This window comes from Acipenser ruthenus, chromosome 5 (assembly GCF_902713425.1).
Source record: "Acipenser ruthenus chromosome 5, fAciRut3.2 maternal haplotype, whole genome shotgun sequence".
Classification (NCBI taxonomy): Eukaryota; Metazoa; Chordata; class Actinopteri; order Acipenseriformes; family Acipenseridae; genus Acipenser; species Acipenser ruthenus.
In genome coordinates this window covers 66,934,767-67,006,855 of record NC_081193.1, presented here as the reverse complement: position 1 = coordinate 67,006,855, position 72,089 = coordinate 66,934,767, and the positions used below count along the sequence as shown (strand labels likewise).

Sequence of the window (72,089 nt, the reverse complement as noted above, 5' to 3'; positions counted from 1 at the left end):
CAATTGCAAAGGTAGATGCGGCTTCTTCAGAGTCGAAGGCAACACAAGGGAGACAGTGCTGTGCTTATTGCAGTCAAACTGAAGGGAAGCGAGTCAAAACACCTTGGATCTGTAAAATGTGCAATGTGCCTCTGCATAGCTGTTGACAGGAATTGTTTTTCAAGATGGCACAGAACATAGGTATTTGTGTTTCAAGCACTTAAGTATATAGTTATTTATTTCTTGTTATTTATTTTGTTACTTATGTTCTAAAAGACACTTTTGGTTAAAAAAAATCAGAAAATCACAAACAATGTTCGCACACTCATATTTTGTTCATTTTTTGTGCTATGGGGCTGAAATTTTGTATGCAACTTCCCAACATATTGGACTTTCTTTATTATACATGTTCTCATGGGTTATAATGCGTTATTTTTTTTTTCTCATCTGTGAGGGTCACTGAGGCATTATTGTTCCAGATAGCTTCATAATATATGAAATAATTTTGTACTTTAAATTTTGATAGAAAGACCATGCTTCTAGGGCATACAAAAATGTGTTTTTTACAGGCGAAAATTGCTTGGAGTATAAAGAGCTTTTAGAGATGGTGTCCAGTGAACCAGTTAACCATTTCAGTGTCACATTTTCTTTTTTTATTTCAATGATTCAATCTTTTGCACTTCATGTTTACAAACCATTTAATGTGAAATGACATCACCTCCGAGTGTTACTAGGAATGTGTTTTTTTTTTTTTTTTTTTTTTTTTTTTCATAAATTAAGTTTCTGTCAGGTTCTACTTTATAAAGATCATAGAATACTGACTTAATTGTGTCGACAATTGGGAGCTAAATATAAAAAAATTACAATGAAAATTGATTCACCATAGCATATATTTGCATTTGTCTATATCAAATGCTACCTAGCTCACTTGTGCAATTTGGTTTATTTCAAGGTATTTTTTCCTAGTCTGCTTTTTTTTATTTTAACCACATCAGTCTTCAATGTGTTTAGTATTTTATGATATGATTAAGATTAAATGATGATATTGTTTAAAGACAGCGGTCAAATTAAAAAAAGCAGCATTTCTCAGAATTTTATACACATGAAAAAAAAATCCAACCCTATAAACCCTTGTCCTTTGAATTTTCATAGGAAAGAATGTATTCTATTGTGTCTGTGAAATATGCTGTTATTCATACTGGTTTATTTTAATATGTGAATTTTTCAGATACTTTGTTTTCTGATTTATTTTGACAATAAAAGCAACTCCATAACTAATGCTTGTCATCTACAACTGCAGAAAAATGACAATGTTCTTTCTTAAATTCAATTACACTTTATTCTGCAATGAAAAATAAAATAAAAACAACATTATTTGTAGCAATCCAGATGGGAGTATTTCAAGAAAAGAAAAGAAAAAACAAGACATTTACGTGAATTATAGATCTTCTTGGTGATGCATCAGTGTATGTCCACTCCAGGGTATTAATTTCGATCCTCAAACTGTGACTTGTTCTTCAGCAGGTATGCCGCTAGAAATTCAATGGGATTTGGAGGTCTGAAAATATAAGTAAAATGACCCAATATCAAACCAATAACCTTAAAACACATTTAAAAAAATAAAAATAAAAAATTCTCGCACTAACAGATGTCACCATTTTTCCAGGCAAGTGTGGACATTAAGAGCTCAATATGCACACATTATAACTATCCATCTTTTTTTCTATCTATCATATAGTAATGCTAAAAAATGTCTTTACAACACATAGTAGTAGTCTGGAGATAAACCTAAGTTCAAGAGCTGTAAACTGCTTAACCATTCCGCTACGGCACCAATAGAATATATGTACGATGATGTAATGGTGACGTTATACGCCACTTTGAAGCCCTTTAAACAACCATTGGCTGATTACCAAATGACGGACATCTCCAAAGGCTCCAATAACCAATCAGGGATGGTTTTATATACTTTCAAAATGAAAATAAAGTTAAAAGTTAAATAGACAAAGCTAGACGAGTGAGTTTTAGTCTCTTGTTTTCTGTCGGGAGATTCAGCGAGTACAAGCTTACCAAAATGTTTATAAACCCCCCCAAAAAATAAAAATATGAACTGTAGTGAAATACTTATAAAACAAACTTCAGGGATGACTCTCCAATCAAAATGCATTTCGCTGAAGCCCCAAGCCAATAGAGATACCTTTTATTATGAGGTGCAGCATTTTAGTGTCTTAGGTTTTGATTACCATATATACCATGATTGAAGCACAACATTACTGGAGAGCATACTAAATTGCCAAGAATGCTTACCGACCCAAATATATATATTAGGGATGGGCATTTGGAATTATGTCACTATTCGAGTACTCTCATGATATTATTGTCGAGTACTCAAGTACTCTTGAGAATATTTAATGAGTGCACATTTATGTAAATTATCCTAACGCCAGCCAGTCTTATTAAACATGACAGACTATAATGGCTAAGGTTTGCCATTTCATACATGAGTCAACAACGAAAACAAGTGCAATTTGAAAATAATTTATTAAACATGAGAACGGAGGATCACTGTGTCCTTCTAAGTAACCAGGCTACATTTAGCCTATTGCACAATTAAACTGTTTTTAATGAAACCGTCAAAAGTTAACATAAATGAGTTATTTCAATAACTGAAATCTGAGCGAAATAAATACTTAGTGTAGGCCTGACGCATTCTTGTGCAAAAGTTTTAAAAAAGTTCACATAGCCTAAATATTTCGCTAGCAAATCAATCAAAAACGAGCATGTCTACATGCTCAGGGGAGAGGCGAGTTCGGAGCCGATTTACAATTAGTCCCGCTGTGGAAAAGACCCTCTCCACTGGAAATGAGGTTGCAGGGATTGATAGGTACTGCTTAGCCAGGACACTGAGTTTGGTGTACTTATTTTCGTTGATTTTCCACCATTGCAATGGGTTTTGATCGGGTGGGATGCATGGCTCGGCGAAATATTGCTCAATCTCGTTCCAATTGGCATCGGAGTCGGCAATGCAATAATCTTCCCCAAAGAGTGTGTTGTTTTATTTTACGAAGCTTATGAAATTAATCCAGCATATTGTTGTAAATCTAAAAAAAAAAAAAAAAACGATGACTCCACATGTTAACGAATAGTAACGTCCTTGACGAGTACTCAGTATTCGAGCACTCGTGTCCATCCCTAATTTATATTATATATTTATATTTTTATATATATATATATATATATATATATATATATATATATATATATATATATATATATATATATATATATATATATATTTTTTAAAAGATGTTTAATTGACACAACTATCTGATGGTGAACTGTTTCACATATTACACACCTGTCAAACAATTTGATGTAACATCCACACCAGACACGGTATTTATAAAATTCTTTCTGATCCTGGTTGCTGAGGATCCTTTTACAAATTTTAGGTAGTAGATCACTACATTACGCTTATGGAGACATTTCTAAAAGAAAAATGAATTTTCAAGTACATTTTAAAACTGATGTTTTACATTCAAACTAGGCAATTGTAGGGTATATTTCATCAGAGTGAAAACATTATTCTATTAATCTTCAGACTCTGTCATTTAGAAAGGTATAATACAGTATACTTTTGGTGGCTATACACAAGCCGAAAGTCAAGTTATGTCAGTCAGACCCAGAACAGGTAGAATGTTCACCGTAGCGGAAGGGTTAAAATACAATACCTCATGATATGTGTTCTTAAGTGCCTTTACCGAGGTTATAAAAGACAAACATGCGTTAACTTTTTTTGTCTACAGTTTATTTTGCATTAATTTGGGCTAATTACACAGAGTATCATTTTGTAGAACAGAAGGTAGCTGGCAGTCACAAGCCACCAAATATTCCATTCTAATAATGTTTTAATAGAACAATAATTTACCTTTCTTTTGACAACACAGAGAGTCCTTGTAGAAGAATGGGCACAACAGTCTGGTCCAGGTATGCACGTGTGGGAAGGGACTGGAGATCCACTTTCTGTTTTGAGACCTTTTCTGCACTTGTCTTCTCATTTTCAACTATTCTCTGAAAAGTTATAAATAATGAATTTGTAACATGGTTGAATTTAAATAACTTATCATGCAAACATTAATTGTTAGTTAAAATGTTAGCTACCTGTGCATTTTCTGTAAGTCCGTATTCTGCATGTGGGTTATCTGCAACCTAAAAAACAAAATTATGTTAGTGAAGAACACCAGCTATCTAGTATTTTAACAGTTCCATACCATTTTTACTTGAACTTACTGGTGTATGCCCTTCCAGGCTTTGTTCAGCATCAGTATGATCTAGAAAGAAAAAAACAATTACATTTTAAACTACTGTATTAACATTTAATTTCTACAAATTAAAACTGATACATGAAATAAAAAGTGATTCGTGTGGACCAGGGGTGTTATAGACCGGGGTGAAATTCTGCCGGTACTCACCGGTACTCAGTACTGGGACTTATTTTATCTGCTTTACAACTGCTCTCCTCAACCTTATCTCAATTGGCGCTGCTATCCAGATTTCATTCTGTACAGTCCATGCTGCTTGCATTCTGAATCATTCCTCATACTGCTTCTGTTTCTGTTAGATGCTATTAGACAGCATTGCTGCCAGTATAATAACTGCATGTTGATTGGCTGAGCTTTCATTGTGATCGGATTTAATTTTAGCCAACGTCACAAATTTCCGCCCATTTTGCTTTGTGTCAGTGCTCATTGATTGATCAACTAGAGAAGACTTTAGCAGTGCAACGTTAGAACAGCGGCATGGTGTAATAATATTGTCTTTACTAGTGCAGAGAAACTATCTGAATATTTGAACGACCATTGCTGCAAATTAATTTGAAGGCAAAAATCCTCCTCGATGCGAAGACACTCTGTCATGCATTTGTCTCCCCTCGACTTGACTACTGTAACTCTCTCTATGGTGGTCTTTCGGCACGCGCCATCAACTGACTGAAGCTAATTCAGAATGCCGCCGCCAGGATCCTTACCAGATGTAAAAAATGTGAACACATCACCCCCCATCTTGCCCTGCTGCACTGGCTATTTGTAAAGTTCAGGATTACTTTAAAAATTCTCCTGCTCACCCTCAATTCCCTTCATCAAACAGGTCCCGAGTATCTCTTCAACCTGCTGACCTGTTATGTCTCTGCCCACAAACTGAGGTCCTCAGACTCTGGCCTTCTTGCTATCCCCAAGCACAAGTGTACCACACTTGGAGAATGCTCGTTTAGCTTCATGGCTCTGACTATTTGGAACTCTCTCCCAGCTTTGGTGCATGATGCTCCCACCATCGCTCGCTTTAAATCAACTCTCAAGACCCACTTGTTCTCTCTTGCTTTCCATGCTCTTTAAGCCTGGTATCTGTTATTAGCTGTTGTGTCTTTGGTACTTTATCTTATTCTCATGATTCTATATGACACACGCACACTGTTGTGTCTCTGCTACTTCAGATCTTTCACTGTATCTTCTTATGATTCTGTAAGACATACGCATCCACAATGTTTTAGAATGTTCACATCCTAGCCTTGTATTTAATGTATTATGCTTTGTTTTTCACTGTATTTAATGTATTCTGCAATTTTTTAAAATTTTTTTTTACTGTATCTTATAAAGCGCTTTGTGATGGTGGGCCACTATGAAAGATGCTATATAAAATAAAGACTGATTGATAAATTACATTGTTGATAAATATTAGAAATAATTATAATGTGTTTTGCCTTGCACTGGTTTACCACCTTGTTAGAATTTGTTTTACAGTTTCTAAAGGCATGTGATGCTTGTGACAGTAGGGATGAACATAAAAAGCAGGATCAACAAAGTAAATTACTTCTTCAGATTGGACAAGCGAGTCAGAATCAGGGGATACAGATGCCCTTACATTACTTGAAAATGCTTCACGCTTTCCAAACAGGCCCAACTTGCAAGGTAAATGTTACGTATAGTGTCAACGTTTTGCTTTACTGTGATCCTATTTTCTGTTATGAGGAAAGTAATAGATGAAAACCAAAACTGATTTTTTTTTTTTTGTACAATGCGCCCCTTTTCTACATTTATTTTTTTTGAATAGTTTATTTAAGTTAAATTTGGGTTTTCACTTGCATGTACATCTAAAAAATGCATAAGTAAACAATTATATTACTTTATGAAAACCATTTTTTGCCATTTTATTTATCGTGCAGAAACTACAATGGAAGGGATTTAGAAAAAAAAAAGTGATGTCTACTTTTATACTGTTTATAGTTAATTCAGTGGGGCAAAGTAAAGATTTAACAACCTATTATTCCTGGATATTACAATTTTGCTAATCATTGTATGACAACAGCATTGTAAATCACATACTTTTGTTAGATTTGGCTGGAGATTGGGCAGAAAGTGATTGGAACAGGAAAGTGAAATCCATGTTTTTGTTTGATTTAACTTAAATACCTTAGTAATGTAATTTAGCTTAGGTATTGTATTCGATTAACCTATTAAGTTTGACCTCTTGTCAGAGCAATAATAATAATACAGTCTAGCAAAACACCTGATTTGTATCTCCAGTTTATTATTACAAGTAATAAGTTCAAAAATGCATAAATAAATACTGGGATATATGTTCTAATCCAAAACTGTTAACATAGCATGGCCAGGTCCTGATGTAGGGGAGTACCCAGGGTCTGGAAAGTATGGGGATTATTTCAGAGAACACTATGGAGATTAAAATGGCCAAGTCAAGTACATAATGTTAGAGCGGTATTTCAGCTCCTATTGTGCATTGTTTGACTTAGACCTTTTTGTATCATTTTTTCATGGCACAGTTTTTTTTTTATACCATTAAAAATTTACAGGTGATTTTTACATGAAAAACTATACGTGTGCATTCAATAGCAAAGTTTGACTGTGTAATACTTAGTTAGTTAAGCTGGGCTCTAGTCGTGTTGTTGTATAGTTAATTGATATTTGTGGTTGCCAGATTTTACATACAGAAATATTAGTTAGGCCATTTATATCTACTATAGAAATCCACACAAAACTATGCTACATTTTAAGGTACTCTGGCTTCCCATTGATATAAAAAGCAGGTCACACGCACTCTTTTTCTTGACAACAGTAAGCAATGCCGGTTCGCTATGGCTCGGCTCGAAATCAAATACATATCAAGTCTGCTACATTTATTTAACACACGCACCATAAAGACATTCATGTAACACTTAAAAAATATTTTCTATGCAAACGGAATATTCTGTTTTACCTTTAATAAATTAAATTATTTACAGAAACTCACTGCCCGCCTACTCACCGTCCGCCATGTTTGTTGTCGGTTTCTACGCGCTGCACGCAAACAAAGCGACCAATCAAGCATAGTTGATCTAAACGTGTTTTCTATTGGTTAGTTGATAACGTTAAAAATGCATTTGGATTTTGCGCTTTTTATTCAGTGATTGGCTGCTAAATACACGTAAGGCAACCTGTGCTCATAATTGGCTGCGCTTGTCTAGTGCAATTTCTTATTGGATACAAAAAAGTAATCGGGCACCCCTGAAAGGCTGAACGACAGTGCTGCCAGTTTGGCGGTTTTCCAGCCAGGTTTGGCTTGTTTTGAAAGCATCTAGCCGGTAAATTACATTAGCAGTCTGGCTATTTTTATCGTGTTTGTTTTTTGTTCTATTCCTTTAGATTACGAGGCCGTCACAAGCGCATAACTTTGATCACAAACAATGCCCTGTATATCAGTGCCCCCCATCGTCCTTTATCTGGAGCTCAGCGTCCAGTGAAATTACAAGTCACACAAACGCTCACGCTTTCCTTCAGCAAATGCTCAAGAAAATGCTGAACCTGCCTACTTATTTCCTGGTTAGTGTGGAGATTGTTACAAGTGACATGAGTAACATGATATATATATATATATATATATATATATATATATATATATATATATATATATATATATATATATATATATAATTCCCCTGGGACAGATGAAGTCCTCCCAATATTCCCAATATACTCAAAGAAATGAAAGAAGTTATTTACAACCCGCTAACTGAAGAATTGTAAACGTAATACCGATCCACAAAAAGGGAGACAAAACCAAACCAGGTAACTAAAGACCAATAAGCCTGACTTCTATTATATGTAAACTTATGGAAACTATAATAAGATCCAAAATGGAAAATTATCTATATGGTAACAGTATCCTGGGAGACAGTTAGCATGGTTTTAGGAAAGGGAGATCATGTCTAACTAACCTGCTTGATTTCTTTGAGGATGCAACATCAACAATGGATCATTGCAAAGCATATGACATAGTTTATTTAGATTTCCAGAAAGCTTTTGACAAAGTCCCGCTAAAAGATTAATTCTCAAACTGAACGCAGTAGGGATTGAAGGAAATGCATGCACATGGATTAGGGAGTGGTTAACATGTAGAAAACAGAAAGTACTGATTAGAGGAGAAACCTCAGAATGGAGCGAGGTAAACTGTGGTGTACCATAGGGATCAGTATTAGGTCCTCTGCTCTTCCTAATCTACATTAATGACTTAGATTCTGGTATAGTAAGCAAACTTGTTAAATTTGCAGCCGACACAAAAATAGGAGTGGCAAACACTGTTGCAGCAGCAAAGGTCATTCAAAATAATCTAGACAGCATTCAGAACTGGGCAGACACATGGCAAATGACATTTAACACAGAAAAGTGTAAGGTACTGCATGCAGGCAATAAAAATGTCCATTATAAATACCATGTGGGAGATACTGAAATTGTAGAAGGATTATATGAAAAAGATCTAGGAGTTTATGTTGACTCAGAAATGTCTTCATATAGACAATGTGGGGAAGCTATAAAAAAGGCCAACAAAATGCTTGGATATATGGTGAGAAGTGTTGATTTTATATCAAGGGAAGTAATGTTAAATCTTTACAATGCATTAGTAAGACCTCATCTAGAATATTGTGTTCAGTTCTGGTCACCTCGCTACAAAAAGGATATTGCTGCTCTAGAAAGAGTGCAAAGAAGAACGACTAGAATTATTCCGGATTTAAGAGGCATGTCGTATGCAGACAGGCTAAAATAAATTGAATCTATTCAGTCTTGAACAAAGAAGACTATGCAGTGATCTGATTCAAGCATTCAAAATTCTAAAAGGTATTGACAATGTCGACCCAGGAGACTTTTTCGACCTGAAAAAAGAAACAAGGATTTGGGGTCACAAATGGAGATTAGATAATTCCGGGGATTCAGAACAGAAAATAGGAGGCACTTTACACAGAGAATTGTGGGAGTCTGGAACCAACTCCCCAGTAATGTTGTTGAAGCTGACACCCTGGGATCCTTCAAGAAGCTGCTTGATGAGATTCTGGGATCAATAAGCTACTAACAACTAAACAAGCAAGATGGGCCGAATAGCCTCCTCTCGTTTGTAACCTTTCTTATGTTCTTATGTTCTTATTTGATCATTCTCATCAGATAAGAAACAGCGGTGCTTCTACTTTAAATTGTGAGGGGAAAAAACAAGAGCAAAACCGAAAGTGGCACACCTGCACCACCCTGGCTCCGGGAAGTCGTTGCGCTTGTAAGGGCAATGACGACTAGTGGGCACCAGCGGTCCAATCCTCGGGTCTGGGTCTGCTTGAACACTTGCAGGCACAATACCCAGCAGCAGCCTCCCTGACGCTGGTCCAAGAGCTAAGCTAGACACCGGGAAATGACAATGGGCTTGCATAGATAGGGGACCGTGGGCCCGATCTCAGAACCCCAGCGAAACCAACTGCGCCCAGCTGTTGTAGCCAGGAGGGACCCAACAGCATAGCCAGGTGAATGGTGCCCAGCTCCCCCCAGAAGCAGCTGACAGCACACCTGCACCCAGTGCCAGCCTGCTAACCCCAGCTATCGTCGTGGGGAGAATGACGGTAGGGGACTTCTGCCACGTCCCCATTCAGATCGAGGGGGTCCCCTGCACCACCCTAATTGACACTGGATCAAGCGTGACGCTGGTGCAGTGTCTACCAATGAGCAGCTGGGAGACAGCAGGCCCGCCTGGAGCCCACCACGGTCCAGCTACGCACTGTGACTGAAGAACTGGTGCCAATGAGGGGAAATGAACCCATTGAGATCCAGATTGGGGATCTCGCCAGGTGCCATGAGGTGTTGGTTGGACCCCTGCATCCTGGGCCTGGACGTCCTCCAGCGGACCGGCAGCCAGCTGGACCTCCAAAAGGGCCTTCTCAAGTTCCAGGGGGGCCTGACTCTTGCTCTAGCTATCCTGGGGGAACCAGCAAACTCCCCCCCAGTATGGCCTTCTGAGGGTTGGGAACCTGTCTCTTAGCGTGCTGCCGCCAGGTGCCCGCAGAAGGGCTCGGCTCTTGCAGTGGAAAGACAGAGGGAACCCCGCAGAGGCCGGTGACCTCCACCACCACTCGTCCCCAGTGTGGCCAGCCTGACCCAGACCAAAGACCCGCCAGCCTGCCAGGCTAATATTTCACATCCGCCTGTCGAATAAAACGTCACTCCAGCGGCAGTGAACAAAGTCTGGTGCCACAGTTATGAGGGCTTAGCCCTGAGCAGTGGGCCCAGCTTCAGGAACAGTTGCTGGAGTTCCAGCACATCTTTGTGATCAGACCGGAGGAAGCAGGCTGGACTCATCTACTGCAGCACAAAAAAATCAACACGAGGAAGCAGCGGAGAAGATCCTGAGTGAGATAAAGGAGTTGGGCCTCATCGAGCCATTAGTCAGCCCGTGGACTGTGCCTGTGGTCCTGATTCCAAAGAAGGATGGAGAGTGGCAGTTCTGCGTGGACTACCGGCGGCTGAACGAGGCTACCTGCAAAGACTCATACCCCCTGCCCCGCTCCGACAAATCCCTGGACTTAATAGCTGGCTCCTCATGGTTCAACTCGCTGGACTTAAAATTCCCCTACACACATATCCACACACAACATGCAACCCCTGCACGCATACACACACAATGCAACTCCCTGCCTGCACACACACACTGCAACCCCCTGCATGCACACACACACCACATGCAACCCCTGCACACACACACCATCATGCAACCCCCTGCACGCACAGACACAATGTCTCAATCCTAAAATTCTAAGTGATGCAACACTTTTGGCCACATTAGCTATACATGTTCTAAACATATGTACTGCTATTTTTATCTTTGTGGTTCCAAATGCTAGCATATTCTGCATACATATTCATCTGATCATAGTAAAATGTACCAGAAAAGGGCATCTGCGTGAAACTAATTTCTAGGGAACATGTATTACAGCAATTAAACCGATTGCGAGTTCAACTGACTTTCCTTTATCAACCGTTTCGGCTGCAGCTAGTTTAGAAATAGACACTAGTACAAACTGAAATAAAAAGGCGAACTACTCACAAAGATTTCTAAGCAATAGTAAATCAAAGCTAGACATTAGTGCTGTCATTTTAGAATGATTTGAGTGCTGAGTGTTACATTTATCCAAATTATTTATAATTCTAAAATATAAAATACTCCAGACATGTTCCACTTTATATAAACTGATGTTGATGTCACGTAAAACAGCTTGATCAGCTGGTATGGCGAGGGGCGGGGTTGATGGAACAATAACATTTGTGCGTTTTGTAAACGCGGCGCACGCGCAACTTACTGGATAGCATTCCCAAACCAAATTGCACTGATTTTCTTGCGTAAACAATCGCCTTTGGTCCCTGAGTTACGCTGGATGCTTGCCCGCTTACGCTCCTCGGGCTCAGCTGGCTTCCCAGTTAGCTGACAGTGGCTAGTGAGAAGTGCGTGTGCGGTATATGTGTTATGGAGGCGACGGTGAGCCAGGTGAATGAATTATCCGGGAGGAAGAGGGAAAAAGAAGAAAGGCTTAGCGGGTACTGTCAGCTCCCCGCCCGAAGGCGACGCACCCGACCAGGTGTCGCTGCATAAGCGCAATCTATTCTACTTTTCATACCCGCTGCTGGCGGTGTTTGCGCTTTTCCGAGTCCTCGCCCTGTACTTGGGCATCCTGTTCGCCTGGTTCTGCGAACGGTTGTCCCGGATCATGGCGGCTAAAAACAAGTCGCCTGCAGCAGCGGCCGTCGGCAAAGAATCCGATGGTGACTGCGAGCGAGTTCGGAACTACCATAAGCAGGCCTTTGAGTACATCTCTGTCGCCCTCAGGATCGATGAAAATGACAAAGGTGAGTTTGTGGATGCCATTTACCGTGGCTTGGGGATACATGTATATAATAGGCAAATATTAATTCATAGTTCTTTTGAAAATAAAGGGTCTGTAGCTGACCGGCAGCAATGCACTGAGTGTGTTCTTCAGTGGTCTGTGCAGGCGTGGCTGGTGCACATGGATGGCATGTGATGTTAGTTCGCCTGTGTCGCTGGCCTTACAAAACAAGGTACAAACCGGAGCTAATTAATACTGATTGATTTGAAATTGACTTTAGAAGGAAGCTGTGTGTGTAACCCAAGTACGCTGTCTGCAGCTAACACGGTCCTAATTGTGCTGATTTTATGTAACATTCACAGAATTCTCCATGTGTGTGTGTGTTTTTTTTTTTTAAATCTAGAACAATTAAGAGATGTCACCTAAGGTTGTTTTTAAGAGATAAACATTCAAGCCTTCCTTAGTCTACACAAAGGGTTCGATTTATTAAAATAACTACCGTATTAACGGTTGTAAACACAAAAACCTTTCTTCAAAAACGTTCTATCTGCATCAGTTTTAAGATTTTACGTAGGAGATTTTATAAATCTTTTGAATAGTCCATTTTACAGGGTTCTAAAACCAGGATTATCATAACATGACAGTTAATTTCTTGATAGTTTTCTTAAGGCTCAGTACACCAATTATCTGCCCGCAGCACACGTTTACCATTAAAATTCAGTAGTGTTATTAATAAGAGATGATGGACAGCTGTATAGGTACAGTTTGAAACATTTAATATAATCAGTTACATAGCATTCCTGGCCCAGCATAAAGGTGGATTTATTTATATTGTGGGCCTTGGCAGTTTTGCTTTTTGTTTAAAATAAACTAGTTCACAGGATTTGAGTTCAGGAACTAAAATATAAGACATTTGGATAACAGGATTTCTAAGGCAGCAAGAGAAGGCAGTGCATTTGTCCATGAATAAATATGCTGTATGTTGAAATATCATCCATAAAGAGGATCATCCACTAGACAAATGTGGCGGGTATGTTGCAGTATATGTTTGTTAGTATTTACAGAGTATTGTGGAAAATGTTCAAGAACAGTTTATTTTTCAGTGATAAACACTGGTGGGGATGGTGGGATAGAAGAAGGTTAACAGAAACCATGTGTGTCAGTAATATGGCTTGAAACAAAGAAGAGAGATTCTTTATATTTTGCCCATGGGAATATCTGAGGTCATTTGCAGGCTTGCACTGTCTGTTTTTTTTTTTTTTTTAAACCTAATGGGCATACATTTCTTATACTGTAACAATTAATGTGTAACTTCTTTAGAAGAAAAAATCAGCAATAATCACAATATAATATGTCATGTAAATAATTGGGCAGATCTGGCTATTATTGATTTCTGGAAATAGGTCAGCATTTCTTTCCAGGCAGTCAGCAGTGTGGACAGCTGACTGACATAATCAATTATTTATGCAACTCAGAGAATGAAAAAATTGTAAGAAGCTTAACATTTTTTAGAACAAGGTTCAAAATCTCTTGCTGTAGTTTTGGTTAATTAGTTAATCCAGAACTGCTGGTTAACAAACACTCTTCTACAGTTTTAAGTACAATTCCGAAGTACTAAGATATGTAAAAAGGACATCTTGATTACTGCTTTATGTATTGTAGTAATTAAAATATATATATTTGTATAGAGACTGCAGACATGTTTAAAATACATTTTAATAATAAAAAGAATGGGAAAACAATAAAAAAACTGAAAGGTATGCAATGCAATTTACATTGGTTTAGTCCTTTGTGGAATGATTACAGTACTCTCTCTGTTCATGGAGTATCCTCTATATAGTACTTGCTAAGAAAATTAGTTTTGATCTAAAGTATTTTTGTCCTGACTGAGTGAGGCCAATTGATTTGCTTTTATTTGTTGTTCCCTGTTGAAAGGGAGGGACGATATCTGTAACGGGCACATTTTGTGGCTTAAGATGAAATTAAAGATCTCTCTACCCTTTGAATTTTAATGTCAGTATCAGCCTACTCGTAGAGTTTCTACTTGGGATTTAATTTTCATCACGGCTCCGGGGCTTCTTTCAGGCAGATTTACTCATTAGGAATGGTTTCCTAATCTATTCCCCCAGGGCTGAAAATACCCCCCTCTCCCCATGAAAAACTTAATAACCCATTTGACACATTGACAGGTTTTCAGTGTTAGACATATGAACAGGGCTGGTGTGAAGCCTGTGTTATAGAATATCTTAGATCTGCAGTTCAACACTATGTCAGTGCTGTCAGTTTTGTGACTGAAGCCTTAAAGGAAAATGTCATTGGTGACATTGGCCATGGCCACCAATAAATACCTTTTTGAAGCAGTTTCCTTTTAGTGTTGATTGGAAACCAGGAGTCAAACTGGTATGTACTGTAGGCCGCAAATACATCCTTGAACATTGAAAGCATCCCTCTAGTTTCCTGTTTGGGATTAATTAACATAATAAATATTTTATCATGATCATTATAGTTTTTAGCATATCTTATTTGAATTTCTGACACTGCAGACAAACTAAAATTCATGCAATAGAAATGACAAAAGAGGAAGAAAAATATTAGCAATCCACCGTAATATGCTTTTTTTATTTGAAAATGAAAACATAATGTAGCCTAGATCATTTCTAGATCACTGTATTTTCTTTGTTTCTTTCAAAAATGTAGATTTCTGATCCTGCCTTGCTAATGCAAGTGCTTTAACCACAGGAGGAGGTCTCTTTGAATTCTAGAATAAGCATAATCCCTTTTTTTGCAAGATTCTCCTATTTATCATATGGTTAGGTTTCAGAGGCCTTAGTGCTGTAATGTGGTTAGCTTCATGAGTCAACCGCAGGTCAACTGAAAATACACTGCAGCAAAAGAAGTGCATAATTTAGGGGCTTTTTGGGTGGGGGGTGACAGCAGGGTGTTTCAGGAGCGTATTTTCAGGTCAAAAAAACATATCGGCACACAGGGCATGAAGTTAAGGTCATGAAGGGCAAGGCAATGTTGCTTTTGTTGGGCATGAAGATTCAGGGGCACTAAGGCAGTTCTAGGGACAGAAAGGCAAAATATAAATCCAATCCAAGGGCACCAAGACAATTTTATACTCATTCATAAAACAACAAAAATTAAATACAGAGTTCCTATTATGTTGGTGACATGTTAATTCAGACAAACAAAAATCAATGTTTTCTGGGTGATTCACACACTAATTGTTACCAAAATAAAATATAGGTCACTTTTCCATTGTAAAAATGAAATGGTATAACAAATATCAAATTTTAAAAACAAACTTTAATAATGAAAAAATACAAAGGGTAATTTGGCAAAAAATAAATATTCAGGGTATTTTTACTACAGTCTGTCACCCTGTTAACAAGAGCTAAATATAGCTTTTGTCTGTGTCCTGTAATTAAAGCTTTCTTAAAACCCTCTGTGCCATGTGTTTCATAATTTAGGGTACGCACGTTCAACTGGATTTCATATAACAAGTTGTACGCTGGTGAAGTGAACATTTTAAACACTGCACTTTTAAATGCTAAAAATAGAATTTTTTCAGAAATTGAGATTTTCACAGAGAATTGTATATTATTATTACACGACACTGGTTCTAATTCATGGAAATCGTGAAATCCATGCTCACCATGAAAAATACAGACTTAGTGATACAACAGCACAAATAAGCGATTTTACTGAAGGGAAAGTTAGATAGATTTCCATGCAAACTGGCTGAAGATGTACCCATGGCTGGAGTGTTATAACGATAGTGGCCAAATGTGTTGTTCGGTCTGCAGTGTGTCTGCGCAACTGTAGTTTGCTAACCGCTGTAACCTGTCCAACCTGTTCAAACAATGGCTTTGAAAAGAAAAAGAAAAAAACTTGAAATAGAAACTTCGTCAGGCAATGGAGAGTGCTGTGCATCACAGTGATGAACAGCTAGATGTACATAATGTTAGGTGTTCACATTTGAGAGACTTTATATAGTTTCACAGTTCTTGAAATTTACAGTTGCAAAAGATTTACAGTTTTGTTATGGTGCATTGCTAGACACTCAAGAAAAACACATTCTAACCCATTTCGTGAAAGCACATGTTTTACTTGTTAAAAAGCAGAACTAGGTAAGGTAGTGAGAAGGAATTACACAAAAATAAATGAAAACAGAAATGAACCCACTTATCTATCGTGTTTCGTTCACTATTATGTTATCTCTCCTCATTTTGTAACGCATGGAGCTGCTACTTGAACCATGGCATACATAGCTACTTGCTTGTTTTTTGTGTGATTTGAAGACATGGAAGGTGTCAGAATGTGTATTGCACCATTGCATTTTAAAGTATTGCAATTTTAAGCATATAATCAGAACTCCTTATACCATATATGGTCATGGAATATGTGTAATGTGGTGTATGTTTGTGTTTTTTTTAACTAAGCTGTAAATTTAAAAAAAGGAAATTGGTCTACATTATTTGAAGGATATTCACGTGTATGTGAAATAGTGGACAGAGAAGCATCAAAACAAATTAAATTGCAGCTGCTAAAGAAATAGCCTGAAAACTCTCTGCTGTTTGATTTTTTTTTTTGTTATTTCGCGCCCTGGATACAGTTTTGTTTGAAGCTTAAAGGCCTATCTGTAAGGCAGGACATTTAAATATTGGCTATTGTGACTTCTATTAACATTTTACTTTAAAATTATACACTAAAATCTACTTGCCATAAAATAAACATCATGTTCCTGCTGTTTATGGGATACCAGACTGCAGACCCCACATCTTTGTAATTTAAGCTACTATAGGAAATGCAACCTTACACATTAGTAATGAGCTTGTCTTTGGTACTATAAATATGCCTAACTGTTAAAAATGCTGTCAATTCACATTGAAGCAAATTTGGATTAGATGAACTTTCTACATGGTTCTGGCCAAATTTAGCAGTCACTTATTGTAAATTACTTGTTAATGCTTATTATTTTGGGATAAAAATCCCAGGGAATAAAAATTTGAATAAAATGAATCTCCCTAGTTCAAACAGCTGAGTGTAAACAATATTGGGAAATGTATTGACTTACCAGATCCAGATTAGTGCCTCTGTTCTGTATTTTTGTGCTGTTTTGGGACTACCATTGCCATAGTGCTCACGCATCAGTACCATTTCCATTAAGCAGTGCAAAGACTTGCACTATCCTTGCAGACAAAAGTGGAGGTGTTGAAAGCTGTGGTTAATGGCCCCACCCTACAAGAAAAAAAAGATATTGCTGCGTATTTCAACATTCCTGCAAACACTTTGTCAACCATTCCGAAGAACTGGGGTACAATAATACAGGCCTATGAACAGCAAACTGTGGATGCAAGTCGTCAGCATTTCCAATTTGCTCACTAACTGATGTTGAAGATGCCTTGTTTTTTTTTTGGTTGAAAAATGCCAGTGATCAGAATGGGACATGCAGGTTTCAAGTGTTGTCATTTGCAGTGTATAAAGGTTCACTTACAACTGTAATAAGATGCACAGTACTTTTAAACTTATAATTAGTGCTGGGACGAACACAGGATTTTCATTTTCGGATATTCGCTCATAATTTAAATATTTGTTCGGATATTTGTTTGTTTTCAAAAACTAATAAAAGCCATTATATTGCTCAGAACGCAGGCAGAGACTGCGTAGCAGCAGAGGCAGGGGGGCGTGGCACCTGTGTGTTTGCCTTTAGTTTACAGCAAAACGTTACACTATGTAACGCGTTAAAGTAAGAAAATATCCCAGGAGTAAATGATACATTGTGTAGGCCTTGCTTTACCCCAGTGAATTAACTACAAAAAAGGATGCCAAATATCAGTTCAAATTAAACATTGTTTTGTTTATTTCCGAAATAAATAGTACATAAAGTTGACACTTTTTTTTCATTCCTTGCCATTGTCGTTTCTTCACAGTAAACAGTGGCCATAGAAACGTTTTCATAAAGTAATAACATGAGGTTTACTTGTATCTTTTTGTAGCTGAACAAGCAAACAGAATGAAATTTTAACCTTAAACACTTGAAATAAAACAAACGTGAAAATGGCAGCGTAAAATGTAGGGGGAAACAGCTCACCATTCTGGGTCTGGTTTTATTACATTCCACATAACAGAAACAACAAAAAATATATAATCCAATCTATATAAAAATCACTACACAACATTTCCAGCAAGTTGGGCACTGTTTAAGCCAGGCTTTTCAGAATGACATTCTTGCCTTTTTTTTGTCCCATGTGATTCTGACTCGCTCTAAAGCAGCACAATGCTTTTTTGACCCAGATGGCTTTCCATAGAGATCACTATGCATGCGTGTGCATAATCTGGTTTGTTTAATTTTTGCTGTCTAAAACTTTTACATAGAGGCTCGAACTGTTGTGATGATCCTTTGTTTTATTTTTATTTTTTTATTGTTTTTCTATATATTAAATCTTGCTTTTTCATTTGCCATTTTTTTAAACTGTCGCACAATTTCTGATGAGGTGGTATATAAGTGAAAGATATTTGTCATTTCTAGCGAATACAAACATCTGATTTTTGTATCCGAATAAGTGTCAAAAAATATTGTTCTAATATTCAGATATTTGTCCCAGCACTACTTATAGCCTAATACTTTCATTGTTCGGTAATATAAATTTTATTTCAGTGTTACTGCAACTTTAATAAAAACTTATAGTATGCATTTGATTTGGACTCCTGATAATATGAATTACTGATAAAATAAAATTTAAAAAATGGCTGGACCCTTGAAATTCGTATTAATGAGAATTGACTGTAGTTTGGTGCTTCTATTCATGCAACACAATGGCTTGATTCTAGTATTCTACTTAGCTTTTGCCTCGAGTGTGTTCTATTACAGTGGCTCAAAAGATGCTTTCATCTCAATGAGTGTCTCCTGGTAATACATCAATAAGTAAGCAATAACACATGACAGGCTGGACAATAGTTATAAAATGACCACATGCCATGGGTGCGTTGGGAGACACGAGGTGGAGCCCAGTGCCTTCAACCACCAATGAAGTGCAGTCCTTTAATATTGCACACCCTGGAGTGTGCAGGGCTTGAAATTATGTTTTTATCCACAGTGAAACCACATGCTGTAAAATACATGGTATCTCGCAATGTAATTATAATAACTGGCTTTGACACCCAGAAGGGTGCCTGACCCCCACCTTCAACACTGACACACACGGTGTATTATTCTTTACATGACGTGAATGTAGACAGCAGTGTTCCCCTGAGGACAGTGACCTGCTCTGCTGGGTTCACTGGCTAAATTGATTATCTGGATAAAACACAGAGAATAAAGAGTGACTGAGAATTTCATTTGACAGCTAATATGTCAAGATCTAAAATACTGCTTCTAGCTCATTGTTGATTAGGCTATATGTTTTCTGCTGAAAAGCAAATCATTTTTTTTGAAGGCACAATGGACCATAATTAACTTTTTAAAGTACACCAAAAATATAGTAGGGATGCAAGTCGGTTATGATCGTTTTTTTTTTTTTGTTTGTTTTGTTTATCAACTCTGAGCTGTTTGACATCCAATCGGTTTTCGGTAAAACCAAACTGCATTTGTGCAGCCCCTCCTACCAATGTATTACATCACTCCTACCAATGTATTATATGTTAGACACAATGTGGAAAGATTAAAATATAGTATTGAGCCATTTACACTTACATTTTAAAATAGGCAACGCTTCTAATTTAAAATGCCACTGTGAAAGGGGTGTATGCGTTGTTCACTGTTATAAAGCAGCTGGACACAGAAACTGCATTTGGCATGACGTACAGGTGAAACAAAACAGGGAACCATGTGACTGTACCAGTAATTGTAAGGCCACTGGCACATATACACAAATGGGAGTGTAAACAAAGTACAGGGGGAACAGTAACATAACAGTGCAAAAAAAAAAAAAAACCCTGTGAAAACAAAGCTATAAAAATAGTTTGCCTGCAGGTTGCTGAGCACTACCTCCACTAAAAGGAGGGTCCTGCCACCAGAGTACTCTGTACACACCCTCATTATACTAGCTGGGGATCGTTGCCTGGTTTGAAACCAGGGTTGTCAAACTCCAGTCCTCAAGGGCCGCAGGATCTTCTGGTTTTCATTCCAACTTAAGCTCTCAATTAACATAACTGATCTAATTATTTGTTCAATTTGACATATATAATATTTTTCAAGGTCTTTTACAGTTGATGGTTTTAAAAATGCACTTGATTGAAGGTACACTACCTATGAAACATTTTGAGGCCTGTGTTAAATGAGAAGTGTTAAATGTGTCCAGTTAATCAAATAATTAGACCAATTAAGTAATTGAGAGCTCTGGTGGAACGAAAACCAAAAGACACTGCGGCCCTCCAGGAACTGAGTTTGACACCCCTGTCATAAACTAACCCTAATCTACAAGCAATAACATGCCGCCTCCTTGCGCTTTGCCTTCAAGGTCAGAAAGGCCCTTTGGCATGGCTCCATCCATTGGACTATTTGGGGCACCCTTCCGGGTGGTCTGTCAAGGGGGTGGCTATCAAGGCAAAGTTTGGGATAAACTTCCTATAATAGCAAGCCAAGCGCAAGGAGTGCACCTGGGTTTTGGTCTTGGGGACTGGACAATCAGCCAAGACCTGAACCTTTGCAATACATGGTCTGATTTGTCCGCCCTCCAGTTGATATCCCAAATACACCGACTCACTCCTACCAATTGCATACTTCTTGGGGTTAACAGTAAGTCTAGCCTCCCTCAAGGATTACAACACGGCCGCCACCTTATGCAAATGACTTGGCCTATCCACGCAGTGAATGACCACCTCATCTATGTAGGCAGTGGTGTTCTGGTGTCAGATTGGCCCCAATCTGCTCAGTACCTGCTTTCATTGGAGCAGAGAGATCAGGTCCCAGATCTGTGATGCCATTGGCTGGTATAATTAGCAACGCCTCCCTCTGCAGCCAGGGCTTCGGGAGGTTTCCATGATAAATATGTTTGCTTCCGGCGTTCCAGTTGGTGGATCTTGTAGTCCACCTTTCTGACCCGCTGTGTGACCTCAAAGGGTCCTTGCCACTTTGCCAGGAGTTTTAACTCTGAACTGGGGAGCAATAGAAACACTTGATCTCCCAGCTGAAATGCTGTGCAGTCGGGCCCCTCGGTTGTATATGGTCACCTGTCTGTGCTGAGCCTGCCGCAAGTTGTCCTGAGCACACTTCCCTGTGGTCTCCAGGTGCCTCCACATACAGTCCAGCACATACAGTGGTAAAAACACACTTATGATAATATTTTACGTTTTCTAGATTAGAATAATCAATTGAATTAGACATAAGTTTGACAATGTTGTTTATAAACACCCTGTAAGTCATCATGTTTTGCCAAGTTGTGTTTGGATCACGTTTGAGAGGGATAGTGTACACTTCCATGTTCAGATAAAAATTTCTTCAACTTTGTTTTTTCAGACAGTTATCAACACTATCACACACTATGTGTGTTTATCAAATTTAGTCTCAAAAAAATCAAGCTGCAACAATTTACTCAAACATTTACACATGTGTAAAGTTTCCATTAGCATGGAAATGCCCCCATGTATAGGAACTGAAATATTTGTAATGAGACAGAAACATAAATGTTCTGAATTAGTTGTAATGAGACACAAACATAAATGTTCATAGTAACCAGGATTAGAGCTCAACCAAGCATAGTTATCGTGGAGATTCACTATTTATTTATCAATAAGTATACACTTACACATAATACTTTATTACACATAATGTTATTTATATTCCTGAGGCAATAATAACTTGAAACGTACTGTAGGCTTTATGTAGTCAAAATCAATAATGTTTGTATTCAATGTATTAGTGCAGTATACCAAAATAGGAATCCTTCATAAACAGTAAGTACACTGCTGTATGGAGTTATTTTTAAAAAACATTGCCATCCATACATGAATCCATGTTCTATCAACACAAATTATTTATGATTTAGTTTACATTATTAGCTTTTTTACATGTTAATACTGTCGATTCACAATTATTACTATATAAGAGCTAGCATGGTGTGTGTTTATGGGTATGACTTGTTTGACAGTTGGTTCAGTGCCTGAGCTGAAAATGGAGACCTAAATGTGCAGCTTCGTGCTCCACCCTCTTTGGAAAATCTTATCTAAAGATGGGCCTTATCCTTTCATTTTTCCAACAGTGGGATTTTGAACCATTGATGGCTGTTTTTGCCCTATTGGCAAGTAGCAGCCCCAATTTCCATAACAATTTCTCCCGGGGGAAGGAGGGCTCTATTTTTCTTATCGTGATTCATCTCCTTTGATGCTCCCTAGCCATAGTTTGAATTAATGTGTCCCATCAACCAAAAATGCTGTTTCTAAGGAAAGCAGCATGGTTAATATTCAAGCTGTCCCAAAGGGTATGTGTGAACACTATGCTTGGTAAAGAACAAAATGTTGGAAGTATAACAGAACACACTGCACAGAGTATTTTCCCAGGATGCAACAAATATTAAGCAGTTCTTAAATAAAACAGTTTGTTTTTCAATTGTTTGCAATTCATAATAATTCTACTGGTTGCCCATTGTCAAATGTGATTTGCTGATAGATGGGCTGTGGCAATTTGTTTATTGTTATTCCGTCATAGTGTCACACCAAGGATGTCCCATACGCAATTCTAGAGTGTACAATTTTGTTTGGGACTTTGACAAGGTTCAGTACAGAGCTGGGAATCCCCATGCATGCAATTAATGTCACTTGTTCCATACTGACAAACAGCAGACAGTAGGTGTGTTCACGATACTTGTTCGCCGGCTAGATTGCAGCCGAAGTCTGTGGCTGACGTCGCAGGCTGTGCAGACAGAGCGTGGACAGGTTTGGTACGGGAACTGCAGAAGAGCAGACTGTGAGGGTGAAATGGAGTGCTGTTAGAATTGCATATCAGCCAGTTATGCCCATTGTATGTACCAAGATAAAGATAAATGAAAATCTTATTTCATTCTCTGAATCATCTTTAGTAAAAGACACACATATACGTGATTTGGGTTCAACAATAGCCATATCTATTCTAAACTTACAAATATTAAACTTCACTGAAATTGTTTGCTTCATAATGTTCTGCTGTACTAATTTTCCTTATGCATAAGTCAATACTGGCAGACCAAACAAGGGGAGAGAAAAATATCCACATAAAATGTTTTGTTATGAAACAGTTTAAGAATTTAAACATATATGTATCTGTATTATTGGTGCCATTGGTAGCTTTTTGTTCTAACCCTATACAAATTTATGAACAGGTTTGTGTTTTATGTGTTTCCAATTTTGGTGTGAAATACTTTGTGTGGTAAATTAATTTTTATTAAAAATCTCGAATAATTTCCTGTCTGACTGAAAATGGGTAATAAAATTGTCATGCTGATGCTTTGCGACGATTGTATTTTACAGAAATATTGGATCCTCAATATAACATATTGCACTACAGCTGGAACTATAACATCCGATTTATAAATCATGACATTGCTTCTGCAGACATATGGAAACCCTCCAATGCTGCTGACCAACCGCTGGGGAACTGAATTAAGTAGGGGCAATTAATGAGGCGCGAATGCTGCATTCTGCTGCACCTGCTTTGCACGTGCTTTTGGGGATGTCGTCTTTAGCCATGGTGAACAGTTTTTATTTAATATAGGCCTTTATTGCCCTCTTCTACTGCTTGTGAAGTATAGTGTAGTGTGTTGTTTTTTTTGTTTTGTTTTTTTTAAGTCTGTGAAGCAGGGCTGCAGAATGTGCGCCTAAAGATTTGGTCGGGAACTGAAGATTATCTATCTTCCCCCCCCTCCCCGGGGCCCAAAGTTTTCGATTTTTGCCGGCATCCTAAGGAGATATTATTCACACCCACCCCCAGGATCCGTTGCTATCGAGTTCATGTTGTTAGAGTCTGAACACATTGTCACTCAAAAACAAATGCACACTTTCACTTTAATTCTCATGCTCTACTCAGTTTGGGGTGTATTTACATAAACAAGATGTCATTTTTTACCCTGCGTGCGTGACTGCAGTGATACAGTATACGGCAAGAGTGGTAATAAAGCTTTTTGCCATTTTGTTACATTTCTTTTTATTCCTATTTTGGTAAAATGTCAATTTTTATTATTTAAATGCCACCTCCAAGTCAACATAGGGTGAAATTTGATTATTGTAAAAAAAGAAATGAGACGACCTGAGCTTTTCCATGATCAGCTAGTTTAGTTATTTGCTGCGTAATAATGGCAATTAGACTTCTGTCCGAAATCATTTGCACAACACATTTCAGTTACAGTAACTCCCTCCCAGCACACACTTGCATGTGAATTTTAGTGAAAATATGGTTGTAAGTGAACTTTTAAAAATGATACATTGTGTCCTCAACATCGTCCTATTGATACAAGGCATCCTCAACATCAGGGTATTGAGCAAATTGGAAAAGCTGATGACTTGCATCGACAATTTGCTCTCCATACCCCTGTATTGTATCCTGGTTTTTCAGAGTGACAAAGTGTTTGTGGGAATGTTAAAATTTGCAGCAACACCTTTCTGTTTGTAGTACAATGGTGCGTTATCCACCACTTTCAACACTTCCAACTTTCCAAAAACAGCACTAAAATACAGTACGGAGACATTAATCTCGATGCAAGTTAATACATTTCCCAATATCCTTTACACTCTGCTGTTTGAACTTGGGCAATTTGTCAAAATTTTCTTCCTTGGACCATGTAGAAAATGTGTAGTATCAGCAAATTCTTTTAATCTCAGTTTGTTTTTAATTTAATTGTTTTTTTCTTTTTTTTTTTTCCCCCCTCATATATTTTGAATGCTTTTAGATGCAGCATATTCCTGTGCTGCTGTCCGAATGCCTGTGGAACTGTAATGCTAACACATACCATAGCATCAAGTAATGGTTACAGGACGAATTAACACAGTACTAAAATATTTAAGAAACATTTGTAATCTGTCCCTCAAAAACTTAATTCAAAAGTGAGTGTCTCTGCATGTTAAACCTGCGGGAATCCTCAGTTTGTTTTTATTTATTTATTTATTTATTTTTTTGCAGGGCACAAAGAACAGGCTGTGCAATGGTACAAGAACGGCATTGCAGAACTAGAGAAGGGAATTGCTGTACAAGTTACTGGACAAGGTAATTTTTTCTTAGAATTTATTATTATTATTATTTATTTATTGGTAGACTCCCTTATCCAGGGCGACTTACAATTGTTACAAGATATCATATTATTTTTACATACAATTACATTATTTTTGTACACATTATTTTTTGATACAATTACCCATTTATACAGTTGGGTTTTTATTGGAGCAATCAAGGTAAAGTACCTGGCTCAAGGGTACAGCAGCAGTGTCCCCCCACCAGGGATTGAACCCACAACCCTCCGGTCAAGAGTCCAGAGCCCTAACCACTACTCCACATTGCTGCCCTTAGTATTGTGATGATTTTTCAATACTATAACAACCGAGAGGCACTATATCGTGTATCTGCTATTTTTCTTTATCAGTGTCCTTCAACCTTGAATATCAACCTTGCCGAAGGGGCCATCCTTCACTGTTAGGGCGGTTCAGTGTTCATTATAATCAGCAGAGGCCCTGCTGGTGATGTGCTCTTCTGGGTGGTGGTTTTTTAGATGTGAATTGTGCTTGCTTACAGAGCTGAAACCACATTTAAATTGTACCCATTTTTCTTTTTGAGCTTTAAACACCAAGTTTAGTTCAGTGTATTTTACATTGTTAACAGAATGAATTAAACACAAGTAGGGCTACTGATTTTCCATTCTGGGGAATAGCAAATGCCGTTTTTCCAAGAATGACCAATTCCGTTTTTCTAATTTGATCAATTTATTGATTTGATTAAATATGGCATTTGAACATAAATATAATGCTGATTGTTAAAATTAGTAAATTAATAAATTATTACCACAATTTTTATTTTTATTACTTGGCACATTACTAATTAATAATGCAAGCAATCCTATTTGCAGTACTCCACAAATTAAGTTTAGCGTTTTACTGCCATTACAATAACGAGGATAAAATATGAAACATTTAGATGATAAAGGCGTGTTGACTGACTCGTTGCTACACAGGTTCACTGCTGTGTATCACTCGATTTGTAATTGTGTCTCCATACAGAATGTCTGTATGAAACAAACATTGTGTGATGTAGTGACTACATCCTTTACACAGCAAAGCGATCAATTTCCTTTAAGGAAGGTATAACTAGAAAAATAGCCTTGAGCTTGTTTCTTCATCATCAGATAATATCATTTAATTAAGAAATGGTCATGGTTTAACATTACGAATTATAGTTTAATTAAATGCAAGTAGAGTGGAAAGAATTAAACAGTGTGGTCCATTGGTTAAAGAAACAGCCTTGTAACCAGGAGGTCCCCGGTTCAAATCCCACCTCAGCCACTGACTCATTGTGTGACCCTGAGCAAGTCACTTAACCTCCTTGTGCTCCGTCTTTCGGGTGAGACGTAGTTGTAAGTGACTCTGCAGCTGATGCATAGTTCACACACCCTTGTCTCTGTAAGTCGCCTTGGATAAAGGCGTCTGCTAAATAAACAAATAATAATAATAATAATAATAAACTAAACAATAATGAAATACGCAATTAATTTAGCTTACTTTGGGAAAGCCCCTCCTCAAGCACAGTATCTTAGGTCTATGTTTTTCAGCATAGAAGAATGCAGTGCTTTGCCATTTTTTGTTGCTGTCTTTCTTGCTTTTCTTGTTGTCTACATGTTTACGACTGGCAATATGGTCTTTAATGGTATTGACTTGTTCATGATCAATCGAATGACAGCAGTATTTGCAGAATAGTATCCCACCATCCTCATACAGATAATCAGAAAATGTTTTAGCTCTGTCTTTTGCTAAAACATTGCTTTTTTGCTTTGTTGGTGCAGCCGTCATGTTGAGTTTCAACAGAGACACGTGATTGAAGCCACATGATAAATGAACTCAACCTTACTGGGTGTAGGGCAAAAAGCAAAACCACAGAAAACTGGAGTTGTGAGGAGAAAACACAACACTGCAAAATTCCATTCCAAAAATGCCCAATTCCGCGATTCCGCAATTGCGGAGAATCAGTAGCCCTATAAATGACAATGTTAGATGGCCCCTACAGTAACTACTGTATAGTTTTAAAGATGTATCTTGTCTTAAACACTCAAATATATAGTGCTGTCTTTAAAATATTGCAGTTTACAAATGGGCTACCAGATAGTACTAGCTAAATATAAAAATGTTTCAGTCAAAAGTGAATTTGTAGCTGGTATCAAGTTCAGTGTATAGATGCACAGTTATGATTTTACCAAACTGAAACCGACATTTTCATAAAATTCCAAACCAAACAATATCGACAAAAGATTAAACTGCGCCGAACCCGATGCTGACATTTACATGCAATGAAAAAGTGTTTGCAGTTATAGCAGTATGCCGATGGCTCATCACACACTTTGCTGCGTCCAATAGAAATCGCTGACTAGGCCCAGGTGTGGCTACGGCGGCACATGCACAAATTTTAGTAGAGAACGCCTTACATACACTTACACAATACAGGTAAATGTACTTCAGCACTGTAAATAATTGTGTTATATAACAGACCTGGTGTTAATTTGCTAATCAAAAATGCAGTTTGCCACATCATCTGGATTCCCAATTCGCCACAGGTGACTAACTTATTGAGAAACAGTGGCATAGACTGTTACTAACATCCTTTAATAATTTCACTATAGTAACATAAATCAAAAGTTTTGACAAGGCTTACCTGATTCTGACAGCCCACAGTAGGGGTAACACTGGCGTCATACGTAGTCTGGTACGTGCAGAAGTTGGGAGTTTTGCCTTTTGGTTACTGTATGTAGACCTAACTGAGGCCCAATAAACTGACTAAAACAGCCAAATGAAAAAGCATTGAATAAAAATGAAATGTTAGTTGAGGTTGTGAACAAGAGTGAAACTGGAATAAGCAGTGACTGGGCGAAGCTGTAAAACGAGCAAAAGGGATGCTATGGATGTAGACATCCTCATCCGAAACCAATTTGATAACAATTTGAGAAAGATTCCAAAATTACCTGGATTCAAAGGGGTGCTGTAACCTCCTGGCTGTAGTCTTATTGCAGATATATGAAAGCTGCTTTAAAGTAGATGCTTCAGTGAGGTCTATTTATTTTTATTAAGCATTTTATTAAGTGTTTTATTACTGTGTATGTATTGAAAATTAGTTTAGTTTGTCTGATTTATTGTGGTGCTGCATTCTGTCGATACATTGATTTTAATTCAAGTGAAAGGGCTTTGTCCATAGAGTCACATGTACTATAGTAATGATAAGCCAGCATACTAAACAATAATTCGTTTTTTTGCAGGGGCTGCTGGTGGCCCGTGGTACTAACTTTTTCTTTTGTGTGCATGTCATGTGCCACTTGCAGCTGACAGTGACAACAATGGGGGTACCAGGAAAATAATAATAATAAAAAAAGTTGATTGTCTCTTAATACATTATTTTATTCCGTCTAGATTACTGTATGTCACGTTTTATAATACATTGGGAGTGAAAAAATAACAATGTATTCAGCTTATTTGTTACAGTTGTGTTCTAATGGTATGTCCTGTTCACTGGGCTGCACAAATACAGTTTTGTTTTTTTGTTTTTAAAAAAAATAGATCATAACCGACTTGGATCCATTAGAGGACATGTTTCATTAATGTCATTCACCTGTCCAGCAGTATCATTATAGAAGAATAGTAGAGTTTGGTTCTACTGGATTATAGCTTCAAAGACTTTCCAAAATTTCTTGCATGTATTTTTTAATTCACAATGAGTAGGTTTCAAGGCTATTCTTGGCAAACCGACAAATAGACAAATTAAGTAATCGTGCAATCACAAATATTAATCCAAGTGTCTTACTTACAGTAAGCTGGTCCAGTTGTGGTACTGTTATTCCCTATGGGATTCCGAGGCTGAGCTTTTGAAGGCTGCTGTATTTTGGGAACCACTTGTACAGTTTCTATTAAACTATTGTTCTCTGATTTGCTGGTTGATCCTGACCATGCACTGTTTTCAAGGTGCTGACACCTGTAATGTTTTGTCTTGGAAAGTGATATGTACAGTTCTAATGAAGGGGCCTTTGCTTCATTGCTTCCTTGCCTCCTGGTTTCCTTGCTTGCTTGCTTGCTTGCTTTAGTCTTCTGTAGATTATTGGCCAGCCTAATTGTAATTTTTTAGTTTGTGCTGGTCAGAACAATGTTTAATTTCTCATTCTCTGAGTTAACTTTAATTGTCATTACGCTGTCTGCCCCCCTCAGGTGAGCAGTATGAACGAGCCAGAAGGCTGCAAGCTAAGATGACCACCAATTTGATAATGGCAAAGGATCGCCTAGAACTTCTAGGTGAGCAGCCCTTGCACTGATTGCTGGCTTCTTTATGTAAAATAGTGTGTTAAAATATACTGTTGCTGCAATATTGTATTTCTATACCCATGCACCCCTCTTTCAAGTAGCTTTCGGTTTCAGATACATTTGTTGCTGCTGTGGAGTTCTACAGTAACTGTCCACTGTGTTTGATTTCTTTGTTCCAAAACGTCATGTGAGGATGGCCTTGTCAACTTTAGAGCTGACAGCATTCTTTAGCAGCTGTGAATGTAGCTGAAAGTTAGACTGCTATATGGAGACTTCTTTTTAAAATCAGTATTGCAGCAGTAGAATTTGGAACCACTCAAACCAACAAAAAAAAAGGTTAGAGAAAGGTAATACAAATTGTAGCATAAGCTGTACCTGAAAAGTTGTTAGATAGATAGATAGATACACGAAACTAATTTTCTTCCTAATTATTGAAGTTTAAGTAAAATTATTTATTGATTTCACTGTAATGCTGAAAAAAAGGATACAAAAATAAATTGCCTTTCAGTTTTCTACAGGAATAAATTGTGGTGTGAGGAAAACATATCTAAAACAGGTAATCAGAAATTCCACTGAAATGTATTTTGTACATGCAGTTGGTTTGTTCTGGACATTTTCACTGATCACATCCTATGTTGCTTAATGCTTAGGTTTTTTGCATGTTCATCATTGGCCTTTTTTTGACTTTGGAATGGCATGTTTTAGTCACTGGACCAGTTAAAGAGAAGAATAAACATGGATCTTTGTTCATCGGATTTAACTTTGTTGTTCTTTATGTACCATGTAAAAGCAAATCAATAATAGTCATCACTCTGTCCAACTGCACACTTCTGATATCATAATAATCTGAAGGGCCAAATCAAGTCTTCTATTTACAAGGTCCTCCGTCCCTTTTTTTTTTCTTTTTGTATTTATTTGTTCCATAGTAAAATTCAGTAAACCCCGTATCATCTGACGCGAGATCACTTGAACCAGGTTCTCGACCTTAGAAGGGTTTAATTGCAAGTCTAGCACACTTTTTTCCTTTCACACGGATATGTACATGGATGAGGAACAGTATTTTAATAAGAGCATATGATTATGATAGACCCCAAGGATATTGGATAACCTTTTTTAAGTTTTAAATATTTATTAAATGCTATCCTAATCTGATTTCAGATGTTACAGGTGTTTCTGATAGGATATTTTATTGGAAAGGAGATCTATATGTATTTCCCATATTGGCTCATAAATGTATACAAACACATCCACCCATCTACGGCCTGGTTACACCACCTTATCCTTGCACAGTTGTATTTTTATTTTATTAAAAAATTCTCCTGCCTTTTTCCAATATGTTTCTGGTATTTGTGTTTTTTTCTTTCCTTATTTTTATTTTTATTATTTTTTTTATATTTTTTTTCCTGTTGTATAGCAAAGCTGCGACCAGGTTCTGGTGTTTCTGAGCCCCAGAGAGACATCTATAAAGAGAATATAAACCAGCCCTACCGTAATGGATACCTCCATTCAGGTGGGTGCTGGGTTACTCAGAACATATAGCCATTTTGGGGATCTCATCAAGCAATGTATAGTTTCCGTTTGTTCCTTTTGTCTGCTTTTACTTTTCAAATCAAAAAAAGAGGGTCTGGTGTAGGTGGTGCAGTATGTTAATGCACAAGTCTTCCACATCACAATAAAACAGAGACCCTATTGAGAATAACTGAATGGAGACTAGACACGTTTGCAGCTCAAAAACTGTCAGTTGGGTATGGAGACAGAACTGCTCAATTAATCCCCTTCAGGGTAGGCTCGCGGCATGCCTGGGGGGGAATGGTCACACTGTCCCTGCTCTGTGGTGAACTAAAAAAAGTCGGCATACAATATCACATGTTTCAAACAGAAGTGTGAGAAGGACGGTGATAATCTAAAATAATTATAATGAAGGGCTGAAACACAGCAAGAATTAAACAACTCCCCAAAATAATGAAGTGAAAAGGTTACCAAGCTGGAAAACTCCAACTGTTGTTTTTTTTTCATCTTCTTTAGCAGCACCATCTATCCCAGACAGAATAGATTTGGTTATTGTTTACCATCAGGAAGTTGAAGATGATTTAATTGTGCAACAGCTTCCCTAGTTAAGGCCTAGTTTGGCTCTCCAGCCAAAAAAGCAGTCACAGAAAATGGAGTTTTTATTTGGTGGAATGGTGGAAACAGAAAGCATAGAAATTCTTGAGATTGTAATTGGGAAGTGTACACCTACCTGGACACCAATAGCAGTAACTGCTGAGAGAAATAATTTAGGGAATTAAAAATGAAATGTAATGCAACTTTTTTGATTGCAGTAGAAAAAATGCCATTCACTAAATTTAGCTCCTCAGATTGTGCTAAAGTAAAATAATGGTTTGGAAATTATCCAAAGTATAAACATGTGCTGAGTTAATTGCTGTCATCAGCTGCATAGATGAACCATTCAGTAGAATACGGCAACAAACATTAAGTTCCTGTTTTAGAATCACTAAATCTGTTGTCATACATTGTTGTTGTATTTAAAGCAGTTCAATGTGGTAGCAACCAACTTGCTCCTAAAGTGGCACCCAACAATTGAATTTAGTATTTTTTTTTTTTTGGCCTAGGAGCTAGAAGGCAAAAAGTTTGTCTGTAGCCCAGATGAACTATAATTTTTATTGAGATAGCTATTGGCATTCAGAGTGGTTACATAAACAATACATTAATCACATACAGTATTATTGTATTTTGAGTGTACTTTTCAGTCTTCTTCAAACAATCCTTTTTGCATACTGTAAATGTAGCCAGCAGTTACTCCAATGTGTATTGTACACAGAACAATCTGTTCCCATTCTCCTCACTACTGCGTATGCGTCAGTGCCTTACTTTTTACGAAAAGCGAAGACCTTTTCTACAATTGAACATATTCAAATTTTTATTGGATCTATTCCAAGTCATCTAAACACTGAAAAGTGTTTTCAGTAAATATGAGAACTACTTTTCCAATTGCAATACAACTTGGTAACGACCTTCTTTAGCACAAATAATTGAATATTTCATAATCCCCTTCTATATTGGGGCTGTTGGCCTGTTCATCTGTCTGCTATTTCAGTAAGTCTGGTTACCTCATGTATCTTAACTGAGTGTACTTTACAGTCTGCTCTCGTGCGATCCTTTCTGCTTAAATGTAGCTAGCGGTTACACAGAAACTACTAGGTATCATATGGGTAAACTCAACCCAACCGGACAGACAAGATTTTCTGCTCATACTCACAGCATTAATTTTATAAAAAAATAAATTGACTGATAAATTCTAGACTACATTATTTGAGTTTCACATATTTAAACAGCTTTAGAATATATTAGTTACATCTCTTAAACATGCACATTAGAATGCAATACCGTACTACTGTCATATTTTAAAATACAGCATTATTGCTTATCCTTACATTTTCTGAAATTAATCAAACGCTTGACAAAAGGCATTCCATGTTTTAAAATAAATTAATTTCAGTGCAGCGTCAACATGATCTGCATTAGGTTGCTATCTTCACATATTTCAAAATGGAAATTAGCTTTCTGTTATAGCAGGGCTCATGGGCTGATTTTATTTATATCTCTCATTAACAAATGCTGATTCCTGCATGCTTTTAATACTAGTGTTCTATCATTCAGCACTGAATGTGTTAAAATTGGCTGAGTAAATTTTACATTGATGTATTATGTATTCAAATTGAAATCCTTTGAGAAAATAACCTACTATGGCTGTGTGAACAGGCTGGCTTGTGTGGCGACGTCCGGCCAAGAAGTGCAGGACACAGAATGATGAGTGAATGCGCTGGTGCGCCGGTTTATTGTAAAAATAAATAAAAGGTTTGACAAAACACAAACAAACACAGAACTCAAAACAAAATGGCACGCTGGCCAAAACAAACAGACAAACAAAACAGCGAACACAAACCCCAAAACAAGTATCATGCTGGTGCTTCCAGCACATATATTTTTGTTTCTCACGACTCTTTCCTGTTCTCTCCACACTGAACACCGACACCTCTTTTATGCAGCTGTGCTGAGACTAGATTGCTGGTCAATCATCCAATTGAATCTCAGCACAGTGTGCACTTGGACTAATTGTGCACTCCTCGTGCCCCCATACAAATACCCACTTCAGTCTGCATGGGAAGTGATTGTGCAATCCCTGTGCCTAAATACAAATCTACATTACATCCCCTGTGCTACATAACCCACACTTTGTGCACTACACACATACATATAAACATCCCACATACAATATAAAACACAAAATACGCACAGGGGCGGTGCACCCCGCCACAGGCTGTCTTGCTTATCATAGGAAGCATGCTGTAGTTTGCTCATGTTTGTATAAATTAGTCACCTTGAAGACATGAAAACACCACTACACAATTTGTGCAGCGCATTTAGTGCATCAGAGTTAAGAGATTTTACAACCCTGATTAGCACTTCTTTAAACTGAAAGGAAATTATCAATTCAATGTCTTTCTATGTCAAAATGATGCCTGAACTTTCACATCTGCCAAGATGAACAGCTCAGATTTAGTTTACAGAGCATAGTGCAGTCTGTAAAAAGCACAAATAGGGATACGATGAAAAAAACTTGTAAATAAGTATTTTAAGTTATTTTGACTCAAGTCTTAGTTCTCTTTTTTGCAGTTTCTACATAAATACTGTCAGTTAGAACAAGTTATGGTCAGCAGCTCATGGAAAATGGTTTTAGATTGCTTTTTTTCCCTGTATGTACAAATGCAAAACTAAATTACATTTTGATTGCTGGAGGTGAAGTAGGGGAAATATTCAAACACATTTCCTGGAATCAGAGTCCAGTATGTTATAGTGTATGTATGATACATTGTAAGGATTTCTTTAGTTCAGACACTACATGTATCCATAATGTGTGCATGTCCATATATATTTTAGTATGTTAAATATATAGTCCTAGTGCAATGTATGAATTTTCAAATGTACTGTACCTATAGATCGAGCAACTCCACAAGGATTAATAGCACTTGCTGACTAGGCATGTTGTGTCCTATTTCAAGCTTTGGATATTAATCTTCAAGGCCGACATAGAACAAGTACACCGATTTTTAAAGAATGTGATTTAGTATATATTGCTGGGCAAACATTTCTGTTGCCAACACAGGCTTTTTGTTTAATCCCCTGATCATATGCTGAATGGAATGAAGGTTAATAAAAGATTATTATAAAATGTGAATTTCCTTGTTGAAAGTAGACTGGGTATAAATAGTAATGCAGTTGGCGCCACCTAATTGGGATCCTGATAATCGGGATTTCTGCTTAAATGGGATACAACTCTGGGAGACGGTTCTTCCCAATGCTGTTTATGTTGTTTAATTGGGACATCGCTTTGTTTAATTGGGATACAGTATTTTCAAATGATGAACAGAGATCACTTCAGAGCAAGACAGGATTGCATAGCACTGTGCAGTCAGTACGTGATTACCCTGTGACTTGCGTAAACCAACGTAAATGTAAACGTTGAACTCTTGAAGAAGCTGGAGTCTCCTGTAGTTTCTCAGGCTGCTGTTGCAAAGAAAGTTGGTGTGTCAACATCGTAGGTATCTCGCCTTGTGTGTTAAGATGTGATTTCATTATTTTTAATTTCATGTAAAAACAGCGATTTAGTTTTGTTTAGGAATGCAAACAAAACAATTGTTTTTGTATTTAACATTTAAGCATAATTTTATGTCATTTTCATTATTTTTCTTTTCATTTAGAAAGAAAGTGTGACTAAGGTCGGCTGAAATGCCTCTTGTTTAATTGGGACAGCCACTTATCGGGATATTTTTATGTAGATACTGATTTTTATTTTTTTTATTATTTTGTATACATTCTATGTGTGTTAATATTTATATTACATCATGAAAACAAATCTGAAAGTGTTATTTCCTTCATAGAAAGTGGAGCAATTCCCAAAAAGAAGGATCCATTAACCCACTCCAGCCACTCGCTCCCACGATCAAAAAATGTACCAAAAAATACATCTACAGGACTTCCTGGTCATCATCGCTCGCCCAGCTACAGTGGCCCATCCTCAAACACTTCCAGGTCACCAGCACAGCCCTCCAGTGCTAGCAAGGTGCTATTCATCCCTTTTGCTTTTTATTGTGAAATACTGTATACATGTATGGTAGCGGAAAACAGGCATGGCATTCATTGATTACCCAGGTTTAAGCTCAAACTGTCCTTTTATTTATTTATATATATATATATATATATATATATATATAATATTTCCAAAAAGCTAGCATAATTGTTGGCTGCTCTTAGTATTTGTCAGAAGAGAAGATAGATAAATATGCAAGCGTGCAAGAAGCGGTTCCTCACACACCATGAGTTGAGAGATCAGCATGTCTAAATCATGCCTCCTCACTACCCTACTGGCTTTGCCTTACTTCGTTTATTGCTGGCCCTTAGCATGAATTTTGAGTAGTTTTATGTATTACAGCCTGTAATTCTTGCTAACATAATTACAAAAAGAAAATCAATGTGATGAAACAAACGTATTTATTTATTTTAAGGGCCCTGTAGCGAAAGCAGTCAACAGACCAAACAACAAACCTCCAACTCCAACAGCTGTTCCTCGCAGAAAGAAGGATTTGAAGAACTTCAAGAATGTGGATAGCAAGCTAGCTAACCTGATCCTTAATGAAATAGTGGATAGGTGAGTGTTGTTGCCATAAGATACATGATAGGCATAGATGTACTTATCATATTTTGGGTCTGCATAACAAAACTGCTAATACACCCAAGGTGTTATGTATGTATGTGTTTGTAATATATTATATATATATATATATATATATATATATATATATATATATATATATATATATATATATATACACACACACCTCTCTCTCTCTCAAAAGGCCTTGCAAAAGAATTCAGACCCCTGAGCAATTCTCTCATATTACTGAATTACAAATGGTACATTGAAATTTTGTTCTGTTTGATATTTTATTTTAAAACACTGAAACTCAAAATCAATTATTGTAAGGTGACATTGGTTTTATGTTGGGAAATATTTTTAAGAAAAATAAAAAACTGAAATATTTCCCAACATAAAACCAATGTCACCTTACAATAATTGATTTTGAGTTTCAGTGTTTTAAAATAAAATATCAAACAGAACGAAATTTCAATGTACCATTTGTAATTCAGTATTATGAGAGAATTGTTCAGGGGTCTGAATACTTTTGCAAGGCACTGTATATATATCTATATCTATATCTATATCTTTTATATATCTATATATCTATATATATCTATATCTCGAGTTGTAATGGAGACAAGTTAATTGTTAATGTTGCTGCAGCTGGTGGTTTTTCTCTGTTTCTTGTAGTGGAGCATCTGTCCGATTTGATGACGTTGCAGGACAGGAACTTGCCAAGCAGGCACTTCAGGAAATTGTCATCCTTCCTGCTCTTAGACCAGAAGTAAGTACCACTACACTTGAGTGGCAACAGAGATATTCAGTTCAGAGCTGTTTTTTAATTTTTTTTTTTTTTTTTTACTTTACCAACTAAAGGGATATTAGAAAATATTAATTCGAAGGAAAGTTGAGGAGTCTAATCCCATTTTAATAATATAAGTTCTTATGGCTGGCTTAGTAACATTTAAGGTGTTGGCACATTATGGTCAAGGAAACATATTCCTGTAGAATGCAATATGGTTGAAACTCTGATCATGGGATACGATCAGTATTACAGTATTATTTATTTTGCTCAGTTGTTTACAGGCCTCCGGGCTCCTGCTCGTGGACTACTGCTCTTCGGTCCTCCAGGAAACGGAAAAACCATGCTGGTAAGGACTGTGTGTGGTACGAGCATTTCAATTACACTCCTGTGCTTGGGTGTTGACAATTCATAAGAAAACATCTTTCTACTGACTGGAGCACATAATACCTCCTTTATGCCACATTCTTGTATTTTATAATGAACAGTTATGATAAAACACTTAGGCATATTCTTTTTTTTTGCTTTATGTAGTAAATAAATAAATAATTACATTTGTTTTGTCATCTGTGGCACATAATTACTGCACCGTTGCACTTGAACATGAAAGCCAGTGATCTGTAGGGCTGTGAAAATAAAAATGCTGCTTTGAAATCAGCAGGGCTGCTCTCACAGCTTAGCGCTTCAGTGCACTTGTATGAGATGCAAGGAGATCTATTGCAGTGTCACTGTTCTGTATTACGTCTGACTTACAAATCAGGTTAGCCCCAAGGTTTTACTGTCTGCTCTGTTGAGCAAGCAAATGGGACGGTTAACATTACACTGTCAGAGTCCTATTTCCTTATACCACATGGAGATCCAGAGAAATGTTGTTCGTGCCAGACTGACATGGATGAATAAGGAGATGGTGACTTCGGATACTTCTTTTTTCTTCTGTAAGATGTCTTGTAGGTCTTTTTCAGTTCTTCAGAGATATTCTACTGCTTTAATAACCCACCCCTTTTACAAATAAAAACTTTGTTTTACATCATAAAGTGATCAGAAGCTATTTATTGTGAACAGCTTTGTAAAGATATTGGGGTTTGAAATAACAAAACATCACTGTACAGTAGATTTTTACATTTGACACTTTTGTCATTGGGTATGTGGGGTTGATTAACAGAAAAAAAAAAGGTTGAATATTCATGTATGGTATAAATGATGTATTCATATTTACTTTTTGAGAGGAGCTGCATTTAACACAAATTAGAAAGTTCTCCCAGTGTGATAATGAAATGATATGTAACCTAGTTGAAGAACTATAGTCCTAATTAATCCTCATCTCAATTTGATGAAGTTTTGCTAGATCTCTGTTACAGTGAATGTAAATGTAATATGTTGTATTGCTTCAGCTGATCTGTAAACCTACATTTTTGTTTTTCTATTCTTCAGGCCAAAGCTGTAGCCATGGAATCCAATGCTACATTTTTTAATATAAGTGCTGCCAGCTTGACTTCCAAATATGTAAGTCATTTAAAAAAAGAAAACGGTGCAATCGCATCCAACTATCCTAAGCTCTGTCCTGGGACTTTAGATTTCCAAATTGTTCTAGATTTAGTAAACAGTTGATAGTTTTATTTTGTTTTGGGTGGTTGCAATATTTATTAAGCATAAGTTATTGTTCAAGTTCATATATTACTGATGGCTGACTACTCTGTCTACTATTCAGTATTGTATGGGACTTGCAAGATATGCACAGATATATACATTTTAAGAGTTCAGGGAGGAGATACTGTAATGTAATGTTAGTCATATTATTGGTTCAATTTGTCTTGGAATATCAGAAGCAATAAGAGAGATGGTATGACTTTTAGTATACCATGTGCATTTTATATACAGTATAATCTTTTTATTGTGCCGATTTCTGATCTGTGATCTTTGTCTGCTTCAGGTGGGAGAAGGGGAAAAGCTAGTGAGAGCACTCTTTGCAGTAGCTAGAGAGCTTCAGCCCTCCATTATTTTCATTGGTAAGGCTTGGTTTATCTTTGTTTTCCCCCCATTTTTGGTGTTTGCTGTGTAATTTGATGATCCACAAATAAAGTAGAACTTCCTCTTTTTCTAAATGTTTTGATATACAGACGTGCTCAAATTTGTTGGTACCCTTACAGCTCATTGAAATAATGCTTCATTCCTCCTGAAAAGTGATGAAATTAAAAGCTATTTTATCATGTATACTTGCATGCCTTTGGTATGTCATAGAATAAAGCAAAGATATTCTAAAATGGCCTGGACACATTTGTTGGTACCCCTTAGAAAAGATAATAAATAATTGGATTATAGTGATATTTCAAACTAATTCGTTTCTTTAATTAGTATCACACATGTCTCCAATTTTGTAATCAGTCATTTAGCCTATTTAAATGGAGAAAAGTGGTCACTGTGCTGAGGAGATCAGAAAGGAAATAATAGACAAGCATGGTAAAGGTAAAGGCTACAAGACCATCTCCAAGCAGCTTGATGTTCCTGTGACAACAGTTGCAAATATTATTAAGAAGTTTAAGGTCCATGGAACTGTAGCCAACCTCCCTGGGCGCGGCCGCAAGAGGAAAATTGACCCCAGAGTGAACAGAAGGATAGTGCGAATGGTAGAAAAAGAACCAAGGATAACTGCCAAAGAGATGCAAGCTGAACTCCAAGGTGAAGGTACTTCAGTTTCTGATCGCACCATCCGTCACTTTTTGAGCAAAAGTGGGCTCCATGGAAGAAGACCCAGGAGGACTCCACTTTTGACAGAAAAACATAAAAAAGCCAGATTGGAATTTGCTAAAATGCATATTGACAAGCCACAATCCTTTGGACAGATGAGTCAAAACTGGAGCTTTTTGGCAAGTCACATCAGCTCTATGTTCACAGACGAAAAAATGAAGCTTTCAAAGAAAAGAACACCATACCTACAGTGAAACATGGAGGATGCTCGGTTATGTTTTGGGGCTGCTTTGCTGCGCCTGGCACAGGGTGCCTTGAATCTGTGCAGGGCACAATGAAATCTCAAGACTATCAAGGCATTCTGGAGCGAAACGTACTGCCCAGTGTCAGAAAGCTCAGTCTCAGTCACAGGTCATGGGTCCTCCAACAGGATAATGACCCAAAACACACAGCTAAAAGCACCCAAGAATGGATAAGAACAAAACATTGGACTATTCTGAAGTGGCCTTCTATCTGAATCCTATCGAACCTCAGAGTCCTGATCTGAATCCTATCGAACATCTATGGAAAGAGCTGAAACTTGGAGTCTAGAGAAGGCACCCATCAAACCTCAGACAGCTGGAGCAGTTTGCTCAGGAAGAGTGGGCCAAACTACCTGTTAACAGGTGCAGAAGTCTCATTGAGAGCTACAGAAAACGTCTGATTGCAGTGATTGCCTCTAAAGGTTGTGCAACAAAATATTAGGTTAGCGGTCCCATCATTTTTGTCCATGCCATTTTCAATTGTTTTATTATTTACAATATTATGTTCAATAAAAAATCAAAAGCAAAGTCTGATTTCTATTAAATATGGAATAAACAATGGTGGATGCCAATTACTTTTGTCAGTTTCAAGTTATTTCAGAGAAAATTGTGCATTCTTCGTTTTTTGTGGAGGGGTACCAACAAATTTGAGCACGTCTGTAAATGTGTGTTCTGGTAAACGACACATGATAGTTATTGGCTTTATTGGCTTTGGAAGGTTTGTAAAAAACAAACAAAAACCCACAGCATGTTGGCCTTATTAGAGAGGTAGTTTAACAGGGGTTTGTTATGTTTGGGACTGCAGATGGTGGCCTTCAGGAGTGCCGTTAATATTAAAGGTGACTTTACATTTCCGTTAGTCAGACCTGGGTCAGTTACAATTTGTAATTCTAACATATGATTGATCCATTACAATTCAGTTACACATTTATTTGTTATTCAATCGTTATTTTTGTATTTTCAACCACTTTTGGTGACTTCATTTGTTTGAAAAAAAAGTGTGTAGTGTGTTTCTGTATTTGTACCTGTGATTTATTGCTTGATTATTTAAATAGAGTAAACCTGTTAGTATGTAGATGTTTGTTACTTTTTAATGTAATTGTAATTACTGTTGCATAATTGTAACTGAACAAAATAGCATTGTAATTGTATTTGCAATTTAGGCAAACAATTCTGCTGTGATTTGTAATTATAATTGACCCCAGGTCTGCCGCTAATGGGAACAAATGGAAAAAGGACAACAAGTGGCCCCATTTGCAAACTAAATGTACAGAGCTTTTAATAAATGCAAACTGAAAAAGGTTGAGACTCCGATTTAGTTTATTGGAATTTATATTGCATCCTTGTGTTATATTTGATTTCAATGCTACAAAGCATCCATCTGCTTTAAAAGAATACACAAAAAAAACAACACTGACACTCGAAGGAAGCAAAATGATTGTTATCTTGGTGTGGATTGCATTTAGTAAATCTTTAACTGAGCTAATGTAAATTCTGTTTAAATTTATATTAAGTAATTAGTGTGCCATGTTAAGCATTTACCTTATTTGTCGTTTTCTTTTCAGCTAAAGATCTACACCGGGTGTTTTGTAACTGGTTTGAAAATCCATTTATGATAGAGTCCTGTGCGGGTCCGATTTTTACAACCCGACCCGAACCCGCAACACTGTCTTGTTACCCGCGACCCAACCCGCTTTAATAAGACCTGCAGCCCGACCCGAACCTGCAAGTGTTTGTCCTTTACCTACTGCCTGTGCTGACTGACTCTTTCATGCTCTCACATTCACACACAGATATCTCTACCATTCTCCACGGATTGAGTTTATACAATAGGCTATACAGCATGATAGCTTTTTGTAGTGGTCCTTTATATATGTTAACATTGTAAAATTAAGTATCTTTACTTAATTTACTATAAAATACCTGTCTATTCCTTTCATGCCACCAGTTGAAAGGGAGCTACACCTGTGCTTTTGCAGAGAGTTTTGTGGTTGTCGTTCACAAAAAACATAATGGCAGGTTTTACAAGCAACAAATCCAGTCACATGTTTATTTTCATTTGCTTTGATTCCAAAAGAATTCCACACTTGTGGTTTCCCTCTCGCACTATTATCCAGTACATGATTTACCTCATTCAGAAACATTTTTAATATCACCAAGCAGACGTGATAAAAATACCTGGCGACATATCAAACAAGCGAGAACAACACTGCTTAGTCAGCTGACTCCTCCCTAATCGCCTCCTACTTCAGTGCAGGAAATACCAGTATTTACCTTCTAATACGTTATTTGGGAAAGGGTTACAGACGAGTACGCTGACAGGACAGAAAACGTTTTAGGTGATTCAGATTCAGACCCAAAAATTATTTATTTTGACCTGAACCGCGAAAAAGTTCACATTCCAACCCGCTTTTGTGGTTCACCCACGGGCCCCGTGGGTACCCGACCCGATGCAGGACTCTAATTTTATGAGATACAGTGTCCTCTAGAGGCTTTATAGAGCTTTGTTTGTGTCGCAAAACTGCAGCATCTGAAGCCTCCAAATCCTTTCTCCAGTTAATGAGCAACCAAACATACCAAGTATATGTATACTCCATTGACATAAAATAACCTTTAGGGTTGTGCAATTTCTACACATTAAAGCAATTAGTTTTAACACCATTAACAGGCAATTAATAGAATCCAGTTTATTTTGCACGCTATATTTATTGTATTGGAGGGTCGGAAGACATAAATATGTATTTTCTTCATACATCATTTAAAGTTTATTGTGAATCCAGTTACCTGATTCATTTGTTACTTGTTGTCTTTTTTTATCTTGTCTGCACAGATGAAATCGATAGCCTTTTATGTGAGAGAAGAGAAGGTGAACACGATGCAAGTCGACGATTAAAAACGGAATTTCTAATAGAATTCGATGGGGTAAGTAGCAGTAGAAGTTTAACAAAGCTTTAACAAATTATCTCAAGGTATATACAGATGAACCCGTTTTATATCACCTCACCTCATAATATTATCCCGACTTTTCAAAAACCACTCGCCATGCACATTAGGTTCTTTGAGAAGTTCCCTCTCAAACCCGCTTATTGTCACGTTTTGTGCAGACTGTCAAATGCTGTGTGGCCAGGCTTTACTGAGTAACCACAGGATAGAATTAATTTTCAATGCAACTAACAACTAATAATCATCTCGGTTGATAAACTGACATTTGTGCAGCCTGTCAAATGCTGCGTGGGCGGCCTTAACGGGATATAGTTCAGATACAAAACACCAACCTCACCAAATGTGTCTTCTTTTAACATAGTCTTATACAATCTTAAACTCCATTTAAAAGATATACTATTTGGTTTACAAAATACAAATATAATTGAAAATAATTTGATAGACATTATAAATGCTAATATTATTGGCAAAATATTATATATACAAAACTAAATTTATGTATAAACCAGCCTTCATTTCCTTCGTTTGAAGAAACCAAATGTTATATCATTAATCTGAATAAACTCAAAAGTAAAAAAAGCTTTAAGTACTTATAATTTAATTCCTATAATCTGTTTTTATAAATGATGTGATCTGTTTATAAAGAATGTAACCTCCCCTGATGTAATACGTATTATATAATATGTTCTAAAGCCCTCTTGATGTTAATTTCTGTTCTTAATTGTTATGTATAAATGTATGTTCTGTATGTCTGTCTTTTTTGCATTACACAAATGCCCACAAAAAAAAAACACCAAATGCAACGCCTAATTGATAGCTCTCATCAGTCGACAATTGCCTTTTTAGACAGACACAAACTGTTTCTTTCCAGTTAATGATACAAAACATATTTGTACTACCTATTTGCATTTGTTTAAATATAAAGTTTTCTTTCTTTTTGTCTCGCACTCGTAATGTGCTCTCATAGGCAAACGTGAAACCCGGTTTAAGTCGTGGCCCGCTTTATATCACGAATTATGCCTGCACGACAATCATGATATAAAGCTGATATAATTATATATATATATATATATATATATATATATATATATATATATATATTATTATATTTCTTTTTATAATGAACAGTACAATTTACATGAATGGCCAGGTAACACATTTGTCTTTTAAAATAATTCCTGTCCATTATCCCTTCTTGTTGTGGTGGGTCACAATGGACCATTTTTTTCCCTCCTTTTTTTGTTTGCCATTTGATTTTGGTTTCTGTATTATTATTATTATTATTATTATTATTATTATTATTATTATTATTATTATTTATTTATTTCTTAGCAGACGCCCTTATCCAGGGCGACTTACAATTGTTACAAGATATCACGTTATTTTTACATACAATTTACATTATTATTTTTTTACACGTTATTTTTACATACAATTACCCATTTATACAGTTGGGTTTTTACTGGAGCAATTAAGGTAAAGTACCTTGCTCAAGGGTACAGCAGCAGTGTCCTCCCACCAGGGATTGAACCCACAACCCTCCGGACAAGAGTCCAGAGCCCTAACTGCTACTCCATGCTGAATGACACAGACCAAACGCTATTGAGATGTTGGCTTCATATTTGTTCACACTTGTATTCTCTTAATGTGTAAATCAAGTTCGATCGTGGGTACTAAACAAGAAAAAGTCAGTGAATATCAGTTTACGTTTTGTGACCACATTTGTTTAAAGAGTAAGTAGCGGGGTTCCGAAAAATACAGAGTTACACGTCTCTATGTTGCTACAACTGTTTAAGTAATGTACCTGTAATTTCTTTTCATTGTTAACGTCCTGACAACTTCTTACACTTCTACCTTGTAAAGTATGTTTCAAAGCTCTTTTCAAAATGGCCTCTCTAGTGCACTAATAGTGTAAGGATTACTGCCCACACAGGTAACACAGGAATAATGATCCATGATGTGGTAAGAAAAGCCAGAGCACTTATGTTTTTGTGGATCTGCAGTGATTTAGAGGACAGATCTCAAACACCAGTGCACTTTAAAGTTCCAAGTGTAAAAAGTTGTCAGGATGTTAACAATGGAAGGAAAAATGGGGATGTTGAACGCTATATTTTTCGTAACCCTTTACTTACTCTTTTAAACCTCCTGACATATTTCAGAAACCATTTTATGATACTTCAAATACTTTTACACACATGTATTTTACTTGATGATCTCAAAGAATTCTATCTGAGATGTTGTCCCCCTTCTGTTGAATTAAATAAATAATATATGTAGCTGGCAGTGTTAACTGATTTTCTTTTATTGTATAATTGATTTATTTTTGGCAAAAGCACAGCTTCATAATAGATTTTTTTTTTTAATGCAGGTTCAATCCATTGGAGATGACAGAGTTTTGGTAATGGGAGCAACTAATAGACCTCAGGAATTGGATGAGGCTGTACTCAGGTACAGTAAGGCACCCTATAAGTTTTTCATGTGCAAAAAGTCATTTAAAGTCAGTTTCCAAAATTTGAGCACCTTTTTTTGAAATTAGTATATCTTATTTAGCTTAGTTTCAGGGTACCGGTATACAGTGTAAGGTAAAATAGATTTTTAAGATTTATTGAATATTCATGAATTCCAGTACATTTTGAGATGTAAACGCAAGTGATGCTCTGTCTTAAATAATATTCTTTTAAAATGTCTAAAACTGCATTTCTCAGTGATCAGTCATCTTGCTATAAAATCTAACTAAATATATCCCATGGTTTTCTTCTAGCTGTAGCTATACCGTTCTGTCTCCAGAGGGCACTGTCTAACTGTTTTACTGATCACTTTTGTTTGGTTCAAGTAACATAATTATAGTGAAGGAAATTCAGCATAGATTTATTTTTAAAGAAAAGCTGCAGTGCTTGTCATTTCAGAGCCCCAGTTTAACTAAATACACGTTTCCATAACTTTGTTACCAATTACATGTTTACTTTACCACATTACACAGGGATGGAAATAAGACTCCTATTGCCTCGCAGTTTCACCCATTCTAGGTTTTACTAAAAACTTGATTGGCCTGTTTATAGGTAACAAGCTTTCTTATTAAACTCATTGTAAAACCAGGAATTGATCAAACTGCTGTGCAATGGGAGACTTTATTTCCATCCATTTTGCAACTGTACAAGCACATGCCACGGTTTTGAAACCGCAACCATTTTTCTATACCATGATTACCGAGTTCACACGGTTTAAGGTGATATGGGCACGTTTTTGTATTCACCTTTTGTCCATCGGTGTGCCACTGTATTCATTAGAACTAACTAATGAACACAGACATCTCAAGTTCGGAAAACTGCCATGCATGAGATTATCCGAGTAGGCTATTAAATATGTGATGTCATATAAACCGCCCTACTAAACAAAGATTGCTAGTAAACATGATTGTCAGTAAGTGAAACACAAATTCTCAAATATCAGCAAGAACAAGGCACTGTAACTTTTCATCACTGCCTTCCTATTAATTTACCAAACCAAAGAAGTAACAGCAGCTGTTATCTATCGTATCGGTCGAGAAACGCAGTAAGCACACCAATGCAGAGAATCAAAGAGTATATATTTACTACTATATAACCAAGTCTAAGATGCTACAGGCATTTGTATTTTTTATTTTAAACGGTATTGTAAAGATATTGCCGTCTCCTCAAGTTGATAGTGTTATAGGGATTTTGGTTTTTCTGTATTCAAAAATTAATATAATTTTATTCCCATTAAAAAAAATAAATAAAAATAAAGTCAGCTAGATGTCGCTTAACTTTGCAACTGTGTCATACCCACCTTAACATTTCTTCTTTCCTTTGTGTTCGTTGCTGTTAACATGCAGTCCAAAATAAAAATTTGCAGGCACCTCTTCTCATCGTTAAGTTTTGCACTCTGCTGGGAGATCAGTGGGCGGGCACTGCATGTCTTAAAACGCACTTGATTGGCTATTGCTAGGTAACACCGTCTTCTGAACTCGGGGGTTTTCAACCTTTTTTTGAAACTACCCCTTCTGTCGGGAGGTTTCAGCTAAAGTACCCTTTACAATTTTCGCTCAATGAATGGTACCACAGTTGCAATAAAAGGCAGATGCAAAGAATTAAAACGTAATATTTAGGAATCTTTCGCTTTCTATTGGGAAAAGTCATTATAAATAATACAAAGTAGTCTGCACTGTAAATGTTTATCATGTTACAATTTGCTTCCCACCTCCGCATAATTGTGTGATGTTTAAAATGTTTACAATATCAAAAAAATGAACCTCAAGATAAAACTATGATTAATTACTAACTAAAAATGATCCAGAGGGACTCTGTATAACTTTGTCGCTTTGCGCTTTCTGACTTTTTGTGTTTTCCTTCGTTTTTCTATTGCAAGTAAGAAATGTATCAAACACCAAACACATATTCAGCCAGACACTATTGCTGTTAATAAAATGCAGCCGCGGTAATAAACAAAAACCGTTGAAGTATGATGACTATGTATGTTTACCAGAGCATTTATACTTCTAAAAAACGCAGAAACACTGATTCACTGATACGACAAGTTGAAAACAGCAAAGATCATGAGCAGCACAGACCGCTCTCCAGACACAATCGGCAGACGCCTGCTTCACCTATATATCAGAGTGGAAACCCACGCAATCGAAACCGCGCTTGCGTACACGTGGAAAATGTGGACTTGATAGACAGTGTTTTTTTTGTTGTTTTTTTTCATTAGCCGTTCACTTTGAGCTCCTAAACAAAGATAAAATAAATACACATCGTGGTTTAGAGAATATATAATACCGTTAAAAAAAATTCAGGATCATTATAAACTCTTGCTTTCATTTGTATTTGAGCATTTCTGAGTCATCCTGCATACCCACTTACAACCCTTAGAAGTACCTCCAGGGGTATGCGTATCGCCGATTGAAAACCCCTGTCTTAACTTATAGGATGACGTACAAACTGATAAAGATGAAGAGGTTATTCAGTTGCAGTGGTCACATCCTTACCCACTATTGTTCCAGACTGAGCCCAGAAAATGTTAATATTTTGGTGTTTCTCCACAGTAATTTGAAATACAAAAGCAGCATTATTTTGCTGAGCCTGTGTGAGCTGGAGTGAACACTACTTCCAGTTCGGTAGCGCCTGATAGCACTGTAGTACCAGTGTGTTGTATTTGTTTTAAAACTTTAAATTAAAGTTATTTTTCTTGTTAAAAAAATGACTTGCGTGTATTTCTTTAAATAGCCATTTGAAAACGGATTACAAAAAAATGATATTATACTGTGGTACGACGATAACCGTTGTATATTTTTTGATATTTTTTGTTATTCTACCCGGATCTTGGGTTTAGTAATCATTGTAACTTTACAAAAGTCACAGTTTTGAGATCTGAGAATTTTAAAGTTAATATCACTATTTAAATCAGCCATAGTATCTTTCTTTATTTTTTGTAATTACAATGTGAACCTCTACTAACCTCCATTGGAAGTTCTTTGGTTGCACAGTGCATCCAGTCACAATCAAGTACTGTAGCTAAAAATGTATATCCACATCACTGTAAGGATCCCCACCATTGGGGTCATTATGAATTACAAATACTTTAACGAAATAGGCTGTACTGTGATGCTTTTGTTGTCCCCTGAATTGTATAAGCTTGTCTTGTTCTGCTTGTACAGTAAACAAAAAATGAGCAATTCTTAGTACTATCTAATTTTATAAAATGTACTGTTTTTTGCAGGCGATTTGCAAAAAGGGTGTATGTGGCTTTGCCAAGTGAAGAGGTAAACTTTTACGAGTATATGTTATTTGATATGTATAAAGTGTCATTAAACTCCACTTTGGACCTGCTGTTTTTGTTAATTACACTGCCGCATCAGTATCTTTCTGTACGGTCTGGCTTTTGTGAATTCTACTGTCACCCTTCATTACACTTATGGCACAATAATATGCATTTGATAATTGGAAACGTTGATTGGCTTTCCAGACTTGTTTCAGGCTTTCTGTGAATATACCCTGAATGAATTTTTGCAGGGTTACATACTTTATTATTTACCATGTGTTTTTTCAATAAATTACTAAACCTGTTCAACTATTAAAAGCTTCATTTTGTTGTAATGTGTGTTTTTTTTTTTGTTTTTTTTTTTAAAAGACACGTTTTAAGCTACTGAAAAACCTCCTTGGCAAACACGGAAACCCACTAAGCCAAAAAGAACTGGTACAATTAGCCAGGTAAGTCAACACTAGCTTGATTCTTAGTTTGCATATGTTCATGAATTAAACCAACACACATTTTCAGGCATTTTTTAAATTGTAATGTTCCTATGATTACCTTTACTATAGTGGATATGATGTATGTACATATAGCCCTGTGGTTTTAGTAAATAATACTTAATTAATCCCAAATGATATATTCTGTCATAACTTAAATTAAACTTGGAGCCAAGTAGAAAATGAACATGCTCATATTCTTGAGACTGGGGTGAAAATGTCATACATGTTTTCTTCATCTATGTAAAATAAATGAAATGTATATATGGTGTTGGTCAAATTTGTTCTGGTCCCTTCTAGTCCAGGACTACTGGAAATAGAGCCGCATTCAAAGGGCTGTGAATAATGAAGTTGATTTTAGCTTAATGACCTTGAAAGCACGCTGTATCATGGGAATAATAGTTGCCCGGGCCTTTTTTGACCCATGGTTGGTGTTCTGTAAAGGTTGCAATTACATGTCCTTTGTAAAAAAAAGAACCATTTTATGCTTATCTAAAACTCTTGTGTAACATTGAGCTTATAATTTTAACAATCCTTTTGTAGAATGACAGAGGGTTATTCAGGGAGTGACCTGACTGCATTAGCAAAAGATGCTGCTCTGGGTCCTATTAGAGGTAAGCAGCAATATTAATGTCAGGATTGGTCTTGACTATTAGAAAAAGATGCATTCTGTTTTTAATAACTATTTTAAATGTATTGGTCTTATACTTTTAAATATAATAGCTTTTTGTATGTATTTTGTCAACAGAACTCAAACCAGAACAAGTTAAGAACATGTCTGCTAAGGAGGTATGTGCTTTATGGTGTACTGCTGTGTATATATAGAGATTAAATCTATTATTGAGTTTCATGTGAACTAGTAAGTTTCATGTGCTCTATAAATGCAATGCCAACTGAGTGATCAAGTAGTTTATGTAACAGTTAGCCATAATAGAAATAAGCCTTTAATTTAGCAACAAATGTACTGGTGCTGCAATGTAACCGCTTTCCTTAGTGGGACAGGACGTTCCTGGAATTTAGATGTTGGAGCACTATATTTGTTAACAACTGAAATAGTTTGTAACACTACATATGCTAATTTGACATGTCCCTTTTTATTTAGATGAGAAATATAAAGTTGTGTGATTTTGTGGAATCCCTGAAGAAAATAAAGCATAGCGTCAGCCCGCAGACCTTGGATGCTTTTGTCCGATGGAATAAGGATTATGGAGACACCACAGCGATCTGAAACGGAGCGCTGTCCTGGTCTGGGAAAGCACGACAGACTTGCCAGGAGTAAATAAGGGAAGGAGAAACTTTTCTGTCTGTCAGGGAAGGGCAACTGGTATCAGACATTCAAGGGTGCTTCTTCCGAATCTTGTGCACTTAATCCTGTGAAACATTGAAATTTGCTTTAAAAATGGAGCATTAAAGACATGAATTAATGTATAGCTTAATCTGCCTTTTAAAGACCTGGATCAGAATATGAGTGATGAAACTGGTATTTTTTATAGGCAAATAAGTTCTCCATAAAAAGGTTGACTTCCCAAATGAGACAACACTGCCTTTACACCTCAAAATCCAGGGTTCTGCCTTCGAGCATGTCTGTTACAGCTAAAATAAATTAAACAAAAAGGAAAGCACGAGATCCAACTTGTCATTTGTATATAGTGTAAGCATTCCAGTAAATTAGTATGTAATCTGCATGGCTATAGGAACACCTGTGCCTTAAGCTAAAACAGAGGTTCCCCCCCCCCTTTAATCTGACTTTAATCCGTAGATTGACAAAAAAGAAAAGTTAAACTCGAGTGTTATTAGTTTGCTGTGCCAAACATAGCATTGTGTGGGGGGTGGGGGGTGGGTGGGGGGGTGGGGTATAGACAGGCAGGCAACTGACTGTTGCTGTTAATATTTTAAATTAATAATGAAAAAAGAATAAATTCAGGTTTTTTTGTAGTCAGATCTGTAAGTGAATATTTAATGTTGCTTTTACTGCTTTTCTTTTATGCTGTGGACATGTAGATGTCTGATGGACCCTTTTGTGTGGTGATGTGATGGCAGTATGACAACTGTACTTCAGTTGGCATTCTAATCCTTGTTGAAGGGTTACAGCAGCATTCAAAAACTGCTGCACATTTTAAGAAGTTGATCTGATTTGCAGCAGGTGTTTTGAGTCTGTGGGGTAAATATTGGTAACCTTGGACATCCATAGACTGCTTGAATTGCATTTTGGTTCATTATATTATGCAGCTGGTCTGTACCAATGTGCCTGTCGCCCCACACATCCATAAAGATCTGATACAGTAATGCAGGATTTTTAGTGGAACATTTATTTTCACAGCATTCCTTTTTTTTCTTACTCTTTTTAAACTGGTGCAAAGACTTCTTACTCTGTTTCACAGAACCGTACGGAATTGATGTGGTGAGGAGTCTGACCTTTTTAATTTAATAAAACAATGTATTATTATGTATTCATGCTGATGCATAACCTCATTGTTTATTTATTACAGCAATAATTCTTTGTATAGAGCCATAATAAATCTAAATTGTATGAGAATTATTATTGAAAGTCAGATCTGTTTAATGATGTGACTTGTTTGTCCTCATAAATGGCTGAGCCACTAATTGGTTTGTACCCTGTTAAATGTGTCCTTTGTACTGTGCTTTCACAGTTTTACAACAGTTTCGTAGTGAAATAAGAATTATTTGAGTGAAAAGAAAAAGACACTGTACAGTGAGTTAAATGAACTGAAATAAACTTGATGCAGGTTTGATGTAGTCTTCTAATACATTTGTTGATTATTATTTTTTTTTTTTTTTAACAGTATTCTTTATTATCATCTTTGATAACACTGATTTTTAACTTTCTTCCTATGGAGCAACTGACAGGAGGTTTCAATAAACCCTGATCTAAACCCTTTTTTCTTCTTCTTTTCTGCTGGTACAAAGAGTTTTACATACAGCACATTATTATAAAGAACACATTTCTCTGTGCAAGCAATGTAAATGATGGTTGCATGGAGAAGGGGAACATAAATCTCACTATCTTAAATTGGCCCTATAATAAAAATAATCTTGGGTGTGGTTAATAATAAAGAATTCTTGTTAGTAAGGACTGGCTGGATTGTTTTATGTTTTTACCATCCTCAGTTTCACCTTGCGTTCTAGGCAGTCTGGTTACTGCTGTAACTATCTTCATATAATTATTATCGTCTATCCATTTTATGTAATCATGTGATAATGAAGTAAATGAGTCACTAAGCTAAAGCTCTTAATGGTTTCTTAGCACAGACTAATTGCTGTGTTGTATCCAAGCAGCCGGAAGAACAGTGAAATGAGTATGTGTATGAGATTGTATCTCTTAAAATTGCTTTAAAACCAAGTTTTATAGTTTCTATTGGTCAACAGGGTTGTAGCCCAAATTTTTTTTTATTTTTTTTTAATCTACACTGTACTGTTACTAAATAATTTTTCATGTAATTTGTTACTATTCCATACTGTAGATCATGATTACCTAATGTGTTTTCCCTACTGACATCTGATTGGCTGAGCTACTAAAAAGGATATTATGGAATAGAATTGAAATCTTACTGCAGCATAGCCATGGATACCCTTGCACATTTACAGCAGCAGTTTGGCTGAATCTGCACAAGGGACATTTTTAAAATGACATTAATACATTTCTGTTAATACTTCATTTCACTTGTCATAGGGGTATTGCTTGGGCATTGCAAAAGGTAAAGCTTAAGCCTGTAGCAGCTGTCTGGTTTAGATTACCAACTTTGAATGAGTATCTACTGTGACATTTAAGATGTCAGCATATATGTATAGGGTCTGTTCTAAACCAGAGGTGTTGTAAGACATTTAGACTTTCCTGGCAGGAATTACAGTACACTAGCACACTTGATAATGTAAAGGGGCAGAACATGCTTACACGTGTCTAGTGGTTAACACAAGTTTGGTAATACCCTGGAGTATTGCCAGTACAAGTGGACCCCTATTTTCCCCTGTATATGAATACATATATTATTTCCACTGTTCTTTTTAAGGTTGTTGAAACTGAAATGACAAAGGTGTCAAAATGTGCAGGATTTATTATTTGGCAAAATTGTTTGTGGTTATTCTAAATAAATACCACTCAATTCCATTAATTCTCAGTTTCTATAATAAATTGCATGTACATTTCACTAATGCATATACAAAGGTTAACTTACTGTGTTGGTGAGGATATTCACATTTAGTATTTAGGCAATATATAGTATACAGGCCAAAAGTGTTGCATCACCCTACAGAATTAACACATTTTGCTTCATGAAGTCGAATGAAACATTCTGAATAATTTTAGGTTAACATCTTGAATTACATGCCGCTTTGTAATTTTCCCATATACGTAATGAAAAACAGACAAATTGAAAAATGTGACATGAAATATCATTTTGAAGTTTCTGATATTAAATAAAATATCTGAATGTTTTTTTTGTTTGTTTTTTGTTTTAATTGTCTCAATCCTAAAATTCTAGGAGATGCTAAACGTTTGGCCATAGCTGTAGAACTGTGGATGCATTTTGAATCCAAGAAATGTGAGAAGTAACAGATTACAGCCCGCATATCTATTACATAGTTGTTTTTTTGTTTTGTTGTTTTCTCCACCCATCACAAGTCACACTAACAAGTGTATTCTGTTACATAGGTTCACAGAAAGTGATGATTGGTCAGTAGCAATGTTTTTGCACACTGCCCGCCTTCTGAAAGCCGTTTTCTTTATGTAGAAAGAGTAGTGCATTATTTAAATGTTTTGCAAAAACCCAGGTTTATCGGTTTAAAAAAATAAAAACCAAATTTTCTAAGTAGGTCTTCGGGGGTGTGTTTTTCAGTTATTATCTATTTAAAACCAAAAACTTCCAAGTCCTATTTATAATACACAACATTCATTTTAGTGCAGCAGCAGTGTAATAAACAGTTGTTATGTATAAATGTATAATATTACAGGCTACCTGTCTACCCTGTGCATTTCATCCAATTTGTAGAACTACTTAAATGCAGCATATTTGTTGTTTCATGTTTGTGCTCATTACTGAATTAAGCAGTAGTCATGCTTTATTTTAAGGTCTGCCTATGAACTATTAACAACCTAAAAAACATGTTAATATACATGACTTATTTTTCTGTTAATTGTTAAGCCGTATCCACACCGGACGCGAGCGAATAATTTAGAAGTCACTGCATTCAAATGGGAGTAACCACACCAGCAGCGAGCAAAGTCTCTCAGAATTTCACATCGCTAAAATAGAACCTCTTTCTATTTTCTTTTTTTTTTTTTTCTGTCTCGCGACTGGAATTAAACTAATCAGAAGCAAGGTTAACATCCTTGACACATTAAACACGCGCCTCTAAACACGTCACGCCTCAAAACAAGTTAATCACGGATGACGAAAAGTTAATTTATGAGGTGCAACAGTATCCGTTATTATATGATTGCAAATTGAACGACTACAAAGACATCCAGAAGAAAGACAATGCCTGGGTGGCTTGCAGGTGGTGCATTTAGCAGCACAGAGACATTTTCTTTTGCAGCAGCTGTCTGGTTTAGATGGCCAACTTTGAATGAGTATCTACTATGACTTTTAAGATGTATGTCAGCATATATGTATAGGGCCTGTTCTGAACCAGAGGTGTTGTAAGACTTATAGACTTTCCTGGCAGAAATTACAGTACACTAGCACACTTGATAATGTAAAGGGGCAGAACATGTTTACACGTGTCTAGTGGTTAGTACAAGTTTGGTAATACCCTGGAGTATTGCCAGTACAAGTGGACCCCTATTTTCCCCTGCATATGAATACATATATTATTTCCACTGTTCTTTTTAAGGTTGTTAAAACAAAGACTGCCTGGGTGGCTTGCAGGTGGTGCATTTACACTACTTGAACATGTGACCTAATTTTAAGCTATGGCTTTTTTTTTTTTTGGTTTGTCTGTTTTTATGATAAATAATGTTTTGTTCACTAAATTGTTCTGTGGCATAAATCTGTGACAAGAAGAAGGTCTTTACATACGCATAAAGTGAAGTTTTGTGGAGATTCACCAAACAAACAAAAATATTATCGAGGTCCTACTATTCTATAAGTTCTAAAACAAAGCCAGCAATATGTTTGTATTCTATGTGACACATCCCAACTTTACCAAGCTCATGCATAGTTTTGAAGATTATGAGCCATATTTATAAAGCATTTTCTGTCAAGTTCACCAGACTGTTTTAAAAGGAAATACTAAATAAAAGTGGTGACCTGCGCATAACAGAAATTATTATTATTATTATTATCGCCTTGTGTCTTATAATGCACCCGGGGCGTGTGGATATTAGAGTATATCCCACACCCTGTCGTGTCTTATTGCTTATGTATAACAATAAAATAATTTTGTTGAAAATATCAGTTCAACTATACTACTATTGACAGTTGGAGATGTACTATGACTACAACTGTACAATTACTACTAATATTAATGAAAACAATAAAACTGTTGGATATATAGGGATGTTCAATAACTGATCTGCAGATTTTACAAGTCCAACCTTTGTTTTACAATGAAGTTGCCGGAGGTCAGAGTGGTAACTTTTTATCAAAACTAGACCTGTTTTGTAATGGGCCAGCCCATCTTTAGTATGTCCAATAGGAATGCATGGGCGGGGTCATGTATTTATTTCCAGTCTTTGGATCGTTTCCAAGTCGTGTCTGGTGTGGATTGACATTCAGTGACTTCACTCGCGGCGCTCTGTCCAGTGTGGATGCAGCCTTAGTTAATATATAATAGGCCAGCTAAAACTGCAAACATCAGAGCCCTATGGATAATTAATAACCAGTCGATCATATATTTGAAATCGGTTCAAATTGTTACTGTGGTAATGTTTAGCAAATGAAATCAAGATTTTATTAGCGGAAGTCTTAACAACAATGCAGAGAAGCCAGGCAGTTTGCTGCTTGTCATGTATGCATAGTAAGCTAAATACGAGTTTAAAAAGAAATGTTGCTCAATATGGCATGTGCCTTTTGTCTTAAAATTGGCAGCTAACAACAGAACTGTCTGAAAAGTTATGAACTAGAAATTAAGCATGGAAGCCCTTCTTTTACATCCATCCTTCAGGACTTTGGTACATGAGTTAATTACTTATTGAAACAGAATCGTCTTAATGGCTATGAATAAAATAACATTTACATGCCATTACAAAAACCACCAGCCTCAATTTTACCAGTGATCAGAAACTTTCTGATTCACTATTTAGTATTTCATCATTAAATTAGTCCTAGCAGTGATTTTTTTTCACCTATAAATTGTAAGATATATTTATTTTTTCTAACAATATCTTATACATTACTATTTTGCTTCCATTCTTTTTATGTCTGAATAGTGTTAGTAGTATGATAACATTAACCTAGCAGTAAGCCATACCCACCTCCAGATGAAAATGTCTTAAATGACACCCATCTCTTCAATTGTTGCTTATGCCCTTGCATACTGTGCAATTGGTGTCAGACAAAAGTGCACTTTTTGACTGCAGCTGAACAATGGACCAGAGCAATAAAATACTAATATCATTCAAAATTAAAATAGTAAGTGTAGAAAATGTGTAGATAATTAATTTCCGAAAAAAGCTCAAATGAATTTGTTGGAAAGTTACTGGTCAATCAAAAAATCCAGTTCAGATAAATCTGGTCTTGTACACTGCTGTAACCCTTTTAGTACCTGGAAAGCAGAACTGCATACATGAACTCTACTTGATTTTAACACCAATGTCTTGTTTTAATGATTGTCTGGATTTTCAAAAATAATTAATAATACAACAAAAATGTTGCATGGATTGTAGACTTTTGTATCATTCTAACCAAGATCCTAATTTGGGATCACTTTTTTCTTTCTTTTTTTTTATAAATGGGGGGATCTTGCATGGCTTGTGTACAAAGACTGAAATGTTTTGGATACTTTATGCATCTCTCTAAAATAGAAATAAACCTTTTAATTCCTACCACGTGTCTGTACAATTCTTTTTGAAAATTCAATCAGACTGTGTTTCAGTTGTATTTTGATTACAGCTATACAGTATGTTGCATTTGCTGTAAACCCCCTTGTAACATGCTTTGACCAAGATAAAACTAATGAAATGGGCTAGCAAGTGAAAGAGTAACAGATTTCCTGAGAGTAAGGCATGGAAACAAACTTTTAACTTCATTTAATGAAAATACATGTTTGCTGTATCATGTGTTTCTTTCAAAACTGCACAATTGATATGTAGCTAATGGAATTCTTAGCTACAATTCCTTCAAGTTAACAATTAAGCAGGCAACATTAGCTTTAAATAATCATGCTTTTATGTAGCAAATACAACAGGTAAAGCGTTTTCTTCTACTGACTTGACACTGACTTGATTAAAAAAATAATAAGTATAATTTACTGTCTCTACTGATTAAATTTAGGAATGTTCACCTGTGCAGAGTGATTTCTTTCAGCAGAAATGGCGAACAGAAATTTAACATGTAGTTTAATCAAGAGTTTCATAAATCGCCAGCCCTACCAAGTCCCATCATCTCTGAAACATTATTATTATTATTATTATTATTTATTTCTTAGCCGACGCCCTTATCCAGGGCGACTTACAATTGTTACAAGATATCACATTATTTTTACATACAATTACCCATTTATACAGTTGGGTTTTTACTGGAGCAATCTAGGTAAAGTACCTTGCTCAAGGGTACAGCAGCAGTGTCCCCACTGGGGATTGAACCCACGACCCTCCGGTCAAGAGTCCAGAGCCCTAACCACTACTCCACACTGCTTATTAATAATGACATTATTTATCCTCTATAAATAACCATTTTAACCAACTTTAAAATATAAAAAAAGTACTAAAAATGTATTTGATTTCTAGTTTAAACATTTGTCTAGGATTTCTTCAAATTAATGGGGCTTATGAATGATAAAGACAATGCCAAAGCCTTATTTAGCAACCTATTACTGAAAGTTAATCTTGTGTTATTCTATAACAAACAGCATCAACAAACCCTTCTGGACCCAGCCCAGCACAACAGAATGATTAACCTTGCTGTGCAAGCCACTAATCCTGATATGCATAATTGTGACATTTTGGTTTCCAGCTACCAGTACAGATTGGAGGGTATATGCTTGACATTGTGCAAGGAGAACAATGCACTGTGCTACACAAAACTTATGCTAGACAGTACCTCATTTTAACTGAGTGGCCCAAAAAATAGAAAATGTCATTAACATTTATAAATCTCCTCATCTACAATGCATGCAAATGTATGTGGTCACTTAACACAAGGGTTGTGTGCAACTATTCAGCAACATTCACAGGAAAGTAGAAGGATCTCAAAAAGGGCATGCTGGTGGGGGCCTGGCTGCCTGTGTTCCTGGAATGGCAATGCTGACGCAAAGGCTGCTTATTTTGTCGAGGCAAATGGGCCAACAGGGAGTGTTCAAAAGGTTTACCTGCTTTGAGGCTTAGCGTTGACTTTAGGAATGTGTTCATACCAACAACAAAATGTGGGTAACATGGTACATGACAATTCTGCAGTGCTCAACCAGATAAAAACAAATACCTGTTTCACTACAAGGGACTCACAGTGACATTCAGCAAAAACTTGATTACCCATCAACTTTTCATACAGGGAAGTACACATTTTTTTCCTAGGCATTTAAGATTTCTGAGAGAAACAGCACTTGCAGAAAAATTACAATAGTACTGAAACAGTGTATATTGGGTTATACCATTGGTATGTACTACAAAAACCTTTTTTTTTTTTTTTTTTTTAACAATACTTGCTATACATTTTTATTCTCCTATTTTTTTTCTCTTGGTCGAACCTCATAAACAAAGCCACATATCTGTAATTATATAATTCCTTTATTAGTTTCCTGACTGTGTTCACTGACTTAGAAGCACATTTTTCCTGCCACAACACTAAAACATCACATCCTGTGTTACAAGTAATAGAACCCCATCTGAGCCTTGAACCTAAATTCTGAGCTGTAACACGTGAAGTGAACAGGGAGAATAAACCAGGTTCTACCATGAACTGGGCTTGATTTAAAGAGACAACTATAGTCTGGTAAACAAACAGATCACAAACCAATAAGGGACTTGAGCAAGCTGTTGTGTTATGTTATGTAAAGCCTTGGTAACTGCGACTTTAATTAGAGTACCAGGCAGTTAATGGGAAGGAGCACCATTCTGTTCCAAGATGAATCACTGGGTCATTTTGACTAATGTATAAATGAATCAATTCTTAACAGCTCTGTGAACGGAGATGTTGCTAGTATTCTAGTCTTACAAATATCAGTTTATGCAATTGCCATTGCATTACACGCCACATCATTAAATGCATTAAACAATATAAATAGGGACAAACCTTTTGTCTGATCTGTATAACCTCTCATGTTAAAGTTATATGGATGTAATCTTTGTTTGAAGCTGGTTGGCAGTCCTTCAAATCATGTGGTGTCATAATGACTAGAGCATGTCTGGTGCCACAAACTCTAAAGGGATAGTGAGTGAACTCATTTTGGTGAATTAAACAGACATTACACCTTCCAGAAAATTGCGTCAGGCTAGCTTTAAAGGTATTTTATCTTTTGAGGTGTTTTTCCATTCTGTACTTCAGAACATACTGTACTATATACAGATTACACTAGAGATGTACCTGCATTAAACATTTCTCAAATGAAGAAGGATGAAAATTGTGGTAAAAAATATGAATTTATTAGCATGAATAAACATCATAAAAAGAAATATGAAACAGAACATGTATATTAAGGTAACATGTACAGTGCACCCTCACAAAGGATACACATTATTTGATATGTGACCCTGAACACCTTTCAGCTGTTGCATGAACTACATAAATAATATGATCAATAACCTAATGTTATGATGTCCATTGCAAGTTTGATCACATACAGTGCAAGGAGCTCTTACAAGAGGTGGACTGTAGTTTCGGCATTTCACATTAATTTAGCTGTAAGCAAAAGCATTCTAAGAACTGTTCTAAGTAAACACAATCTAAGAAAAACACAGGAAACGTGAACGCTTCAACTAATGTCAACTAAAACTGGCAAGAAACATTTTTGTTTTTCATTCACTTCTTTATTTTTTCTATCAATTGTGAATGAAAGCCTGCTGTAAATCCAAACAGAAACTCTAAACCTGAGCAGTGTTCCGTCGAAAATGAATCCTGGTGATGAAAAAACAAAACACAGAGAACAGCTTAATGCTTCTATTTCCATTGTAGCTTTTATTAGAAAAATGCTTGGGGGCATCCTCCACACCCATAGCTTACTTTCTCAGCTGAAGTGAAATAAAAATAAAAGCCTACAGAAAGTCCTTGTTTCCTTGGAGACCGTGCAATCTGTAAAGAATAACTGCCCCTAAAGCAAATGCAACAAAACAAAACAAAACAAAAACCTTTGATCTTAGGGTGGTTGGTGAGATCAGGAATGGGCAAAATAGTTAAGGAAACTAAGAAGAAAATAGAAAATAGTGGTCCACAAATGTATTTAAAATACAAATGGAAAATAAGTTAACAGTAATGTATTTTAGAAAATAGCAAATACAATTTGGAATTTATTATTTTTATTTTTTTTAAATAGTTGACAAGTCATGACAGTTTTCCTCATGACCTGTTTGCCTTACTTTTCAGGAAATGCATTGCTATGCTGTTCTGATTTAGGGAAAAAAAAGTTGGCCATACCAATGCAGATTACTCAATTCATAGTAATTTAGGGGATTGGATATTTAAATATCCGTGTCTGCCTAGTAATTAGGAAAAGAACGACTCTGAATATCGTGAGGAGAGCGTCATGCGTTGCCATGAAGATTTAAAAATAATTAACAGGCAAAAAGAATTAACTTGTTCTTGCGCACATTCCGAATTATCATGCATTACTTGTTTGTGTCTCGTTACCTTTCCAACACAAACACGCACACACACACACATATAAAAGTATATAAAATAAAACTTCTACTAAGTACAAGTTTTACTACTTAGGTATGCTTAACATCTAAAAGTTTTATTTAATTAAAGTAGTCTATAAATGCGTGTGGAAAATGTGGGAATATGGGGGGTTACACTTCAATACAATAAAAAACGCTATGATCCTTAGGCCTATATGAATATAAGATTGAGAACAGGGGGTTATGTAAAAATACATACGAGGTTCCTGAGCAGCTTCATGCACTGGCAGTTCTATAGGCAGAGTACCAGGCTGAGCATCCCAATGTTCCTGTACACGTCTGCCGGTCCCTATACCCTGCCTCTGCTCCGAGAAGCCAATGACTGCTGGTGTGCATCTGCGGTAGAAGTGCCAGGCGCAGAATCCGCTTAACACGCACACATTATAATGAAACGTGGATGTCTTGTAATATTCTAAACATTCAAACAAAAGTCTTTATCTAAAGCGGTACGGTACATTTATGTTGTTTGTTAACTATATCCATTAGTTATTGCACAATATGCCAATTGATGCTAACAATTCATTCCAGTTCTGTGCGGTGGAAGAAGAGGTGGAGCTCTGTTGTTCCTGTTACATCTTAAAAGAATTACAGAAAGAAAATACGACTACCTCGTAGGGCGAGAGTCCCCAGTGGGAGGTCCTGTACTCCCCGCTGGTCCATAGGGGAGCTGGGGACTTGGGATGGAGGGTGCTGCACGGAGCTCTCGCGTCAGGAGAGATCCTGCCTCACTTTACCGACTTGGACACCGCATGCCCTTTCTGCGGTCAGTCCGAGTCGTTGCTCAGGAATCTGCTGCTGCAGTTCTGGCTGCACTTTTCTCCAACCCTCCTCATTTTCGGGCACCCTGTTCATGGCTCCACCAAGAAGAGAGACCTCCTGGTGAATCTGCTCCTGGATCTTGCTAGACTGGCCATCTACAAGACCAGGAAGTGTAAGATCACCAAGGAGGGTCTCTTTGACTGTGGGGCCATGTTCAGTGCCCTGGTCCGGTCCAGTGTTAATTTAGAGCACACCCATGCAGAGTCAGTTGGCGACATGACAGCTTTTGTCGACCAGTGGGCTCTAGGGGGCGTGCTCTGTACCACCACCCCTTTTATTCTCAACATTTAATTTACAGACCTTTTGACCGTTTTTTTACGTTAATATTAGTTAATGGCCAGTCTTTGTTGGCGCCCCTTTTTGTTTGCTAAATGAATTTTTTCTCCGACTGCCTTTGAGAGGCCAGTGCACCAGCTGCCAGTGGGCATTAAATAGGACTACTACCAATATTATTATTATTATTATTATTATTATTATTATTATTATTATTATTATTATTATTATTATTATTATTATCAATAATTATGAGGCTAGTCGGTTAGTTGTGCTTAACATGCATTTATACAAACATTAATAATACGAGAGGTTTACATTTTCAGCGTCTTTTGCATTCTTTCTCGTGTGTGTGTGTGGGGGTGGTTTGGTACAGCTTTGCTGAGGAATAACGTGAGATTCCACCAGTTAAACAGGATCTTGACTGCTGGCATAATAAGGCAGGGTGGGTGAATATCTGTTGCATAGTAACCTCTCTTTGTGTAATATTTTGTGAAATTATATGGTATCCCTCAGATAAAAAAAAAGTTTCAATAACTAAGAAATGTTCAGTGCTTAATTTTTATAGTAATACTGAATCAAAACCATAACAGGTTAATACAATTTTCTTTCCACTCTTATCAGTATTTTTATTGAAATTATAGACATGAAATGATGCAAGAGATGGATAGCATTGGTCTTATATGATGTTGACCCGAAAGACATCGAATAGAAAGGAGGGACCAAATAATACCTGGCATATACAGTCCCAGACAAAAGTATTGGCACCTTACACTTAATATAAATCATTCAAGAAAACATGTTAAATACAAGCATTTAGTGAACATTAGCCAACAAACACAATTTCTGGTAGTTTAACAATCTATAGAAAAATATTTGCTCATGACAGTTCATGGGGCAGGAGCAAGGGCTACGAGGAGTAAGCCCTGGGATTTGAAATAAGAATGATGTGCTTGTGACTTTGGGAAGACGGCATGCTCCCCCTGGTTCAGGAAGAACCACCCTCTCGGATGTGAGACCAAACCATTCGGCCTCCAAGGCTGGGGAGCATGTATGCTGCCCCCAGGGGGAACATAGTGATAGAAAACAGAGATTGGAGAAAAGAGTTCAGGTTTGTCCCCTGGCTCAGGGAGAGCCACCCTCTAGGAGGTGAGACCAAACCGATGGGCCTCCATGGCTGGGGAGCATGTATGCTGCCCCTAGGGGGAGCTTGGAATAATAGAGAGATTGTTACGAGATTTGGCCAGGGGTCCCCTCTGGCTCTTGGAGAACCATCTCTGAGGTTGAGGCCAGCTGGGCTGGGCCTAAGGCTGGAAGTGAATGTCACTTGCCCCTAAAAGAGGACGCCCGCCACCAATGCAAACAATATATATATATATATATATATATATATATATATATATATATATATATATATATATATATATATATATATAATTAAGGACTAATCTCACCACTCAGCGGAGAGGAACAAAAAACCCTTTCTGGGAGGAAAACTGTGGTCCTGGCGGAGCGATGGACCCCACTCCGGGCATATTAGCAATATTTTATTTGCCCGAATAGATATCAGAGAGAGGCTGATATCTGATAAGGTACTGGTTATCGTTTACGTGCAGCTTGTCTTTTGCATGAATGGGGAACGATAGAATGACTTCCTCGCCATCCGAGAATTAAATACGTCTGCTGAATGTATGTCTGAGAACTGAAGTAGGAGAGGCGAAAGAATGGATAGGAGTAACTGCGGGGAGGCAGTTCCCAAAGAAAGATGATCTGGAAGAATTTGAGTGAGTGAGTGAGTAGTGGTTTGAGGAATAATGCAGATCCACGGCAAAAGCACAACGCAACAAGGTGTAGAAGAGCATCAAATAAATTCACCCAAAATAGAAAAATAATTTCACTCTTGGGACAAGGGAGGCCCCTAGTGGCAGAAACCAGCAACTCCTTGACTTGCGACGGTGAGCTTGATTTGTAATAGTGAGCTTGTAGCTTACGGCTTCAGTTGAGAGTTTACAGCTACTGCTGAAGGAGAGAAAGATTATCGCTGAATGAATTCCCTGGCCAAGGTGCAGCAGATTGCATAGGGAGCATTGTAAGATAGAACGAGATGACATGAGCGTGGAATATTGGCAGCTGCAGTGCCAGGTAAGCGCGTAGGAAGCAAAGATAACAAAAAGAAGGATAGGACAATCAATCCCATGGTTCAATTGTGCCATCCTATGATTCAATGCGCGTATCACTACAGGCACCATTTTTGAAGCCCACGCAGAGTTGAGGGTAACAAAGCATTGCCACTCCATAAATAATGTAGACAGAACGAACACAATCGTGAGTGTAAGGGGCAAGGTGGTAATGAAATATTTTAGTATGAATGAATGTGTTGCTACTAATTCTGGAGCCTGAATTGGTCAAACAAGTAAGAGCACAACAAAACACAGAGCATGGTGAAGCATAAGTGGCACCGTGAAGCCAAAATAAGTATGACAAAGCCCAACAAACAAATGCATGTAAATTAAAACACTGCTCATATAAAAGTTTCTCACAACCAAAGTATAGAAAAATGTAACAATGTAAGTGAAAGCCTGGCGATGTATAGGGAAGCACAGACAGCAGAAATTAAAGTGGGGTCTGCAGTGACAATATACAAACACAAAAAATCAAGACAGAGAATGAATGTTTGAACCAGGGCTTAAATAGGGAGGTTAATTGATAGATTGGCTGGATGAACTAGGGAGGAGTCCCTGCTCCTGCCCCCCGAACCACACTCAATGTTTACAAAAGTATTGTCACCACCTGCTTTAGTATTTCGTGTGTCCTCCTTTTGCTTTTATTATGGCTTTTAGACGTTTACGATCATTCTTAATCAGTTACATCTTGTTGGCAAAATCTGGGCCCATTCTGTCTTGCATACACAATGCTTGGCTACAGCTTTTTTTAAGTCAGTCCAAAGCATTTCTATTGGACTGAGATCTGGTGATTACAAAGGCCATTCCAGAACTTTTATCTTCGTTTCCTTGAAGAATTCCAAAGTTGACTGAGCCATATGCTTTGGGTCGTTGTCGTGTTGGAAGACAAACTGTCTGCCAATTAGCCTACGAGCAGATGGTATCATTGTACTTTGTAGAATTTTTTGATACATGGCTGCGTATCTTTGGTCTTCAATCACATCAATGTCTCCAGTCCCTGAACTGCTAAAACACCCCCATATCATAACTGAACCACCTGCATATTTAACTGTAGGTACAAGGTTTCTTCATTGAAGGCTTTCCCCTTTTTTTCTTCAAACATACTATGGTCCATTTTTGGGGAAAAATGATATATATCAGTCCAGTGGACCAGAGAATGTTGTTGAAAAATGCTTCAGATTCCTGTTCATATTTCTTGGCAAATTTTAGACCGCTTGTTTTATGAATTTTCCTTAAAAGTAGTGTACAGTGAAGTCTACGTGTATAAAACTCTTCTCTGTTATTTGTCCTTTGTACAGTTCTTTCATGCTCTAGTATGCCTGATGCTTCTAAATCTTTAAGTCCTTGGTTGTTAATCTTGGATTTTTTTTAGCTGCTTGGATGATTCTTCTACATACTGTACCTGTAATTTTCCTTGGAAAAGATGTGGCAGGGTGAGAACCCTGCCAGTGCACAGATGTGTGTGTGTGTGTGTGTGGCTGAATTGGGTTGGCAGGGAGGGGGTTAAATCCCTCCCTCCAGACACACATGGGAATTTGGCTGAAGCTGTAAATTGAATGTGAGGATTAATTAGGCTCCAGTCCAGGGTATAAAAAGAGTGTTAATGGTGTTGGGTAGAGAGTTGTGGAGAGTTAATGTTGGTGAAGGTGAAGGTGAAGGTGAAGGTGTGATTTGCTGTTCTGTGTTATTCGTGATTTAGTACAGTATTGTTGGTGTTTAGGGGAGTTCACGGCCGTGTTTCATTGGAAGTGGTGACTCGGCCTGAAACCACACAGTGTATGTCAAGTGATTGTCTTATTTTGTTTAAATTTTTGTTTGGCCACTGTGCCCATTTGTTTGTTGCTGTCTTTTGTTTGTTGTTTTCTATTTGTTTTGTAATTAAATGTGCGTTATTAGCTTCTGTTTCTGTGTCTCCCTCCTGCCCGGTACCAGTCTTGGCTGTGACGCTACCCTTACCAGATATCCACTTCTTTCAAGCATTTCAGTTGAATTTGTTCTGTGGTACTTCTTGATTATTGCTCTGAATGTTGATTTTGGTATTCCTTATTTCTTTGATACTGTTCTGTAACCATTTCCTATATTGTAGTTTGCTACAAGTGCTTTTCTCAAATGCGAATCCAACTCCTTTGTTTTGACCATCATCTGCTGGGTTGCCAAAACGTTCTTCTTCAACAAATGTTGGAAATAATTACCTCTTTTTCTGGCTATTGACTTTATAATTCAGCTTAGTTACTGTGTAATGGTTTTCAATCAATAAATATATTTTTTAAATTATTTCTACCACATTTTACAGACTTTTAATGTAAAGGTGTAAATACGTTTGTCATGAACAAATATTTGAAATTGCTTAAGTGCTTTTTTTTGTTTTGTTTTAATAAAGATTGCTTGTTAAAACCAGAAATTGTGTATTTTGGTCTTTGTCATATTAATTAGCAGCTAATGTTCAGCCTTCCAAGAAGATAAGTTCCAAGATAAAGTCAAAGATGTCATACTAGTGAGGGAGACTGCTGTTGCCAGGTACACTCAATACATCATCAAGTTACAGCTATTTTGACAAGTGTTTTGGTCTTTCCTTGTTTTACAGTTATATTTTAATTAAAAAAACAAACAAAAAAAACAGCTGCTTCAACTCTGAATTTTGCTTCACTAAATCTGTTGTTCGGCTAGGCAACAGACTGCTATTCTGTCAATGGACATTAAGATGTTTGTTTATCCAAACTGTACCTTTATCTTTTGGCAAAGGTACTACAGGATGCTGATATGGTATTGCAAATATTGTGTATTGGTTCAATATGTAGTGAGATTCATATGTCAATACATGAAAGTGGGACCACGTTGTTGTTCTGCGAATAATTCAATTCAGGTTTATTTTTATATAGCGCCTTTTGCAATGGGTCGCCACAAAGAGCTTTACAAAAGCAAAAACAATCCATATTACTGAAAAGTAAACATTTAAAAAAAAAATACAGAATAAAAACAAAACAGAATATATAAGATGTATTATGAAAATATGATTTTAATCTAGATAAATAAATAAATAAATAAATAAATAAATAAATGAATAACAGTGGGAACAATATGGGGGGCAAGAGGATATCAGCTCATCTGCATGAAATTGCCAGGCTATAGAAATGGGTTTTTAGTCTATACTTGAAGATATTGATTGAAGGGGCTTCTCTAATTGTGATGGGCAAGTTGTTCCATAATTTAGATGCCAATATAACTAAAATATCTACCACCTGAAGTTTTTTTTCTGAATAATAGGTACAGACAGTAGGCCAGCATCCAGTGATCGGAGCGGGTGACTGGGGACATAGGGTTCCAAAGGATCTTTAAGGTATGGAAGAGCGAGACCATTTAAAGCCTTATAAGTTAACAGCAACACCTTGAAATCTATTCTAAAACTAACCGGTAGCCAGTGCAAAGATGCCAGCCCCGGGGTGAGATGCTCTCACCTCTTGACCCAAGTTAAAGTTCTAGCTGCAGCATTTTGTACAAGCTGAAGATGAGAAATAATGTTGTGATTCGTCCCAATAGCTTTTATACCGTTGTAGTGCAAGTGCATTTCCATTTTAAGATCATTTGAATACAGTTTAAGATACACAACCTGCACTGTTTCAAGAAAGACTGTGACATTGCCTCTGATTATCTGTTCTCACTTGCTTCTTTATTCCTCTTCCTAATTGTTGTTTTGCTTGCCAGACAGCCTCTTCGCAAATTTTTTTTTTTCCCAGCAGGTTTGCCTATACCTCTTTTTTCTCTCTCTGTCACTTTCCTTCCTAAAATACTTTGAAGGATGACCAATGGCCTTGTATTCCCAGAGGTTTCTGCTATCATCTACCCCCAACCTCCAAAAACACATCTTATGTAAGCAACTTGGTTGTCTCTTGTCATCACAGTTGTCTATTCCGAATAATTTAAATTCCAGACCTACAGTACTTCACCCTACAAAATCAATCTAACAAGGAAAAACAATACAATGAATTGCACAACTCTTGTCAGATAGCCCTTTTGGAATTGATAAGAAAACACTTCAAATAGAAGAATAAAAGGCAGCTCTTTGCTCACTAACAAAAATGTCCAGCACTAACAACATGATTGACTTGGAACAGCAAATATGCCTTGTATGTCTTTAACGTTGACAAGAGCAACGCTGCTGCAGCTTTAAGTGCTTATACTATATTGCCAGGACACAAGAAATCCACAAGGCCCTGGCAGTGTTGAAGAGGAACTACCAACTTTCTGTTGACATCTTTCTGTACTCTGCGACTGTGTACTCTCACTATTCCCCTTATGGAAACACACTACCGATTCCTGAAGATATCTGTAAGGTAGTGGTGTTTACATGGCAATCACAAAGAAATCCCCAAACTGCTTTCCGTTTTACGGCACTGTCATTTCTCACCTTGATGAGTTCGCTGGAAAAGTAAATAATCATATGAGAAAAAAAAAATGAATAGACATTAGTGTTAAGCATCAGTCCGTGATTTAATTGTCGGCATTTTTCATCGCAGACCACATTTATAACCACTCCAGACAGCTAGATAAACAAGAAAGGAGAAAATACAGCCTCCGAAATGAAAAGCTACCTTCCAATCAAAATATTTAGGGAAGAGAAAAAAAAATATTCTGCCGTAATTACATAAAGTTAGCATGCATGAAATCTGATATTTCTTCTACTGAGGAACATGCGTGTACAATGAAGGGGCTGTTGGAGGGTGTTATATAGTCTGTGTATGTGTGTGTGTGTGTGTGTGTATGATTTTTAAATAGGAATCCAAACGCCCTCAGGTAATACTGATGTCACACAAAGAATTGCTGTTCCTGGCAGGTTAAAGAAAACCTTCCCAAAGGTAAAAATATTCAATTCCTATTCACTGATCTTAAAGAAGAGGAAGGCTTATTTTGAAAAAGCAGTATCCTTTTTTTATCTGTTTCCACAGTAAATTTGCAAACTAATTAAAAGCGTACTTTATATACACTTGAAAGTAGAGGAATTATCACCCCTCTTGTTGCTCTCATGCAACTCCACAACTTAATAATAATAATAATAATAATAATAATAATAATAATAATAATAATAATAATAATAATAATAATAATAATGAAAAAATGGACACACACCAACAACCTTCTGGACCACAGGTTACTTCCTAAACTATGAGTCCCATGTTCTGATTGCAGTAGACTACTGGAGACCACTGCTGATGAACCATAAGCAACACCCACCTTCACTCATTAAACTAAAACAAGCAACCAACCAAAAGGTGGCCCACTGATAGTGTTGCTAGTGCAGAGAAGAAAGAACATGGAATTTGAAGTAGAAGTTGCATTTGGACCAGCTTTGCTTGTAAATGTTACAGCTGTTCAAATTATTTGACTACTGTACAGCAGTTATCTAGCATGGTGTGCCTTGAGCCCTTGTGATAAATGCAGAATGTTCCAATATTATTCTGAAATGATGAAGCAAGTGTCTCTTATTCATGGCAGTGAACCTGAACTCATTAGTGGCCGTACATACATTTAAACAAACTGCAAACTTTTTGTTATATACTGTATATATATATATATATGTAGACATTTTCCCTTAGGATTACTGTTCATTTTATTTCGTACTGCATGATACACATCACAAACAAAAATATACAAACCAATTAAAAACAAAGCATTAATATCAGACTCTTCTACCACATACACACGCATTGCACAATAATACAAAGCAAATATCTACTTACTGAAGCGGTTTTTATTTTAGCAGACGAGTTGTTCAGTTGTAGCAGGCAGCAATGTAGCAAAAGTCACAGAGCAGTGATGTCACCTCCCTAGCAACAAGCCTTCTATGTTGGGAATGGGTTCTTTCAATGCAGTGGGTTTGTGCATTTAAGAAAGGAGAGGAAGACTCATAAAATGAGTTGGAGACAAGCTTATGAGAAGCAATTACCCTCCGTAGTACGAATTAAAACGGTGTGCTGCTTTTTATGCGAAAAATTAGAAAAAGCAAGTCAATAAAGTTAAAAAAAATATTTACGATATATTCATAAGTTAAATGGAATTAATACACTGGGCCGCAGTCAGACAATAAACGGGCCGCGGGTTGGGTGTCCCTGCTTTAGCCACATATCAAATCACACAATTACACATAAGCCACTTTACAGGATATTTAGAGAGATATATACATGAGATTAAACACCTACTCTACCAGGTAATATTCAATTAAGACCAGAGTTCATGAAAGAGAACTTGAACATGGCACCAGGAAAGCAGCTTTAACAAGTGCAAAAGATAGTTCAACAGAGTTCTCAAAGTCAGCCACAACTTTAACACCCAAACATATTTTCTTTGGTAAAATTATAAGCAGAAATATATTTTAGATAATGCCTTAATCAGTGTTTCACAAAATGCTCAGCTGTTGAAAAAAGGGAACAGACATCAAAAGAGGCCATGGGAGAAAGCTGAAAGCAAATAATCAAAAGAGGATGCCCTGGTGAGAAAAAAAACAAAACATGGACTAGTCAGGTAGACAATACTTTTAGCTAATGCCTTCATTAGTATTTCCTATAGTTTTACCACAGTTTTAAATATTGATTCTCTCAAAAATGATGAATGTGCCAATACTCATGTTTTCAACAGACTTGAAAATGCTTTTGATTGGAACAATAGATTGCGGACCCCATACAGATTCCTGCTCCAGATATATTGTAGGAATCTATTTTAATGATGTAAGCTGTGGTAGATCTAAATACTGCCACCTTTAAATCTATATCAAGCCAACCCGACAGGTACTTTACTGACCCCCTTATTAGCATTTCATGGTAGACGAAAGTCCAAGATAGAGTAGGTTTATGAGTTTAAGGGTAGCTGTATTGTTATTCACTGCTCTTTGGATCAGTAAAAAAAAAGACTCCATAGAGAATATTAATGGGCTCTGAGGGTGTGATACAAGATTTTTTTGCTTGTTAATGTATTAAACTATTTTTTCTCTTTTTGTAAACATGTAGTACTGATGAAGGGTTGCTATTGTCATTATTTTTTTATTATGGCCATGCTTATAGAAACTGTGGTCAAACCGGATGATCCTGTGAATGGAATGTTGTGTTTCTGTGGTCCTGTACAAACATTTAATAAAGTCTTCAGTTTCGTACAAAAAACATTCCACAAATGGGCAGCTGAACAGGAGAGTCAATGTGAAAACTATATTTTGAATGGAGATGTGTGTGACAGACGAGAAAGAAAATAAGAAATAAAACAAGCAAAGGGGGACGGGGAAAGCGTGAAATAAAGAACAAAATTTGTGTTCTACATTCACAAATTCTTTCTGAGACCAAACACTGTATCACATATAAAGATCTCAGTGGGAATTCTTACAGGAAATAATGGGAAATTCCAAAAACGTCCAAGGAATTAGAGTGACAATATAGTCTCCTTGTGCGTAGATTTCTGACACTATTCCCATTTATTTAACTTTTAAAACACTAGAGCAGTTTTCCATTTTCAG

General features: G+C 36.7%; 2 protein-coding genes across 5 annotated transcripts; one reads left to right on the top strand and one right to left on the bottom strand.

Annotated features, from left to right (window-relative positions):
* Positions 1 to 981: 981 nt before the first annotated feature.
* Positions 982 to 7,434, bottom strand: LOC117402756 (protein dpy-30 homolog). Its single transcript, XM_034004193.3, has 5 exons — positions 7,297 to 7,434; positions 4,270 to 4,310; positions 4,141 to 4,188; positions 3,908 to 4,050; positions 982 to 1,537 (listed from the first exon to the last, which is right to left on the bottom strand). Exons 1-5 carry the CDS (start codon positions 7,304 to 7,306, stop codon positions 1,465 to 1,467), a joined length of 315 nt encoding a protein of 104 aa, XP_033860084.1. The 5' UTR covers positions 7,307 to 7,434; the 3' UTR covers positions 982 to 1,464.
* A 4,174-nt stretch (positions 7,435 to 11,608) lies between these two features.
* LOC117403233 (spastin-like) lies at positions 11,609 to 52,109 on the top strand. 4 transcript variants are annotated; one of them, XM_059024404.1, is made up of 18 exons: positions 11,609 to 12,182; positions 25,254 to 25,337; positions 29,522 to 29,605; positions 30,123 to 30,170; positions 31,029 to 31,124; positions 35,557 to 35,738; positions 36,181 to 36,323; positions 37,005 to 37,098; positions 37,391 to 37,465; positions 38,548 to 38,619; positions 39,047 to 39,122; positions 42,934 to 43,025; positions 45,415 to 45,494; positions 48,783 to 48,825; positions 49,194 to 49,273; positions 49,856 to 49,926; positions 50,061 to 50,101; positions 50,415 to 52,109. In XM_059024404.1, the coding sequence occupies exons 1-18, from the start codon at positions 11,828 to 11,830 to the stop codon at positions 50,538 to 50,540; spliced, it is 1,842 nt and encodes a 613-aa protein (XP_058880387.1). In that variant the 5' UTR covers positions 11,609 to 11,827; the 3' UTR covers positions 50,541 to 52,109. The 4 variants fall into 4 exon arrangements, with proteins under 4 accessions (XP_058880387.1, XP_058880388.1, XP_058880389.1 ...); XM_059024405.1 differs by lacking the exon at positions 30,123 to 30,170; XM_059024406.1 differs by lacking the exons at positions 30,123 to 30,170; positions 31,029 to 31,124.
* Positions 52,110 to 72,089: the final 19,980 nt, after the last annotated feature.

Bases quoted from the DNA above. Each gene is read 5' to 3' on its own strand.
- LOC117402756 (XM_034004193.3), bottom strand. The intron at 4,051-4,140 runs GTAGCTAACATT...ATAACTTTTCAG, and splicing joins GACTTACAGAAAATGCACAG to AGAATAGTTGAAAATGAGAA. The intron at 1,538-3,907 runs GTAAATTATTGT...TTATATTTTCAG, and splicing joins TCTGTGTTGTCAAAAGAAAG to ACCTCCAAATCCCATTGAAT.
- LOC117403233 (XM_059024404.1), top strand. From the start codon at position 11,828: ATGAATTATCCGGGAGGAAGAGGGAAAAAGAAGAAAGGCTTAGCGGGT. The intron at 45,495-48,782 runs GTACAGTAAGGC...TGTTTTTTGCAG, and splicing joins TTGGATGAGGCTGTACTCAG to GCGATTTGCAAAAAGGGTGT. The intron at 48,826-49,193 runs GTAAACTTTTAC...TTTTTTTAAAAG, and splicing joins TGGCTTTGCCAAGTGAAGAG to ACACGTTTTAAGCTACTGAA.